The sequence below is a fragment of the Phoxinus phoxinus genome, assembly GCF_949152265.1.
Source record: "Phoxinus phoxinus genome assembly, chromosome: 24".
Lineage (NCBI taxonomy): Eukaryota > Metazoa > Chordata > Actinopteri > Cypriniformes > Leuciscidae > Phoxinus > Phoxinus phoxinus.
The window spans coordinates 6,529,338-6,587,331 of record NC_136899.1 but is presented as its reverse complement, the minus strand read 5'-3'; the positions used below and the strand labels follow the sequence as shown (position 1 = coordinate 6,587,331).

At 37.9% G+C, this 57,994-nt stretch overlaps 1 protein-coding gene across 12 annotated transcripts; it reads left to right on the top strand.

Moving 5' to 3' along the window:
* The first annotated feature begins 843 nt into the window (after nt 1-843).
* plppr5b (phospholipid phosphatase related 5b) lies at nt 844-55,229 on the top strand. Of its 12 annotated transcripts, none has more exons than XR_013796279.1 (12): nt 844-1,149; nt 1,260-1,310; nt 7,097-7,169; nt 19,097-19,285; nt 28,534-28,666; nt 34,971-35,221; nt 42,573-42,749; nt 47,511-47,645; nt 47,810-47,925; nt 51,200-51,744; nt 54,344-54,372; nt 55,018-55,229. XR_013796279.1 is itself a non-coding variant. In XM_079601288.1 (11 exons), exons 3-9 carry the CDS (start codon nt 7,119-7,121, stop codon nt 51,735-51,737), a joined length of 990 nt encoding a protein of 329 aa, XP_079457414.1. In that variant the 5' UTR covers nt 846-1,149; nt 1,260-1,310; nt 7,097-7,118; the 3' UTR covers nt 51,738-51,744; nt 54,344-54,372; nt 55,018-55,228. The 12 variants fall into 12 exon arrangements, 9 of the variants coding, with proteins under 9 accessions (XP_079457406.1, XP_079457414.1, XP_079457413.1 ...); XR_013796280.1 differs by having other exon boundaries at nt 54,807-55,229; XR_013796281.1 differs by having other exon boundaries at nt 54,344-55,229.
* Nucleotides 55,230-57,994: the final 2,765 nt, after the last annotated feature.

The following is a 57,994-nucleotide window of genomic DNA, read 5'->3' as shown; positions in this document are numbered from 1 at the left end:
TCTAAAAAACAAAACACTCAAATGTTTATCCTAGACAGCAATGAGATTAAATGGAGAACAAATGAGGCTTTCAGATGAATATGAACTCAGAGCTGTTTTTTTAGGCTATTTTTTATTATTATATATATTTCGGTAGAACCATCTAGACTTGATAGCTACTTTGACACCTGACTGAGAACTCCATTAAGTTTAATGATGAGCTATGAAAGAACAATATGAGCATCATTTCCTTATCACCAAAGGCTATATAGTCCAAATGAAATGTTACATTTATTTAGTCAAATGATTGTAAAATGGAATTTGTCATATTATTCTGATCTCTTAAGTTGATTTCACCTGTTAAATAAATGCAGAGCATGCAGTGCAATAGAATGCAGTTCACTGGAATGCATTACAATACAACAATAGTGCAGTTCAACTGTCTTTTTTTCTCTGCTACTGTGGTTGACGCATGCGCGCAAGATCAATGAGGTTAATCGGCCACTCGCTTTTTGTCAGTGTAGGGACGAACATTTTTTCAGATGTCCCGAGAATTTCTAATATTTACACGTACAAAAAAGTACAACCATTAAATGTAAATTTGTACGGAAAAATATCTCTCACTGCATGAAACAATATGCGTTCAATTATTCAATCTCATGCTTGAGACAACTTGGGTCGTGCCTTTTTAATGCAGCAAATCGTTCTGCGACTGCGATTCAGATGTGTTTAATAGAAAGGCGTTTCTTTAATCATCTAAAACCAAATACACAGTTACACATCAAAACAGAATTTAACAACAATAATATAAACAGTAGACAAAGAACCAGTAAAATAATAAACAAAATATGTTCGTCGAAAAAATGTCTACTTTAAACTGACGTCACTAATGGAGGTTATGCATGCGTACAGACCAGATTAATGGAACCCACCCGATCACGATGATTGAGGTTTATTTCGCTACAAAAACGAAAACGAGTCTCTTCTATTCTAATTCCAATGACATTACTCTTACAACAGCGTTATGTCACGTAAAGAAACAAAACTCTACAGGTGTGCATGTCCTGCTAACAGAGCTGAGGTGAAGTGGACAAGCAGTGGATCATTGTCCTGAAGCGCGCAAGAAACTGAAGAAGCATGTGCGCAGAACAGTAACAGCAGCAGACTGAGGTAATTCTCATCTATTTAATAGCCTAGATACGAGTTGTACTTTCGAAAGTTTAGTAAAACAAACTAATGTGAGCGGCGAGCAGCAGAGAATACTAAATATTTCCCAACAGCTCATGTAACTGTTAGGGTCCTGATGCCGTTATAAAGTCAAACAGACAAAGGTAGGACACTGCATTTTCACATCGATTTATTATGGATTTTCCTTTGCTATTTTGACTTAAAGTTGTTAAAGAAGTTTATGTTTGTCTGTTGTGCTGTGCAAGCCTACAGTCAGTACGAATTTTAATTGTTTATAGGCTACTATATATATAACACAATTAATTGTGCATACTCACAGCTGGATATACAATATGCAGCCAGAACAACCAGAGGTGGTGCATGGAATAGAGGGGCCCCAAAAAGTACTAAGACACTGAAGCCACACTTAAAAGTGCCCGAATTCAATTGCATTAGATAACAAAATATAAATAAGCTTCAAACAAATTATGCAAAATTTTTTAGTTACTATTAATCAGTTGGTGTGAACTTAAGGTGATTTGGTGTGGTGTTTTATAGTTCTTCTCAAGTTCACACAGGAGCCCTAGCTCTTCTCAAGTTCACACAGGAGCCCTAGCAGAGAAACAACAGGTTTAGTTTTTCACATTAAGCACATTTACTTCTGTTTCACAACCAAGAAGTGTCCAAGAACTTCATGACAATGTGATCCCTGGTGGAAGTGACCTCTTTCAGCAGGATAATGCATTGCACACATTGTTTAGCAATGGTTTGAGGAACATGATGAAGAGTTGAGGGGGGATTTCTGGTAAACTAAACCAATTTTCTGCATTTAATATTTCATGCTTAATCAAGACAAATAAGTAAAAGTATGAATGCTCACTCTAGACCCGATGTAATGCTTTAAGCAGCTGGACATGAACTACAAGATTTATTTTGAAAAGCACATTTTGAATTCAAAGAAGACTATAATATTTTACAAATTAAAAAGACAAATTATTAGATTCAGTATTCAAATGCTTTTGCTATGGTATTTGAAAGCATGTGTGTTATGTTGATAAAAAATGAAGACTAGTTTCAACTTTCAATGTATCAACTCACTCGTTTATTTTCCGGAACCCACACGTCCAAAACGCCCACCTACGGTGGCCTCACAGTGTCAGAATGTGCAACGTAAAACAGGCATCCTGAATAGCAGAACTAGAACTGTCTATATATATATATATATGTATTACATGAACACAACATTTCCCCCCCCCTCCGAATGTTCAAACGTGGAAGGTAGCTTCAAAGTCTTCGAAGTGCCCAGGGCGCGTACGAACCCTGACAGGGCGGGGCTCAGGAACAAGGGGGGCCGGCAGAGGGGCTGAAGCAGGAGCGGTGTCCTGAGCGGCCGGAACAGCTTGGGCGAGAGGTGCCGCAGTGGGATCCGGCACACGAGGGGCCGGCTCAGTTGCTGGGTTGCTCTGCTCCACCCCTGCCAGGTGAGGGTGGTAAATAGGGGAGGGCACTCTGCGCAGGCAGCTAGCGTGCCAACGGGAGCCATCAGTCAGCTGAAATGAAGCTGGGCCGAGCTGCCGACTGACCTGGTACGGAGCCGACCAGAATGATGACAGCTTGTTAGCTCTGTGGGGCCGGCGGGCTCTGACCCAGTCTGACACTCTGATAACAGGCCACTTAGCCTTGTGCTTCTCATCGAACCTCCGCTTCATGGAACTCTGTTGTCTCTTGACGTGAGCCTTTACTGCTGCTGAGCATGGCCATGGTCTCGCGGCCATTGGTGGACGGAGTCTTGACAGAGGAAGCACAAGTTCCCTTTTCAACATGAGTGCGGCAGGGGAGACCCCTGTTGTAGAGTGGGCAGTTGCTCTGTAGTGGAGGAGGGTCTGTGACAGTGCGGCCATCAGGGAGTATCCCTCAGACATGTGAGCACGCAGTCCATTTTTTAGGGATTGGTTGAATCGTTCCACCCCTCCGTTGGCTTGGGGGTGATAGACGGAAGTTCGGATATGGGTAACACCCTTGTTGGCGAGGAAGGTGGTAAACTCCAAGGACAGGAACTGAGGACCATTGTCCGTGGTAATTGCACAAGGCAAGCCCCAGCGGGAAAACAGCTGGTCGAGAAAGTTGACCACAGCAGCAGAGGTAACCGTACCCATGGGAGCCACCTCAGGCCACTTGGAGTGCAGGTCGTAGACCACCACGAGGAACCTCTGATGGTGTGGCACATTGTACAGCTCACCACAGATATCAAGCTGCAAGTGTACCCATGGTGCAGACGGCCAGTCTACTGGCTGCAGTGGAGTTGAAGCGGGTAGCCCAGTCTTCCCACTGGTGAGGCACGCTGCACAGGAGCGGATAAGTCCCTCCAGGTCACGGCCCATGGCGGGCCACCACACGACATCACGGCACCGTTGTTTGGCTTTGACGATGCCGAGGTGTCCCTGATGTGCCATTTGCAAGACACACCCTCTGAGGGCCACTGGGATGACAGCACAGAGGCCACGAGCGATGCAGGCCTCACCCCAGCATGACAGTTCATGCTTCACTCGATAGTATGGCTCCAGTTCTGGAGGGACGCGGGGAGGCCAACCATGTCTGATATAATCACGAATCATGCTGAAGGCTGGCTCGGCTGCTGAGGCGGACTCCAGGTCATGGAGAGAGACCGTGTTCTTCAGTGGTGAGTGGACCAGGTGTACTACCTCCTCCTCATCCTCTGGAGAGAAAGCAGAGCACTGGGTGGCGGCAGGGCGGGATAGAAAATCTGCTACAACATTAGTCTTTCCAGGCGTGAATTGTAACTGAAAGTCATACTGCTGCAGGCGGTCTGACCATCTGTAGAGGCGAAGGGGTCTGTGTCCTCCGCCCGAAGTGGACATCAGGGCTGTCAGAGCCTGGTGGTCCGTCCGTAGGGTAAAAGACCGTCCATACAAGTACAAATGCCACCTCTCACACGCCCAAATGCAGGCGAGGGCCTCCCTCTCACCCACTGAGTATTTCTGCTCGGTGGGGCTGAGCGCCCGGGAGGCGAAGGCTACGGGCCTCTCCGCGCCATCATGGAGCTGTGACAGAACGGCGCCCAGAGCCACAGCAGACGCATCACAGGTCACGAATGTGGGGCAGTCCAGCTGGAAGTGTGCCAGGATCGGAGACGTGGTGAGGAGACGCTTCAGTTCGTCAAACCCTGCCTGGCATTCTGAAGTCCAGGTCCAGGGAGCATCCTGCTTGAGCAGCATCCTCAGCGGGGCCGTGACAGAGGAGTACTGCGGCAGGAAACGCATGTAGTAGGCTGTCATCCCCAAGAACGAAGCCAGCTGCGAGGCTGTCGTGGGGTTTGGGACTGCGGTGATGGCTGCCACATTCGACTGGAGAGGGGAGATACCATCTGCCGACACACGGAAACCGACAAAATCAATGGCCGGTGCGGAGAACGTACACTTCTCAGTGTTCAAGGTGACATGGTGGCGGCTGAGGGAGTCAAAGACCTGTTCCAGGCGGACGTTGTGTGTGTCAACATCTGGCCCGTGTACCACAATGTCGTCCAAATAGGCCACGGTACCGGGGCAGCTGGCGAGAATTGTGGACATGATCTTTTGGAAACAGCTTGGCGCTGAACTGAGCCCAAAAGGCATCCTTGTATAGCGATACAGGCCAGTGTGGGTGATAAAAGCCGTCAGGTTCCGACTCTCCGGGTGCAAAGGGATTTGTAAGTAGCCCTGACGTAAGTCCAACTTAGAAAAGACCCGAGAGCCATAGAAGTGGGTTGTGAGTTCTTCTGTCGTCGGAAGAGGGTACTTGTCAGGCACCACTGCCTTGTTGACCTGGCGAAGGTCGACGCAGACTCTCAGTCCACCTGACTTCTTCCTGGCGATGACAAGGTTGGACACCCACGGAGAGGCATCAATGGGTTCTATGATGCCATCAGCCTGGAGGCGTTGGAGCTCCTGTGTAACGCCGTCCCGCAGAGCCAGGGGAACACGCCGAAGGGGCTGGACCACGGGAGGCACACTGTGGTCCAGGAGTGGTTTGTGTGTGAATGAGGTGAGACACCCAAGGCCATTGAACAGTTCAGGTCGGCTTTGTTGCCAAGGGGAGCCCACATGTAATATTCGTGTTCCGCTGTTGTCCTGTAGGGTAAAACCAAGGCTGAGAAAGAGGTCAAGGCCCATGATGTTCTCACCGTGGCGTGTAATGTGGAATGGGAAGCGGTCCACAGTTGTAGAGGTGTAGCGAACTGGGAGGTAAAGTAGGCCAACAACGTCGATTTTGCTGCGGCCGTAGCCACAGAGAGCAGTGGATGGGGGCTGCAGCTGTCTGTTTGAGAAGAGTAGGTTACAGGTGTCAATATTCAGCAGTGACACCTTGGCCCCAGTGTCAAGGAGAAGAGGGACACAGCGGCCATCCAGGTATACGGGGCACCTGGAGAAGGTCCCTGGGTGGGGGCCTATGGTGCGCACTGGTACCACCGGGTCATTTGACTGTTCAGAGTAGTCAGCCGGAGCAGACCGGCACCATCTAGCAAAATGGTTAGGTTTCTGACAGCGTCTGCATGTTTGGCCCCTAGCAGGGCAATCCTGAGCCCTTGTGGCATGACGGGTGGAGCCACAATTCCCACAGCGTCTCTGCTGGCGTGTTTGCTGGGGGCGCGCGACCTGTATAGCAGCAGGGTCAGCCAGGTTGCCTGAGCTTGATAGCTGTTGCACTGGCTGTTCAATAACAGCAGTATGAGACTTGTTTTCTGCTATTTTAGCAGCACATTGAGTGGCCGCCTCCACTTGTAAGGCGAATGTTAATGCATCCTCAAGTGACAGCGTTGCATCTTTGAGTAACAACTCCTCCTGGACTCTGGGATTAGATGTTTTCTCAATGAGCTGGTCTCGAATAAGTTCATCTCTCATGACGCCGAAATTACAGCGCTGTGCTAAGGCTTTTAAATCTGCTACAAACTGCCTAGCAGACTCACCAGGGCGCTGACATCTTTGTCTGAACTCCAGCCGCTGAAAGAGGATGTTCTGTGACTTCACAAAATGTCCAGTCAAAGCCGTAATCACAGCATCGTAAGTGTCCAGAGTACCATCGAGCGTGTTGAAAATCCTGTTCCCCTCCGCTCCGAGCAAGTGCAGTAGGATAGCGCGCTTCCTCGCGCTAGTGGCATTATCCAATCCAATGGCTAAAAGGTACAGTTCAAAAGACGTTCTCCACTGATTCCAAGGAACGACAGGTTCGCCAGGGAGGGGCAGAAAATAGTCCGGAGGTGGAAGAGAAAAAACCGGGGCATCAGCCATCCTCGTCGCCAATGTTATGTTGATAAAAAATGAAGACTAGTTTCAACTTTCAATGTATCAACTCACTCGTTTATTTTCCGGAACCCACACGTCCAAAACGCCCACCTACGGTGGCCTCACAGTGTCAGAATGTGCAACGTAAAACAGGCATCCTGAATAGCAGAACTAGAACTGTCTATATATATATATATATGTATTACATGAACACAACAGTGATGCCAACTAATTATGTATGCATGTTACTTCATGGTTCTCTTATTTATTTAATTTTATATCGCACTTTCCACAAGCTCAATGATGCTTTTTAAACATCAATCGCTTGAAATGGTGACCTTGGTGGATAATACAAATATAATCTTATAGTTTGTATATATTTTTGTATATTTATATTATTAATAATTTATTTATATATATTATTTTATTGCTTTACAAAAGCAATAAAAAGTGATTTTATAAACTTTCATAAAGCATAAAGTCTTATTTAAGTTTATGAACTCATATGGTTTTTCACAAATTTGTTTAAAGATGTTAGAAAAATGATGTGATACTTTGAGAAAACACTTCTGAACAAAACAGGTGCAACCATCAAAAGAAGATCACTAGTGCCACCCAGTGGTTTCTGCTGCTTATATTTCCCCTATTGAACTCACTTATCTTTCTTTCAGACATCCAAGTTAACAGAAAAAAATGACTGATTTAAGAATTCGCAAGGAATTCTACAAATCGCTCACTGTTGAGGTAAGAAACACATATACATACACACTGCATAATAATGACAAAGTAACTTTGTGATCTTAAAGCCTATACACGGCATAAACAATTGAAGAGCAACAGCTGGCCCATTGTGAACTCCCCTTTTCTTACATGTGAAGACATTTTGGTTAATAAAACATTTGGCTATTGACTCTTTTTGAGGGAAAGCATTATCCCATCCAACAGGGAATGTTCTCACAACTTTGGCTAACATTCTGGCATGCTATGGTCATTAAATGGCTTTCCTGAGGTAAGCGTTGTAACGTTATGTGACATTGTAGTCTACTCCAGCTATTTTATTGATCTCTTTCCGCGGTTGAAAAACACTGATTGGTCGATATTATGTATGAGGCATATACATGTCGGTAAGTTGTAGGCTACTGTATCTTTCAACACACGTTACACACCTTTTGATCATTCGTGTTTATTTACTATTAACTAGGCTAGTAAAGAGAGATGATCGGTTCACGTGCCATTTGAACTGAAGCGCTACAGCGACCTGTCACATTTAAAAGCGCCAAAACGGTATATTGTTTGAATTTCGTAATAAAATTGACAGAATCTGAGAGCTGAGAATTTGTTCCATATCAAAAGTAAATTGCTTCTCTTTGCCGCGTGATTTTTCTCTGCGTGAGAAAATGGATGCGTGGCGTGAGAGCGTGTGGAAAGGGTCGACTGCGTGAGTCTCACGGTCAATGCATGAGCGTTGGCAGCCCTGTGTGAGAGATACGAGACCGGTGCGTCGCGCAGGTGTCGCTCATCAGTAATCACGCCACCGGCCTCGTGCCGTCCTCCCACGGCCCTTGACCTCGTCCTGCTCGCCACACAAACAGTCTTTAATCAACCTGGGGCAACAGTATAAAAGTAACCCAACTCCTCTTTCCCTCCATACATTCAGCAGGAACATGTTGCACTTGGTCAAATCAGGTTCTGCGATGTACACTGTGATAAAATATGCAAATATTGTGCCTTAAGTGTACAAATGCTTGTCATTGGGGCAATTTCCTGAAAGGTACACTTTTTTTTTTTTTTTTTTTCCTTAACCAAAAACTTTAGTTATACAAATATGGTGAACTTGTATGACTTATGGATGGGAGAAACATTGCAACACGCAATATGGCGGAACAAGTCCCGCCTTTTAAATAAAATAAACAATCGCTGATTGGTAAAGTCATGGTGAATCTCCGGTTACTATAGAAACAGTCAGTGTTCTGAGATGCATGCTGAGGACTGCACATGTGCATTGGCTGAAAAACAAGTTATTTTAATGCTATTCACCTTATTTTGCAACGCAGAAGTAAGCTATTTTCTGTGATTGTGTGGGCACTTCTGATTCATTTGCCGCTAAACGTAAATAACAGGAAGAATGACAAAATGCGAAAATAATTTGCCTTAAGAACCAGTGGGTTTATGATTACAATAATACATTTAAATAATAGAAGTACAGTCTGCAATATCAAGCACCATAACGGGGACAGCTTTTGTACAGCGTATGAGACCGGAAGCCTCTCGCCGTGCAAGAATAAGGTGAATTTGAGCATAAGGAACAACATTTATGGGGCGGCTCATGGCAGATTTTGTTGCTGATTTAAAATATGTTATTTAATTTTAATTGTTAGTTTGTCAATCAGTTTTTGAGATTTCAGGATTTCACCCATTTAAATGGATAGGACATGGTCTTGGATGCCCAAAATAACTGCCTGGAGGCGTCGCAAACATGGCCGCTGAGTGAACAGGCTTTCCTTTAAAGAGACGTTGACCTTAACTACCCCTAAACTGGGTGAATTTGAGTACTTTAAGGTTGCATATTAGTAACTTAAAGGGATAGTTCACCCAAAAATAAGAAGATACTTTGAAGATTATGGATAACCAGACAGTTGATGGGCCACATTGACTTCCATATATATTTTTTTTCCATACTATGGAAGTCAATGGGGTCCATCAACTGTTTGGTTACCGACATTCTTCAAAACATCTTCTTTTTTGTTCAGTTGAAGAAAGAAACTCCTACAGGTTTTGGAACAACTTGAGGGTGAGTAAATGATGACCGAATTTTCATTTTTGGGTCAACTATCACTTTAAGTTACTAATGCCTGAGTGACAAGCTAATGGTACGACTTTTGCACATTTTGTCTGACAGTAAATCACAGATGCACATCAGCAAATCTCTGGATTGAGCTGAGGAAGAGAGTTGCCCACACGGTAGCGCTCAGCTGCAGAGGTGGGTGTTATATACTGTAGGAGGTGTTTAACTTTCCACTGCAGTACTGATGTGTGTGTGTGTGTGGGCCAGACTAACATTCACTGAGATCCTAGTGCCTCCACAGAGGTATACATCAATGGATTAACACCCAGAGATACAGCATCTTCCCTCACACCTAAAGGCACAGAAACTCTTCTTAGCACAGTAATTCACTGGTGTATTGCCAAAAATACGATATATTCGGCCATCATGCAGGGAAATCAAGTGGCTCTTTATGCCTAATGTATTTATGTAAGTCACGTATTCCCCTGCATATATCCATAAAGATTGTTATTCAGGGAAACGGATGCATTGTATAGTTACTGAATGCATTTTGGATAATTTATTATGCTTTCAGATCTCACTGCACCTGACAGCTTGTGTAAGAATCTGTCCTGCTGAATTTTCATAATATTAAACATATCATAAATGTTGGGGAAATTCAGAGATGTTTTTTGGCAGCCTGCTAATGCATCTCTGGTGTAGAGTGAGAGTCCATTCATGTAAAAGCGTCCACTGATGTAAAATAAATAAAAAGAAAGAAAGAAACACTCTAGCCTAACTCCCAGCAGTCAATCAAGCCTCACTTTACCCATAATGCAAATAAACCAGCAGATTTCTCATGATAGACTGGTTTCTTCTTTGTGTCGAAATGTATTTCCCGCTCTATATTTATAGCAAACCATCACAAATGGCTTAGTTTAAACTGTGGCCAGAAGATGGAGAGAAATTTGGTGGATAGTGGGAGATGAAGAAAAAAAAAGCAATACGACATTAAAAAACATTATACCGTTTAGAAGTTTGGGGTCGGTTAATATGATTACTACTTGTATTCAGAAAGGATGCATTAAAATGATCACAATTGACAGGAAAGACATTTATAATAATATAAAAGTTTTCTATTTCAAATAAATTCTGTTCTTATAAAAAAAAATTATTCATCAATTAATCCGGAATTTTTTTTATACACAAGTAGCACAACTGTTTTCAACATTGACAAAAAGAAGAAATGTTTCTTGAGCATTAAATCAGCATATTAGAATGATTTCTGAAGGATCATGTGACACTGAAGACTGGAGTAATGATGCTGGAAATTCAGCTTTTTCCATCGCAGGAATAAATTACATTTAAAAATATATATTAAAATAGAATACAGGTATTTCAAATTGTAATAATATTTCACAATATTACATTTTTGTACTGGTATTTAAAACAAAACAAAAAAACAATCTTACCAACCCAAAACTTTTGGAGAGTATAGTCTATATTTGTGATGTTATTTATATTTATTATATTTGTATACTTATTTATACCAAAGTATATAAATAATAATAAAAAAGACTTGGAGACTTAATATGGCCACAGTTTTAATTGTGTAAAAGAGCTTTTGTTAGAAAACATTATAATCTGTCCTTAAAACTTTTAGTTTTAAGCTTGTTTGCAGATGAATTCTTACAGCCAAATCTATATTAATCTCAACAGACCCTGATCAATTTTTAATTACGTTTGGGGTGGCAGAGTTATGCAAAGACACTTTTCGCTCACTAAGCTTGTCACTGACTTCTTGAGAACTTTAATTGTGCTGCAAAACAAAAAAGTGAATTCCCTCCACGAAGCGGCAGTGTTTACTGCTGTCCGAAGGGATCACAGTTATGAGGGACTGTGCTGAATTAGCTTTTGTTGTTAGCCTGTAATGAAATGCCTGGTCATTGCTCCCCGTGGGGCGTCCTCATTAATCTGAAGGGCTGAGACTGGCACAGGGCCTCAGGAATGAAGCGTCTGTTTGCTGTGCTGTCTGCAAATATTTGCAAGTGGTCCGAAATGCCTTGTTGAGATCTGTCCGGTGATGAGGTTCACAGAGGGCTCCGGTTTGAAATATCGATCCTGAGAAGGAAGCGTGCTTGACAGCATTTCTGTTTTGGGTGGCTCTTTCTTCAAGAAGAATGCAGATTTTCTGCATAATTGTGTTTTTGCTATGTAGGAACAGATTCTGAATTAATTGAGAGGTTATTCATTCCAGTGTTGGGGAAACTGAAGCTGAGCTACAAGTTATTCATAAGTTAAAGAAGTTAATAAAAGCTACTCTTATATATACACATATATTATATTATATTATATTACATATTTTTTAATTTCCTGAAGAAAATGTCCAAAACTAGGGTGTTTTGTGTGGTTGCTAAGGTGTTCTATCTAGATGATTAATAGGTGGCTTGAGAAATTTCTTAAAATAAATCATTATATTATAATATATTATATTTCAAAATAGTTTTTGGGAAGTTGGTAGATGGTTGGTAATCATTATATTATATAATTATGAGAATCTGAGTACGTCTAAAACTGTGTTTTTTAGTTGTCATGTGGGTGCTACTAGGTGGCTTGATAAATTATTTTTAAATAAATGTTTTAATGATTATGATAAATTAATAATTGTTATATTACATTATTAATATTTTTATTTAATATATTATATTATTATATATATATAATCATTTTTGTTCATGTGTTAAATAATTGGTACAATGTGTCAAAAAACCCCCACTTTTTTGTACAAATTTTTTTTTATTTTGCTTTTACATGGATTTGTTTTTCATATATCAGTCCTTTTTTTCTTTCGGTCTAAGCAAGGTTTGTAGTTGGTGGCACAGTTGTTGTTCTTTTCCTAGTGGCCACTAGGTGGCACTTCATTTCTGCAGTATTGTGGCACCTTTGAGGAAAGAGCAGGCTTTCATATTTCATTTCTCAAGTAAAGGATAGATTAGTCAACTAAACAGTCCTTTTATTATGCCTAGTGTGGACAGATTATAATTTCTCTTTGATCGAGTGATCCCCAATACACTAATGATACACCACAGGCATTCAAAACATTCCTCTTGTAAGAGATCGTCATACTGGACATTTTATTTGTTGCAACCATACATTATTCTTCTCACTTTCAGGATTAAACCATGCAGCTTAACGTACAGTCAGATTCATTATTTCAAAATAAACCCTTGATTCAAGATCCCTCTTTTTTAATGATCTAGTGTCTGGGTTTAATTTGCAATAATAAGTGTCTGGCTGTACTTGATCCCTTATGTAATTGTCTAACAGTGACGCTTCCGTCAAAATGTGAGATTCTTGAAATAGTTTAATTAAAGCCTGGATAGAAGATAAAGATAGGCTTATGTGCAATATTAGTCTTCCAGGGACGGTTCTGAATCTCTGAACCGTATATAAACGAATGAGGTGGAAGCACTGATCAAATTTTGCCAAACCTCACCACACAGCCTAATTACTTGTTTGCTGAGATTTTGTTCAAAATGAACAAACATGGCATATGAGAAATTATTCGAACATAATGTTTGATGTGGCATTTCTTTAAAAACTAAAAGTGTGATTCCATAAAATGCTGAAAAATAGCAGTTTCTGGGGGTGTACATATTATGTTGTCATATTAGCAGATTCCCGGAGACATTAAAGTCACCATGAAAAAGTCTTTTCTCCCCTATTGTGACATATATCCCAGTGAAACGGCTTCTTGAACAAGAAAAATGTAGGGTAGAACTTGATTTTGTCCATTGGGAATTGATTGGATGGTTGTGGTTTGCTATTGGTCGATATCATGTGAGTGACAGGTTGCCCCGCCCTCACGCCAGTAAACACGTCGTCAGAGAATAGAAGTAATTATTTTTTATTAAAGATGAGGGCCCATGAATTCTGAAATAACTTATAATACATACTCTAATATTCTAGCCTGGCTAACGCCAGACCCAATTCTCGTTGAGACTTGGGTCTGGGAACCACATGTGCATTTTCTCGTATTTGAGGCGTATTTACGAATGCCCGGCACCGTTTATTGGGTGCTAAGAATGTCTATCAAATGCGCCTGTACGTAGCTCATAGCCAATCGTTTCCATTATACCAGATGACGTATGTAGAGCGACAGAAATTAGACAAGGAAGAAGACGATGGGTAAGATATTTTTGTGTAAACAATGACGTTCAACGACTATTGCCGTTTGTGCAAGATAAACATGAGGGTCGAAGGTATATATGGATATAAACAAACTGCTTAGTTGTGTCACATAGATGTCGTCATCGTCTTGCTGTTCCCTCCCCGTTCTGTGATTGGTTCCCTAGATGAGGCGAAAATCTGGTCCTTGGTATCCAGACTGCCTTTCAGCGTGAATAAAATCGCGCTGCGCAAAGGCAGTATGGGGAAACCCAGGCTACTAATATTCCTAAAAGCAAAGAGAATTGTCGATTCAGTTTTCATGGTAACTTTAACACACATAAAATATATGCTAAATAATCTGTAAACATAACAAATGTTCTATTGCCACATTAGATTTCCTGTCTCTAAAATATATCCGTGTTATATTCAAAAGGGTTGTGGCCTCATAAAACCTCCTTATACTTGACAAAAGAGGAGGCAAATTTCTCCCAGGATGTTCTCCCTTAGGTAATGAGACTTGGCTGTGTCATTCTCTGTGACATTCATAAAAGCAAGTTAATGCTTTAAAGTTATTAACTGCTGGCAGATATATATTACTGTACTGTGTGTGTGTGTGTGTGTGTGTGTGTATATATATATATATATAATGTAAGAGAGAAAGAGAAAGAGAGGGAGAGGTGCACATTAGAAAAGCCCTGCCTCTATGTCCTCTCTTCCGTATTTCCTAAATGATCTGCATTAATATTGAGTTTAATGCTTCATTACACCCACGCCTTTATATGGAAAAAGTGGATGATTAAAGTGCTCCGTGAAGCATCTGTCTTAAAGCCACAGAGTCATTTAAAAGAATCATGAGCTGTATGAATAAGTGATAGAACAGCCGCTAACCAAGCAACGGCAAACTATTAGATGGAGAGAAATGGTTTTTATTCTTTATACTCGCCCAAATCATTCTATAGGCTATTATATGGCTTTGATGCTGAGCTTAGTTGTGTCCTTCTGGAGGCTCAAAAAAACAGACCTTCTCATATCTTCACTTATGCTCACTGTTATGAACAGAAGACTCATCCAGCAGGACATGCAAGACAACAGGTCAGATTTTTAACAAGCTAGAAGACTATACTTGTTTTTCAGCCTAAACTTTTATTTATATACTGAAGAAAATCTGAGCATGTCTATAAACAAGGGTGTTGTGGGTGGTTGCCGGGGCATTGCTAGGGTGTTGTGGGTGGTTGCTAAGGTGTTCTAGGTGGTTGCTAGGTAGTCTATCACTTTTGTCTCTTTGGTATTCTGGTCCCTGCATGGCTTTTTTTTTGTCCAGAACTAGGGGGGTGGTTGCCAGGGCGTTGCTATGTGGTTTCTTGGTGATTTCTAAGGTGTTCTTCATTTCTTTGATATTCTGGTTCAGGTGTATTCAGGTATTCTGATAGATATGGCTTTGGTCACTTCTAAAATGCAAATATAGGAGTACGTCCAAAAGTAGGGTGTTGTGAGTGGTTGCCATGGTGTTGCTATGGGCTTTCCAGGGTATTGCTATATGGTTGCTAAGGTGTTTTAGGTGGTTAGGTGGAGTAAGAACCAATTCACATAATTTTTTGGTCCCTAGATTTAACTTTAATACAAATGTGGTTGTTTCTGCCCATTTTATTATTTTGACAATTAAATTAAATACATTTCATATTTAAATCAATGATATATTTATCTTTTATACATACATGCATACCTAAAATATATTATTCATTAAAATCATAGTGACCTTGAGGTGTATTGATGTGTTTGCTCTACTTTACAATGATTCTTTTATTATTCAAAATGAATCAGTCTTCTCCGCTTGATGTTCAGACATCTACATGCAAATAAATGACCTCCTTTCTTTATCTGTGTGGAGTGCCGTTGTGTTTTGTCCCTAACTGGGACCATTTTAGACGTTTGATGTTTCAGGGAGACTATTCTAATTGATGTTAATCAAACATTCAGTCTTGTAGTTGAACCATTTCATTTAGTTGAAGTATGGTGGCCCTCTAACACCAACTAACCGCTCTTGCTGGCTGTTTACAAAAAGCCCTTTATAGAAGAATCCAATAGTATATGAGCTTTAATTCCAGAATACCATCTCATCTAAAGCCACTCTCATATTGAAGATGACACTGCAGCCCACCACCAGCACAGATTTATGATGGTTTTTTTAAAGAGATTTCAGCCAAAAATGAAAATTCCCTCATCATTTTCTCACCCACATGACTTTCTTTCTTTTGTAGACCGCCAGGACTCTGCTCTTTTCCATACAATGAAAATGAAAGGTGGCCTGCGGCAGCGGAGAAGATTATGAGACTTAAATTTAATCATTTTCCTTACTGAAAGACTTCCTAAGACATATATTATAGTGCATAAATCATATAGAATGCAACAGTTCCGGAAGTTTTTTTTTTCCCCCATTCATTTTTCCCATAGGGATTTTAAAAAAAGTCTTTGTTAAAGAGTTGTAAGCCATGAACCAAGCCAATGAGCTACGAGGTGAATCGCAACACTAAAAACTTTGATTTGGAGCTAAAAAGTTTTTTTAAATCGGACACAAAGGTACAAGATTTTATACTTAACGGTTTTAGTGTGGAAAATAAATATCTCATGAAGCATTGCGAACAGCATAATCGAATTTAAAATGATGGAGAAATATAAAAATACTCTTTTACGAACATTGATTATATGTATAAAAAATATATATTCTAAGTTTATTGCTAAATATGCATATATACACAAACATTTTAGTATTTTGAGAACAGGGAGATCATCTCGATTACATCATTTGCAGTGCTTCATGGGAGTGGGCGGAGCTAAGGAGCTATTTTGGAACATGTCGCTTTTTTCGACTCTCTGATTGGTGTCATTTTCTGTACAGCATCATGGGTAATGTAGTTTTTCCACCAGGAATTTCACTATTAAACATGATTATTTCAAAAAATAAGCTGAAATAACGCAGGCTGGCGGCTTCAGCAGAAGCAAATACCATCGATTAGCAACCTTGCAGTAGGGTCTGTCTTTAAAGGTTTTTAAGTTGTCATTCAAAATCAGTTTTTTTATGGAGAAAATTTATGTTTTTGCATCCGGAGCCCAACTGCTGCACGCTATCGAATCATATTGACACTTGGTCACCATTCACTTTCATTGCAATTAGCAGCACGGACATTATGCTAAACAACTACTTGTGTTCCACAAAAGAAAGTACGTTTTTGGACAGCTTGAGGGTGATCAACAGAATAGTAACATAATGTATAGACCCCTTACTTGTATTCTGCAGTGGAAATGAAACATGGTGATACGCCTGCATGTATCACACAGATGTTGTATTGTATTGCTCCTCTCATTGAGTGCTATTTATTTCAATAAATTTCTCAGCCTGACACAAATATTTTGAAAAAAGAAAAGACAATCTCTTCCCATCTTCTTAAGGATGCTGAAGACAGTCCATGAATTTCTCATGAAGCTTAAAAAATAAAGTGCACACGTTGCTTTGAAGTTGCGTTAGTCTTTTAATACTGTAGGAGCTGTTTATAAAAGCAATGATAAAATGTGCAGTGTCTTCTTTTAATGGATTTATGAATATCACTGTAATTTGTTACATTACTTTGTAATATTGTCGTCTTTATATGCCAGTCTGTAGTGACGTCTTTATTAGGACTCTGATTTATTGGTCTGTGGGTTTGAAAACAATCTAGGTCAGTTGGCTCCTTAGGGTGTTTCTGAACAGTAAAAATCAAGAATAAGCTTTTCATGTTCAGTGATACATCATATACAGAACATGTTCATAGTTGATAACAAGATCCCCAAGATCATCAATCATTTCTGATCTCAAGTGCTAAAGAAAATCTTTGGAAACAAACACCACATTATTAATGCAGAGTAGTAAATTACTAATATATGATCAAACATGGTCAAATGAAAGCACGTCATTAGATCACACTCTTAAAAATAAAGGTTCTTTATTAGCATATAGTTCCACGAATTACCTTTATCATCAATGGAACCTTCTATTACACAAAAGGTTCTTTATAGTAGAAAATGTTCTTTGGATTATTAAAATGTTCTTCACTCTAAGAAAAAAAAAAGAGTTCGAGTTCAAAGGTTCTTTAGTGAACCAAAAATGGTTCTTCTATGGAATCAATGACCTTTTTTTTTGTTGAACCTATACCATCTGATGATCTCTCCCATCATGGAAACCACAGCTACATTTATCAGCCCAGCTGCCATGTTTCTTCTCAGTGGAAACGCATCCTAACTGTCACAGTAATGTAAATAACAGCCCAATTATCATGATTAGTTTTCAACAGATGTACAGCTCTACCACATCACACAGTCAAACATATGCTAGCGCTGTAATTGATTCTCTGCAAGGTTAATGTGGAAATCTGAGGGGTTTCCAGCGGGGCAGACGATTCCTCACAATGTCTCACTAGAGTTTTATTAATGTTTTTGGTAAAGGGAAAATAATCCATGTGAGACTTTATCACAGGTGTATTATTAAAAAAAGAAATGTAATAACTGAAAAAAATTGAAATTGTTTCAGATCAACTTAAAGAAAATCCTAAATAGTTCTGCAGCTTGTGTGATCTTTGATTTTATGTTATTCTTTATGCTGTTATTCAACAATAAAACAATCTAACCCACTTTGGAAAGAGATTTGCAACCAAATCGTAGTAGTTAGTAGATTTTCCAGGGTCTACAATGAAATGTAAAGCTGATTTATATATATATATATATATATATATATATATATATATATATATATATATATATATATATATGCCTACATACAGTTTTGTGGGTATTACAAGTAACGCAAGTTATGTAATTAAGATTACTTTTTTCAAGTAAAGTAACGCATTTGTTTTAGATTTACAACAAATCTGAGTTACTTTTTCAAAAACGTAATGCAAGTTACTTCTCTCTTGTTAAGATAAATCTGGAGTAAGGTTGGACTACTTTCAGCCTGAGGCTTATTCTTTTAACTTTTGGTGTGAATGGGCCTTTACATTTGCCAACAATATGTTAAAAATCAAACAAGCAAGCCCAGCCCAGGTGAGAAAAAGTAAAGAAAAGTACTGCATTACTTTCCATAAAAAGTAACCAAGTAATTCAATTACTTTTTCAGGGAGTAACGCAATATTGTAATGCATTACTTTAAGTAACTTTCCCCAACACACACACACACGCACGCGCGCGCCATTGCGCGAATCATCAAGTTTGTTTACAGTTTGTTTTAAACATTAGCGCTTATGTTAGTGTGTGCGTTATTTTATGATTGGTCAAATTTTTGTACTGTCTCTGAATTCGTATATTTTGCAGTTATGTTGCTGTTCGTCAGTGTTAAAGGAGCAGAGGTGACATTTAGTGACTGACAGAATAGCGCCTCTCTTTAAGACCCTTTGAGCGGATGATGATGATGATGATGATGAGGCGCGGGCACGGCGCCTGACGTGTCTCTTCATCATCAGCTGCTTTGAGTGAGGAGCGCGCGGTGGCACTTTATCTCGCTCTCCTCTTTCTCGCTCTCTCATTCCGGCTCGAGCGCAGTGCCATGCGAGCGAGTGCGTCTTCGTGTGCCAACCTCGCGTGCGCTCGGAGCGTCAGACCCCGGCGAGATGCGGGAACTATAACGGGAGCTCAGATGTTTGGAGGTTCTCCACTGGATTGTTGGTAAATGTTCCTGCCCCACTCTCTGACGACCATGCTTTATTTCCAGCTGGTGATCATGGCGGGCACGGTCATGCTGGCATATTACTTCGAGTACACAGACACGTTCAACGTGCACGTGCAGGGATTCTTCTGCTACGAGACCGCGTACACGAAACCCTACCTCGGACCCGAGGACACGAGCGCCATCCCGCCCGCCCTGCTGTACGCGGTGGTCACTGGAGTCCCCACATTACTGGTGAGTCAAGACAGTTCTTATGCCAGTCAATATATTGATTGATAAGTGCTATTGATGAATCATTTGATATTGATTATCATTGATAAGTGCTCTATCAATGAATGAGTTATAGCTTAAAAGCAGGCTTGACAACTGTGGTGAATTGATTAGTGTTATTGATTGATAAGTAATCAGTTGACGTTGATTATTATTTTATTTATAAGTGTTTTTATGTGCTTTCGCATTTATTGATTAATGAATGAATGCATCAAGGCAGATTAGATTGTTTAGTAGTTTCATATGGACTTTCTTGATATTGATTTTTGGTGTCTATGAAGTTATGATTTGTTAGTGATTTTCTTGTTGATGTTTTTTAATTTGAGGTTAAATTAATAATTACATGAAAGCCTATCAGACTAGAAATTCATGTGATCTCTTGATATATCCTTAATATTTATTGATTTAAGTGATTTGATATTGTTTGTCATTTGTGTTTTTTTGTTGTTGCATTTATTGATTATTAAATTAATAATTTCATGAAGGCAGATCAAACTCTTTTTACTCGATTAGTAAATAACTGCTTGGAGCATGATTAGAGATTGATTAGGGGTTTTTGTGGGATGGGATACATAGTTTTATGATAAAATGCTATTTGTTTTAGATTTTGATTGGATAATTGATTTTGCTTGCTTTTTAGAGGTATGCAAGAGAGGTTTATTAATACTGATTTTGCCTGAGGAGCGTTCTAAGTGATTGCATGATAGTAATTCAAGCTACTAGAGATGCATAAGAAAAAGGTTTAATAAAAACACTTTGGTAATATGTGCACCAGTAGCGTGAGTCTGGGGTACAGAAATAATGCACACCATGAGTCTTTAAGATAAGACTTTAATGTAATTTTCATGCATGCAGGACTGTATAATTAACAAGCAGATCAAAATATGTTTACTGCATGTGTTCCATCTTGGTAAAGTCAGCATAATGAGATTTCATTATCTATGCACGCATAAATTAAGCCTGCATATCATAACCCCCTCCCTCTCTCCTCATATCAAAGCCTTTGATGTTAGAGATCACACCAGGCACTGCCCCAGTGCTGAATGCCATCATTAGCTTGTCTATTCACTCACAACTGCGTCAATGCTAAATAACACTTGTTTATTGAAAACTGCAGGTTTTTTCATGAGGAAAAAAGCTAACTGTGAGTATAGACATCTCACATCTCACTGTCTGTAATTTAATGTTCACCAGCCCACATAATTTCATCATTGGCAGTGACTCAAACTGAAGTGCTGCCACGCTGGACCTTTGCTTCTCTGTCAGCTCATAGTGTGGTTCTGTATTCACCTAATGTGTTTAACAGATGAATGGCAGCAGATAAAAGGATGTGTTCTCATTTTTATTTTATTTTAGGATTACATGCTATTGGACCCGATGATTTATTATTTTGTTCTATTTCTCAAAATTTTTCCCTCTGTTTCTGCTAAATATACAAGAGAATGTCATACACAATTTTTTTTAACTCTTTTCTTAGGGTTGATCACATTTAATGGACAAGAATGATGCTTCATTTGTTATCTGCTTGCATAACCTGTCTCCTTAGGGTGTTTTTACATGGGTGTTTAGTTGGCGCTGTCACTTTGTAAAGAAACACTAAGCGCCTATAGATTGAGCACGTAATATGCATATATGCAGGACGTCACCGGTTTCACAAATTCACATTTTTGTAGTTTACATGGAGACGATAACAGTATCATTTTCAAAAACTTGCACTTTGAAACCCATTTTCAAAAGCTTTCATTTTCAGGCCCCCAAAATGCTGTTGTCGTGTAAATGAGCGGGCAAAACGCATACAAAGTTTTCTGTTTTTGCATTGCGTAAAGTCTCAACCTCAGAGGGTGCGCCATAGACTGACCAGAAACTGTTCAAGTACCGTCTATGCATACTGAACACAAACATTGAAAAAACTTTCTCCAAATGGCATGCTCCACGCTGTTTTTAAGATGGTATTTTTTTCATAATTTGGGTGTGCAAATTTACAGACTGCTATTTTTTGTTTTGTTTTGTGAGTTTCAAGACATTGCATCTTTAAAATATATTCAAGAGTTTAAAAAAAAAAAAGAAAGTAAATTATATCCTTGAGGGATGGAAATGTTGTTGTTGATATTGTTATGATTATTATTATTAGTAGATAGAATGGGGGTGGTGAGATCTGGAAATGACCCAATAACATGTTGTTGTGCATTATGTTCTGATATTATTTTACGTATTTATTAATTTTATTATTATTTTTTATTTTTGCCCCTATGACAGTTGGATTATTTAGATAATTGCATTTTACATTTTGAGTCATGTTTTATTTACTCACCAAGGTTGTTGTTGATGATTATTATTTATTTGTTGCAAATTTAGCACTTGGTGAGTATTACATTCTTAGCCTTGCCTTCAGCAGATCTGTATTTTCTGCTTTGCTTAGAGTTACCCAACTCTAAACATCACACAAACATTGTTGATGTGTCACTTTACATTAGTCAGATGGTTCTTCCTGCTTCCTGTCTGAGTGGGTGGTTTTATGCTATATAAGCTGTAATGTTGACTATACTTGATGCTAATAATCAATCATGAGACTAGATTGGTTTTAATAGTTTAAATGCAGAAAAAGGTGAGGGGTTAAAAGAGGGAAGGAAAGAAGAATAACTAAAGACGACTTATTTTTAGCGATTCCTTTCTGGAGACTCTAATAGATGCATTTTTCATTCATAGTGCTGACAGGTTATAAGTGTTGCTACACGGCAGCTAGGTTGTTATATTTTTCCCAAACACCTTTTTGAGCAGAGTGGCGCAGACAGATATTGGCTCATGTTGTTCTAGACAGAAAAAAAATACAATCCAGCCGCTACGTCGCAACACTGTGACCCCAGCCAAAGCTGTCGTAAAGAGAGATGAACTCTATCTCCGAGTCTGCAGTGAAACCGCCACACTGTGATTTGTAGTCTGAAAGGCGTGCGGTAAAGATATGAGTTTCAGACAGAGATATTGCTCAGTTTGAGCTGATATTGGCAGAAATGACATTGATGCCTTAAGGTGTAGGTTATGGGGGAAAAGTCTTACAAAAGCAAAATGATTAAAAAAAATCCCTCAACATAATAAGTTCGCTGCTGGGTTTGGCGATATCACCCGTAGACAGTCAGACGTTTGGATAAGTCAGACTAGTATGCCCGTCACATCTTTATTTAAAACGGATTACAACATAAAATCTTATTTAATACTGATAAATCTTCTGATAAGGAATGAAATTTGAAGATCACTGCCGAATGTGCTAAACCATAACAAAGCCCATTCTTCGTCCGAGATTATAATAGACAAAGTTTGGGTGTAATCGGTTTACCCAAACATTTTCATGATGACTTCTGCAGATTCACTTGATAGCGAAAGGTCAGACCAGTAGTCGTGGCAAGATTAAGATGCAATGTGTCAGTCGTTTTAACTCATGATTTGCAAGTGCACTTGTAAACATGTCTTAACACACGCACACTCGTTCAGACGTCCCCTACCATCATGTGCCCTTGAGCAAATCACTTAACCCAGATTGCTCCAGGGGGCTGTCCCTGTAATAAAGATGTGCTGCAAGTCACTTAGGAGGAGAAGGCAATTACTACATGACTAATAAGTATAACTAACAAGCTAAATAAGCATGCTCATGTTTCACTTGATTATGTATTTATTTGAGTGTAGCATGTGTTGGTTTTTATCTCTTTAACTTTGAAGCTGTTGCATTGGTGTTTGTTTTGTATAATGCATGAAAACTCTGAAGAGCATACTGCTAAATGACAGCTGTCTGCTTCTGATATGCAGTCAGATGTGATAGATCATAATGTTGAGGCTTTCCATTTATGTTCGTCCCCAGAACTACTTCTTTTATGTCTTAGTATACACTTGTATGTCAAAGTAGAGTTCACAATTGAGTTGTGACTGCCATCAGGGACCATTCAACAACCAGTTTCTAGTATTGACAACACAATTTTATGGCAAATCCACCATTATGCTTTCAAAAACATATTTAACTACATCCATTTAGCAGTTGTGGGGTGTTGTATGAATGTGTATGGATTCAGGTGCCATTTATGTAATCGTTAGATTGTCAAAATACAGTAAATTACTTCACAACTCATATAAACATGCTTAACTGCTGTATTTTCTTCTTAACCATTCCCAGTTAGAGCTGTCATACTTAAAAAGTGAAGTACTTAAGATTACAATTAGCAAGTGTGGTTTCAAAATATATTATCCAATGCTCAAATAATAAACACGCGTGTTGAGTCTCTGTCGGTACTGACCAAAAACAAAGGCCCTTTAAGGCAAGTCACTTCACTTATGGCAAGCCATCTTGATGACCAGAAGATTTGTTGTTTTAACTAATGACACTTTGTTGTAGAATTTAATAGATGGGTACAAAAAGTCTTCTTTTACTGGTCTAATATATTTATAATTATTGACTTACAGGTTGCTAAATTTGTTTTGAAATCTTGTTTAGGAGAAACTTGAAGGTAAATGAAAGCCCATTTCCGAATTTATAAGTAATAACAGAGAATGTCTAATAAGGGGAGAAGGTTCACTCTCGCTACACTTCCGGCTTCTGACTGGTTGCAGTTCCACTCTGATTCCATATGAGGGCGCTCACAGGACGAGTGCAGAATGAATGGAGGTCTATGGAGCTATACCCCTCAAAATCCACTTTTCTCAAGATATAATTTTTTGTCTAGTAATTTGGATGTTGTATTCGAAAGGAGATGCAAAGAAATTGCACATTGCTGGGTGTTAGATTTTTTAGAGTCACTTATTTGCTTTAAAAAGTCTTTCAAAATGTCAATGACGTCATACACCTCGTACGACCAGAGATACTGCTTTATGGCAATCCTTCAGTCACTGTGGTGCTTTCGCGCTCTGCACTTTATTTTCTCTCGAGGCATCGCCAGCACAGCTGACACAGGTAAACACACGTGCTAGAAGAGTTTCTGCTAGAATACATTCTGTTCCCGCTTCGGATGCCATGATGCCATCAAGCGGTATCTCTGGTCGTAACCAGTCCTTCACTGACCAATCAGCGTTCATTAGCAGAATGCTAGCGTGTTATGGGCAACAACAACTCAACCTGTAAGAAATCGAAAGGACATAAGTACTCGTTCATTCAATTTTCGACCTATAACCCATGTTGAACTTGCCAAACCTACAATCAAATCTGAGATTTCTCAACGGCAATCGGGTGAAAGAGACAAATTTAGCCGTCTAGCCCCATAGACTCCCATTCATTTTGCACTCGGGGGTGATCGCCCCCAGTGGAACTCTGGTGGAACTACAACCAAAATTCGGTACAATAGGACTTAATAGGGAGTGAACAGGCTCTCCGTAGACGGGCTCTGGTAATAATTATGAGTTGAATTGGGCTTCCACATGAAGATGAGGAAAAGGCTTGTTAGTACTGGTTAGTGTTTGTTAGTGTTGTTGTGATTTGTTCTCTTTCTAGGAAGATTTCACACATTTTTTTATTAATCCCCAGTTTTCAGAGATTATTCCAAACATTCTCCATTGTTGAGGTTTGTTTGGTTGTGTTTAAATATCTCATATTTTTGTCTCTGTGGTCTTTATATATTTATAATCTTTATGACACTTGCCGTTGCCTTGTCAGATCCCAGTAATGTTTCTGATTTCAGTGGTTTAAGGGTTTTTGATATAAAAGGATGATTTAAAAAATGTAATCAGGAAAATCAAGAGGTTGTGACCCTATGGAGTTTTCTTATTTTTCACAGCATTATTCTTATTCAATACACCTCTAGGTTTATCTCCATTCTACAGAACAGATTGAAAAGACGCTCTGACAACAGAAAGTGAGCCATGATGAGTATGTTCATTAACACAGTCCAAACAAATATCTCTCCATTGTCAACAGCGATCATCTGGGCCCTCCAAACCAACCAGCGAGAGACTAACAGATGTTCATGTCTGGCTGAGTGATCAGGACTTCATGCTTGAATTGCTCTGAGTTTTAGCCCAGTAGGTTGGAAATGGTCGAGTTTACATGTCCACTTTTGGGCATTAGCGTTGGGCTACACATCATGATTGTGTTGTGTCGTTTATTGGAGCGCCGTTATGCAGAAACATGTGAATATGTTGTATTAAAACTGTTATTTTACACTTTTAAATCAAGCTTGAGTAAAAATGAGTCTGAATTTAAATAAAAAAATAACATTAGGAAATGAGCTCAGCTGTATCCTTAGTTTCTTCCTCTTCTTGAGATCTTCTTGAGATCTTCTTGCCATCACTTAAGGATGGCAAGCATATTGGTAAGGTAAAAGAGAGGTATTTCCGCGCAGTAACTTCAAAGACTGTAACCTCATGCTTAGAGCTTACCGCTAAAGATTTAAACTCTTTATTCTAATGCAGATTAGTTCTTCATGTTTACACCTGTGTGTGCTCGAGATACTGTAATTATTTTTGAACTGTTTGGTGTGTTTACCTGTTTCAGATTATTAATATGTTAACATATAAACATGCAATCCAGACCTTAAGGGGTTTGTTTACCCCAAAATTCTGTCACTATTTACACACTCTCATGTCGTTCCAAACCCGTAAGACTTGCATTCATCTTCGGAACACAAATTAAGATCTTTTTGATGTCCCTCCATTGACAGCCTACGCTACTGACACTTTGATGCTTCAAAAAGTTCATAAAGACTTTGAATTGAACGGTTTAATCCAGATTTTCTGAAGAGTCTCGATCGCTTTATATGATGAACAGATTGAATTTAGGCTTTTATTCACATATAAACATTCATCAGCCCACACATCAGATGTGATAAACGGAAGCTCAAACATGTTCGCTTGACTTGCCAGAACCAATGAGGTTCATTCTCGTGTTACGCAGCACGTTTGAGGTTCTGCAAGAACCAATGAGGTTTGTTCTCGTGCGTCAAGCATGTACGATTGAGCTTCTGTTTATGTTCGCTGATCAATATTTATATGTGAATAAAAGCCTACATTCAATCTGTTCATCATATAAAACGGTCTCTATTCATTTTTTGAAGCGTCGAAGTGGCAGTTGTGTATACGGTCAATAGAGGGACAGATATCTTTCATATTTCATTAAAATTATCTTAATTTGTGTTTCAAAGATGGACAAAAGTCTTACGTGCTTGGAACGACAAGAGGATGAGTAATTTATGAATTTTTTTTTCATTTTTGAGTGAACTAACCCTATAACAGCGGACTGTATAATCACTGTTTAAACCTTATTTAGTTAACCTACTTTTATACCTCCTGCTGTTATTCAGTCAGTCATACTGTGTTGTAGTTACTAGGAGTAACTGTCGTAGACTTACACAAGCAAGAAACACAAGCATCCTTCCCAGCTTGGCATTGCAACAGGCTCAAGTAATTATTCAAGTAATCAAAATAATTTTTCACTTAGAAATTGCCATGTCAGGGTTTAAGGTTGTTGCATTAAATATATAGAAGTATATGTTGGATGCTCATAACCTAGATTCTGCTGTGTATGTGTGTAAATCCTTGAGCGGTTGTGCTACTGTTTTGAAGTAAGGAGGGCGGCAAAAGGGTCCACCGAGCTCTTACGCTTCTCTAGCCAAATTTTGATGTGGTGGTTTATGCGGTTTGAGAATATGAGATTAAGTCCCTCTGCTTTTGGAAGTAGAAGATCCGACTTGCATGTATAAGCCCCAAAAACAAACCCTCAAGGAGCTGGACAAGCTCTTAAATCACTCTGACAGATCAGGAAGAGCCTCAAGCTCCTCATGTGAGTCCGAATCCTGGTCTCGTTACCTCAGTTTAACTCGGATCCCTGTGCTCATGAACAGAAGAGAAATACATTTCTCATTAGTTAACTTTTATTGCAGATCAAGTTCTCTTTAAACACCTACATCTTTATGGATCCTAAAATCCATTTTTAAAGATGACATGATTTTTTCCCCCACAATTTAATTAGCACAAAATGAAGTTTGTAACGGATTTTAATGATATAATGTAATCATGAAAATAATGTTGGGCAGGCCGCACGACTTGAAGCTATCCATTGGGAATTGATTGGATTGTGCAAGGTGTCTTATGTGACAGGAGGTTGAAGGGGAGGGGCTTAAAATGAAAGGACTTTGTGACATCAGCGGAAAAGGAAAGTCATTTCAGAGGCAGAACAAGTTATTACATTTTGATGAAAAATTGCAAAAATTCTGATGAATCATTCCCAATAAGACCAGGAACATGCATTCTATTAATGAAGTAAAATTCAGTTTGAAATACATGTTGCTTTTAACACATTTTTACTGTTTTCATAGTTTTTCATCAAAATATTAATTTAAAGGGTAATCTCTTCTAATGGTGTAACCAGGTCACATAATCAATGGAGAACATACTATCAATCTACCTGACCATACACTAAAAAAAAAATGCTGCATTAAATTTTTAAGTACAATCAACTTGGATGTTTAAGTAATTTCAACTTAAATTACATTAAACTGACATTAAAAAATACATTTGTATAATGTATAATAAAAGTAAAAAATTGCTTAACTTATTTTAGTGAGTTAAAGCAATGTAAAAACATATGTTGTCATAACTTATTGATCATATATTTTTTTACAATGTATGATTCAATCCTGTAGATGAAGTATACTGCGTGAAAAGGCCTCTATAGTCACAGCAATTCTTGTCTACAACAATATTGCAACACATCATCTACTAATGAATGCAAATAAGGGCAGAAAAAAACTCTAATTTGGATTTATGGGATATAAATAATGCCCGTTCTCATAATGATCATCAGCACAATAAAACGCAACACATTTATTATTATTATGAGTCGTTTGCAGAGGCAGGACCAGCAGGCTTTAACAATGCAACCAGAGAATACATTTCTTGTTTCAGTCTTGTCATTTTTAAACTTTTTTTTTCTCTCAATCGTTTTTTCTTTTTCCTACCATTTCCATTGGCAACTGAAAATTTGTTTTTAGGTTGTAGCTTTCCTACACACTAGTACAGTAGCTTCTTGGGTTCTCTACTCCATTCCAGACCTGATGTAATAAAGTTTTTTTTGATTGTGGGCTAATTTACTTGTCTAGCAATGCCTTAGCAACCACCCAGTGGCTTAATAGTGCAAGTTTTGCACTAACATTTTCTTCAGAACATGTAAAAACAGCTAGGGCCTATATAGCTAAATTTATTAGACCTTTTTTAACGTTTTCTGATGTTCTGCTCTGTTTCAGATCACCGTGACAGAAACTGTGTTGTTCTTGATAGAGTATACATCAAAAGATCTTGACAGTCGAGAGAAGACCATCGTGAATGGGGACTGCTGTTACCTCAACCCATTAGTGAGGAGGACTTTCCGTTTCCTTGGTATGTCACTGCTATTCCACTTTATTTTATGGATCTTTTTATGGAATGTTGTGCTTTCATCCCTGGCATTCAATTTACAGTTAAACCATTGGAATTACTTGGAAGTAGTTTTTCCCTCTTAACAGAGAGAGGTTGTTCCAACCAACGTTAAGTGCACTAGTGCCAAAAACTCTTGTATTTTAGGATAGGACCTGTGAAGGAAGGTGTGTGAAGGACTTTATTACCCTTAAAGCAGTGCTTAATTTAAGATGGATCCTGTTCTGAAAAATGTCAGATGTGGGATTTTTGCGTTCCGGCATTTGTTTTTAAACGATCCAGCATTAACATGTACATTACATGGCGACAGTGTGTGTGTGTGAGGGACAGAGAGGGTTTATGCGGTATGTTTTGCTATTGGCCCTCAGCATATATATTTTTGACCAATTAGCTTTCTTAAGTTCAAAATCACTATCATTGGTTGGTGCTTTACGTTTATTGTTTTGCGAGCAAGTAAAGCGTAAAGTTTGGAGAGAAAGTGTATATAAATTATTCTAATAAAAATAAGTTAATATCGCCAAAATGTCAAAAAGACAGTCAAGCATATTTTAATTTTCCATATTCACGAGTAAAGCTGATGGTGTTTTAAAAGAGATCCCAAAGATACTATTACTACTGTTAAATTAATACTATTAAAGATACTACTAATACTATTAAGGATAGCGGGAGACATGAGCAACGGGTCAGTCAGTATCAGAAATCGATGTACGATGTCAAAAGTGAGAGAGAATATCACTGATCAACTGAGCAATATTTGGTCTCAACGTAGCTAAGCTATAAAGAATATGTTCTTAGGGCCGTGCAGAAACCTAATGATGCTCTTTTTTATTTATTTTTATGAATAATGCTCTTATAGTTGTGCCATCACCATTTTGTGACGTCATTGTATGTTCCGGGAAAACTAAAGTTGCATGGTCCGTGTCAGTCACAGCGCCTTGAAATTGCTGTTTTTGATTACCGTAATCATTTACAAATGAAGCGCTGCCTTTAAGCGATGTTTAATTAGTGCTTCTCCGATTTCGCTTTCTGTGATGAGCATTTATTTTGTGCATTCAGTGTGGATAAGCTACAACAGGTAACATGTCAGCAGTGTGCAAGCAGTTCACCATGACCAAAAAGGATGCTAAAGAAGCAATATGTAAAACTTGTTTGGCTGAAAACAAGGCTGCTTGTTGCTGAAGAACTTTACTACATCTGGTTTAATTTAACGCCTCTTTATATTTACCATGACACCATGAATAACAAAGTTCAGTTACCCAATTACACAAATTTAATTAGACTTTTTCAGATATTAATTTCATGTACTGTGTAATATAGCTATTTGTAAATGTAAAAGGTCTACATGTCGAGAAAACATCTAGAAATCCACTCGTAAACGGTAAAACTGATGCCATCGTTACTGTGTGTATCACTCTAAGTGCTGAGAAACCCTCTGGAGCTGCAATTTAGAAATGGTAATTGCGTTTAGTTTCCGACATGTGCTAGACCAATCACAACAGACTGGGCCACCTGACCAATCAGAGCAGAGAAGGCTCTCAGAAATAAGGGCTTTAAAGAGACCTGATCCTTGATCTAACCATTCCAGACACCGTGAGAAAAGATGGGATCCTGCAATTTATATAACGAGAAGGTGTTTTTTGACCTTGGATGCATGTAGTCCTATTGTGGGAGACCTCCAAAACAAAATTGGGACCTTTAATAGCATAATAGAGGCACATTTTGGTTTCAGTGTTTCTGTAAAAAACAACATTTCGGTGCATTACTACTGAAAACACAGTCTATACATCAACAGGTGTTTTTTTTGTTTTTTTAGCTGTTTATGTAACCTCACGTGCCCTACAGCATCATGATGGTAAAGCCTCTTCAACCACATCACATGTACTTAATGCAGTTTAGCAAATTAAGACCACACATAATCTGTGATCTCTCTCTCTCTCTCTTGCTCACTCTTTCATTCTGTTTCATTTTGTCCCCCTTTTCAATCATTTTGACCCTCTAATGCTTCAGTGTTTTTGTGAGATAAAGAAACCGCAATGTCATGGATTATTAGCCTGATCCCCACTTCAATCTCCTATTAAATTCTGCATTAAATGGTTCCTATTTACTGCAGACGCTCTCACTTTCCGGCAGAATATACAGTACTTTAGTCATAGTTTCACAGTTTCCAGTGCCTAGTCATCCAAGCTGCTTGTTGGACATCTGACGGCATTAGCGGTCTTAAAGACAAATCAGATAAGCAGAATTCTTCCTAAGCCTCCTACAGTGCTGAGAAGGTCACATACTTTACTGACAGCATCTGTCAATGTTCAGCAGAAGTCAATGTGGCCCGGAGGAAATCAGATGTATCATTATTCTTCTTTTACAATGCTTGACTCCTCAAAAGCATCGTCATGATTTAATCTACATGGTGACATTTTTATCTTTAAAGAGATATAATTATTTCAAGCTCAAAATCATCAGATCTTTTATTCTTAAAGATAAAGTTCACCCCCCCCACCCTGAAATTTAAGTCGTTATTCGCTCAAAATCCACTCCATTTCTTAAATCTCATTCATGTTTGACGTCTGTGACCCTGTAAATTCATAAGCAATAAAGTTCGAGACGTTGTGGTCAGAAGTTTTGGATCAGTAATATATATACTGTATATTTTTAAAATAATTTAATGTTTTTATTCCACATGGATGCATTAAATTGATCAAAAGTGACAGCAAAGGCATTCATAATGTTACAAATATTTATTTTTCAAACTTTGTATTCATCAAATAATCATGACATTTTTTATCACAGCAGCAAAACTGTTTTAGGTCATCAACATGGATAACAATAAAGTTTCTTAAGCAGCAAATCAGCATATTTGAATAATTTCTCAAGGATCATGTGACACTAAAGACTGGAGTAATAATGCTGAAAATTCAGCTTTAAATTTCAAAACATTAAAATATAAAACAGTTATTTAAAAAAATTTTTTACTATATTTTTGATCAAATAAATGCAATGCATAAGAAACTTCTTTAAAAATAAAATAAAATTAAGCAATCTTACCGACCCAAAACTTTTGAACCATATTGTATATGTAGGTAAATATATTCACAATATAGCACAGGATAGAGTTCCTTATTGCTTATACAAAATGTTACAATGTAATAAAATTATAAAGGACAAATAATCTATTATTTTACTAGGCAAATTCTTTATGGTTGTTGGGTGAGTATCTGTTTTACAGTTACATTTTTTTGAGTGATCCCTTGTAAACCTGTGCTTTATCTTTTGAGTTTGATACTCAAAAGATAAAGCAGCTAGAAGATGTCATGTGTGTTTCCAGGCAGTGGAGGCTGCCTGAAATGAAAATATTTTCTTCCTTTTTGTTTGAGGTTTCACGGTGCATCTCAACAGCAAAGCATCCAATGAGACCAGTTGCTCCGTGACCTGGAGTCACTGGCTTGTGTTATTTGCATAATGACTCACGCTGCGATGTTCTTTGGGAGAGATTAAATTTAGAAAATGGCTGTGGGTCATGGTGCACTCTGAGTTAGTTCAGACAGGCTTTCTCAGTAATATTTCTCAATCTCTCTGACTGAGAAGAACTCTTGGTTCACTTCGACTCTTGATATAAAACATTATCATGAATGAAATCAGAAAACACTTTAAAGCAGTGTGTGTTTGTGCCAATAAAACGCCTGTTCCTCCTCCTAGTTATATCAATGAAATTCTATAACAATTTAAACCCAAGAATTTTCATTATGAAGGTAACGGAGTAAAACAATGTATTTTATTTTTTTAAACAGCCATAGTTGGGTGAAATCTTTTGTTTTAATTTCAGCTCATTTAATTAGAATTCATGTTTTGTTTATTTTCTATAGGCTAAAAAAAGTGTTCTCTACATACTAAATGATATATGGTATATCTCTATAATAATAGAAAGAGCAACTCTACATTTATTATACTCATTAGTAATTAAATTGTAATTTTGGCACACATGTATTGTTTTATGATGGAATATAAAACATATGGAGCTTCTAAATGTAAACACTTATGTACACTTGACAGTTTAGATTATGAATTGCTAAATTGATTTTCTTGTATTTTGTAGATTGCTAGGTTGATAGTTTTGTGCTTTGTAATTAACAGGTTTTTTTTGTTAGCTTAAGCTTTAAGATTATACATAATTTTATCTTGAATCAACATTTCATGTCCATGTATTTATTTATTTGCCGGATAATGCACAGTCATTTTAGACAAATAAACTTAATGCCATGTACTATGTAGCAGGGTAGACCATGTAAATTTGGAGCAAAAAAGAAACACTCATGGACAGAAGTTTGAATCAGTTCTGAATGAATTCATTGAATCAGAGCGGATATCAACGAATGCTCCAAGATTCACAGACCGCAATATGTTTCTTTGGTGTCCACGCAGTTGTTGAAATGTCCATGTGAAAGGAAGTGTGAATAAGCCATTTTTAGCCCCAGTTCGTTTGCTGACAGAACGCAGTTTAGAGACTGTCAGCATCAAATCTATGTTGGCAACATAACAGAAAACAGGATTGATGTGATGCCAGCCAGTGACCTTATAAGATGACATTTTTATGTGAACCTCAGCTGGCATTATCACCTCTCTTAGTAAAATAAGACCATATTTTCTCTCCAAATCGTCTGCCAAACTTGTTTTGCTATGTGTCACTTTAAACTCCACAAGGCGTTCCTGTGAGCGACTGTATTTATGCATGGAAACATGCTAAATGGTGCTTTGTTAATGTTGTCTGAATACGTCTGGCAACAGTTATGAAAATGACTTATTGTTGATACAAGTCTTTCAATGGCCATAATAATAGCCTTGTCAAACCTGTCATTCTGTCGAGCTGAAAAGATGTTCTAAACAAGAAGAACATGACATTTAGGAGTGAAGGAGAAAAAATGAAGCTCTTTCAGAAACAATGCTTACTTCCTTTTCTTCTGAAAATGTCTACAATTGTAAAAGACCTCAGAAAATAAGGGTATAAAGGGAGCAGGTTCATTTGGGATGTGTCCATCATGAGTTCTGGTTTCTCAAGCTCAGTGGTTCTCATTATGTTTCAGTATCATTAAGGGGTGAACAGCAAAAATGTTGCCTATATTCAATGTAGGCTTTGTTTAGATTTTGGACAGTGAGGGCATGTCAATGTTGGGCTAGGTGAACATAATATTCATGATTAACATTCAACGATCTTCAATCCATATCGATTCGTAAAATCCCAGGACCGACCTGTAAACCCTTTGCCAGTGATTCCTGAAGTCAGGAAGTTTCCAGAACTAATTGAATTTGAGCAGATAAAGGTTCTTGAATCACAGAACGATGGCAAGAAAATGCATCTTTTATTGATTTGTCTTCACAGGCTGCACACAATATCATACAGCGTAACTAGTGTAGTCTGATTCACAAAGCAAAAACTATTTTGTGCTGATTCTTTTTAGTGAATCCAAAACATAAAGCTCAACCAATGTAGCCCAAGAACAGATGTCTCAAGCATCATCAAATCATACGCTAAATGAAAACACACACACACACACACACACACACACACACACACACACACACACACACACACACACACACACACACACACACACACACACACACACACACACACACACACACCACTCAGTGAGTTCAAACTCTTTTTTTTTACTTAACTTTTTGCTATTTTTAGGGAATATACCACAAGTATATATTGAAAAATGTTTAATTCAATGAAGTAAATCACATCAGATAAGCATTTGTGAGTGTTTGAGCTCTCTTCATTGAGGTATTATGGTTTGATTTACAGAGCACCGAAGAGAAAGACTCTGTTCAGTTAAGAAGATGGGTTATTATCTCATCAACTCAGAACATTAGCTTCTCTAATGCCTCCTCACAGCTCAGCCGCGAGATGTGTGCCACTGTGGAGATTATCTAGTCTTAGGCGTATCTGTCCCCTTAATGTGCGTTAGTAGGAAATTTAGATTCTGCTACACCCTGTGCTAACCGAGCCTACATAAGCAGGCCAGGCACAACCGCTGAATAATTGAACCAATTTCCAGGTCATGTTTGTCAAATACATATTTTAAGCTCCACTTTGATGGATTCTCTTTAAGGGATTTTAGACTTTTAATGTCAAATCAAGGCAGTGAATTTTAATATCAAATGTAGGAAGTTGTATTGGTTTTTCAGTGGCTGATGGTCACAATAGTTCCTCAAATCTTGCTAAAAATATGTTTTTGTAGTAACTGGTATCTGTTTTTCGTCTCCATAGGTGTATACTTGTTTGGCCTTTTCACCACAGACATCTTCGTGAATGCCGGTCAGGTGGTAACGGGGAACCTGGCCCCTCATTTTCTGACAGTATGTAAGCCCAACTTCACAGCTCTGGGTTGCCAGCAAGCTCTACGCTATATCAGTCATCAGGAAGCCTGCACCGGCAACGAGGATGACATCCTGCGTGCCCGCAAGACCTTCCCTTCCAAAGAGGCGGCGCTCAGCGTGTACGCCGCGCTCTATATGGCCGTGAGTATCTCTTAACCCTTTCGCATGTACGATCACACATGTGTGACTAGTCTTGCCTGGTCCCTGGAGCGTACGATCACACCGGTGTGATTAGACCGGTCAGTGCATCACGTGATCAACTGCTAAATTCAAATGTGCTTTCGCGCGTTGGCTGGCGCTGAGCCAGAGATGGACGCTGTCATATATCACAACTTTTCAGTGTTTTCAACCACAGGTTTCAGACATATAAATTCACATAAGTACTAAAAAAACAATACATTTAGAGTCTGTAAAATACACACTGATGTCTATGTAAGCGACAATAGTAATCCTTTCCATTATAATTAGACACGTTTTATTCACACATTGTGTAAGTAACTTTAAAGTTTACTCTATTCTTCTCCCAGTTCACCGGCCACTTACTTCCTTACTTACTTTCATTTATTTCGGGAGAAGTGGATGAATTGACGTGTTGTAAATCCAACAGATCCGATTCTCTTAAACTAACATGGCGGCACCCATCGCGCATACAGCTCAACTAACGCGATCGTTATAAAGGTGTTTAAACCACAAAAAACATCCACTTGCATATATTTGACAATCGGAATATCAGATATTTAATGCTGTAGCTATAAAATTTGTGAATATTTTGAATAAAAAACGAAAAATGACATAAAAGCAGATCATCATTCATTCAGCACTGTTATGGCTGCGGTGTGTCATGTGACAAGCAATGACGCGTCACCATGGAAACCATAAAGTGACACGTTCTACATAACTCACGCTGGGGGGGTCAGCCAGAATATTTTAAACTTGCGTGTGAAAGGGTTAAATCCAACCTAGGCTCACTGGAAAAACTTGCCTGTTGTGGGTTAAAATGTTAAAACTTGCAAGTGAAATGTCCAGTAAGAGGTGCTAAAAGTGCTTTCAGTTTTATCTGAAACGCATGAACGTGGCAGTTCAGAAATTAAATGTCCAATGAATGGCACTAAAAGGTTAATGCTCTATCGCGTTTGAAAATAACGTAGCACCTACACTAAACCCGACCTAAATGGTTTGTTCACCCAAAAATGTAAATTCTGTCATTAATTACTCACCATCATGCAGTTCCAAACCTGTAAGACTTTTTCACTTTCTGAACACAATCTTTTCAGTTGGAAAATCTGAGATTCCAATTCAATTTTCAATTGAAATCTGAGAGCTTTCTGTCCCTTCATTGACAGCCTACGCAACTGCCACTTTCAAGCTCCAGAAAGGTAGTAAATACATCATTAGTAAGTAATCCATGTGACTCCAGTGGTTTAACTTTTTAAATACCCAAACACAATTTACCACTTAATTTACAAAATATTAATCTCGAGAGCACCACAACGTTATATGCGTGTTGTGTTGATACGAGAGCACACATTGTTGCGCGATTTGGATCAAGATTTTGTAAATAAAGTGGTGAATTATGTTTTTGGTTCAAACAAAGCACTCGCGTCACTTCATAAAATTGAGGTTAAACCACTGGATTAACATGGATTACTTTAATGATGTCTTAACTACTTTCTGGGGCTTGAAAGTTGGGGGACAGAAAGCTCTCAGATTTCACCAAAAAGATCTTCAATTGTGTACCGAAGATGAACGGGTTTGGAACCACATGAGGGTGAGTAATTAATGACAGAATTTTTGGGTGAATATTTTTTTTAAAGAAATTTGGCAGATGGTTTGTTGAATGCTCTTATTGGCATGGCAATTATTTTAGCATTGATGGTTTTAACATGCTGTGCTTTAGCTGTTACACTGTTTCCATGGTAAACCTGTCTTGGAAAAGTTGTCTTAGAACTACTATACACACGCTGATTAACTTGTATTGCGTTGTTTTTTGAGTGTCCCACTCCAAACTTTGCATTTTAAGATGGCACGTCAAGTTAAAATAGTCCAACATCATATTAGTTTATAACGTGTAACACAGACCCTGTAATGTCATCTGCGAGTTCTTAGAAAGTCTGGGTATCTGCATGTCGGAGTAATGGGCTTGAAAGATATTTTCAATTGGTTTTGAAAGCTGCCTGTTGGGATGTGGGGTCAGTTTGTTGTAGCGTTATGTATTTTGGCATACCCCTACCTTTCAGCATGCCCATTACTCCGACCTCCAGCTATCCCTGTCTTAGAAAGTCGTTAGCTTTGAAGTTCTTCAAGAAGGATGTTCAAAATCAAAGCACATCCTCTGCAGCTCTACACACTCACCTTCATTAATGAATGTGATGTAAAGTGACAACCGTCAATCTGCTTTTGCCTTTGAGCTCTTTTTTTAAAAACAGCGGTTATATGAAGGTGATTTGGCCTCTTCTTACTGCAAGCACTTGTTCATTGCATTGCATTCGGCGGGTTTGAATTTTTAATGGCCAGTGCGAATCATTTATATGTATATCTCGGCATATAGTGAACGTCATGAAGCAGGTTTATCCAGGAGAGATGGCTCCACGCAGGACTGCGTTTGAAATGCAGATGCAAATTCACAGGAGCTTCATTTGGATTCTGTCCATAGCCTGATCGAGCACAGATATGGCAGAAAGCACTATAGCGTGAACACTGTCATTTGTGGCAAGGACTTTTTTTCTATGTAACAGGCTACAGAAGAAAGTGGTAACTCTTTTTTCCATGAACCCTGTGATCGCCCTGTCTGTCAGCAATCTGTCGGCAGGAAGATTTGCCATTGAGAAAGGAAATGAGAGTTGGATTGGTGTGAAAAGATTTAATGTCAATTTAAAGGTTTTGTCTGGACATTTCTTGTATGGGATCAATTGGTTTTGAATGAGGCTTTGTTTATACTGAACATAATATGATTTAGTTTAATGGTTCTGCACTTTGTGTATCATAAAAAAACTAATTGAAATATGATCTTAATTTTTTTTTTTACATTTTTGTGGTTGGGATTTGTAAAAATCATTGTATACCAACTGAGAAAACAGACTACTTGGTCTATACTAGTCTGATCTGACCATTCAGACTGAAACGCATTCAGATCAGATTTTAGATCAGTTCAGGGTTGAAATCAGGTTTCAATCAGATTTTAAACCACATTTTGTTTAGTTTTTTTTTGCTATTTTTGCTATTCAGACTATGAGCAACTAAATGGATAGATTTTAATCCAATTTCAGTTTTGGACCCGAATTGGATTTTTTTTTAAATACTTAAAAACTTTGAAAAAAATAGTTACTTTATTTTAATGAGTTAACATAATTATATTTATAAGATAATTAAAAACATACATATCCAAATCAGTGCAAATGCCCACCAAAACGGAATCTTGCGAATCGTTTTAGAAATGGGCTGCAAATCTAGCTCTGACCATCCCCTTAAATTAGATAACATACGAGCTTTACTTATTCATTCCCATTTTAATCACCACTTTTATGGCCTCCCTTAATTTTTCAATTCATGGTCTAATTAGCCACAATGACCCGGTTAGGATACCAGACGTCCTGTACAGACGAGCAGACTATGAAGGACAGAATCCAAAAATCAAGTAATGAGCATCTGGCACGGTTTAGCCCTCCTTTTCATCAGTGATGCTGCTGCAGATGTGCGCCAGGCCCTCAAGGAAATCTCAGTCCGTAGGGAGTGGGAATGTCTTATACCAGCTGTTAGTCGAGTCGGGCCCTGATGACTAGAACTCCGAGAGAATCACGGTGTCCCCGGAGGTTCCATTATTAATGTAGACACGAGGAGTCTGATTAGTGTCAGTAGGATATGCTCTACTGTGTCAGAGAACTTTGAATTTTTGACATCCTGCAGGGTGTCTTTGAGCGAACGTGCTTCTCCAATCAAATGAGCAGATCAATCATGTTTTGTATGTAGGGCAGTAAGTGTACAGCTGTTGTTTTAGCTTGTACTGTATGTTCTGCAGAACCAAGAGTTGGATAAATTCTTCCTCTTTAACATTGTGATTAATTAGAGACTAACAAGTTGATAATCTAGATTAAATACTCCACAGTGAATATGCGACTGCTACTGCTTTTAAAGCTGATCTGATGTGTAAAATAGTCACAATTGTAGATTTCCATACTTTGGTCATGTGTGTAGGTATTTAACCGCTTTAAGCAGTTTTAAAGGAGAAGTTCATGTAGAATGCAGTTTTGTAAAATGTGAAAAAAAAATGCTATTTATGAATATATTTATTTTAGCACTGAAAAGTAGTGATTAAAAATATATACCTTATCTTTCAACATTTTGGGGTCGATACGATTTTAAAAATGTTTTGGAAGAAGTCTCATCTCACCAATCCTGCATTTATTTCATGAAAAATATAGTAAAACCGTAATATTGTGAAGTATTATTTAAGTCAGAAGTCCGAGAAGTTAGTTTGACTTTGTCAAAGTCCCGTGGGATGAGATTGACTTCACTCCAAGAACTATTAAGGCAAACTGAGAGAGTTTGATAAAGTCATTGAACAAATACTCTTTTAATGTGACGTTCTCAGTCCTGAACAAGATAGCTGTCACAGATACAATAAAAATGTCTTTTTTATGTCTTCAGATGATGTGAATGAAAGTTTATCACAGCTGATGGCCAGTCGACCCGACAGAAAGGACACATAGTATCTCTCGGGGAAGAAGTTCACGGCTGTGCAACAGTGTGTAAAATTGATATTTTGACAACTTACTTTAAAACAGCTTTCAGGCAGTCCAGAGGCTCTGCCCTTGACCTGAGAGATGACGTTTTGTTGCATTCACAAAGGCTACATGGTTTTTGACAGTAGCCCTGAAGGCAGATGACTGAGGACTCAATGGCTTCTGAATCGCACGTGCAAAATGTAGGACACGTGGAAAGTCAACATGCAACAGTCCTCGCAACACATTTTACTAGTTAAAAAAAAATAAGTTAAAAAGTTTTTGAAAAAATAGTAGTGATACACAATGTTTTTCTTAGAAATTAATACTTTTATTCAGCAAGGACATATTAAATCCATCAAAAGTGAAAAAATGTTGTACCAATTGAAAAGTCTTTACTGTTTCAAAAATAAATGCTGCTTTCTGTTTATTAAATATACCTGAAATTTTTATTATTTTTTCACATAAATATTAAGCAGTTCTGCTTAACGTTTCTTGAGCAGCAAATCAGCACATAGAAAGATTTCTGAAGGATCATGTGACTGCAGACTAGAGTAATGACGCTTTAAAAAATTGCTGTCATTAAAATGAAAATATATAAATAAAATCAAACATTTTGAATGCTAAAAGTGAATTTAGACATCACAACATTATAATGTACACTATGAAAAAATTATATTTATTTAGAGATTTCCTAAAGATTACATTTTATATTGTAAATAAATAATATAAATTAAAGTAATATTAATATTAGTTAGTGTTTTTAAAGATTGAATTTAGGTGAGTGTTAGATGATGCCAAAATACTTTGGTGCTTAAATAACACTATATAACTGAGCTTCATATTTCTGTTTTTAAAACCTCCAGAATGCCCTGCCACACAGCGTCCATTGGAAGTGCATTACAGTATTTTATATATGATTTAAGTTTTCATTAGTCTGTCGGATCTGTCTGGTTTATATTCTCTAAAAGCAGAGTCATACATATTGAGATTTGAGGACACCGAAAATGCCTGCTCACCTCAACTCCTCAGATGGAATAAAATGAGACCATGACCTTTGAATACTAGAAAGAGACACTGAAAGAGTGAGACTTTGAGAGAGACGGCGCTGTATGTCTCAGACTCGCACAAGGTAACAATTACTGTCTTTGTGTGGTGTTTCCTCAGGAGTGATGTCTGATTATCTATGACCTTCAGCGCCAAAACACATGCATACTCCAGAATGAGTCGGCAGGACTGCCCCTCATTTATTCACATTTTCTCTTTCACTTTGCTATGACATGACTTTCAAAGTCACCCAAAAAATCTCCCTTTGGATAGATATACTTGTTTTGGTCACTCTCTCTTTGCCTGACTGATCTAAATGTGCATTGGATAGCTGTTCACCGCCTCTTGAGCCTTTAGAAAACATACCCACCCACACACACACCGTGACATGCCATACAGACGAGGACTCAACCATTAATACACACCCTTATATTGAGGAAAACTTGAGGTGTGTGTGTGTGTGTGTGTGTGCTGTACATGGTGAACATTTCGGTGTTCATGCTTTACAAGAACCAATTCAAACCTTGTTCAGTAACCGTAAAGTGAACAGTTTTTTAATACTATTTCCACTTGACTATATTCATAGGCCACATTTTCACAGTTTTTGACAAATTTAGTTTGAATTAATATACATTTTGTGATTGTAATAATATTATTACAGTGTAAAAATAGAGTATTTTAGAAAAATAATAAAAATACTTTTTAGAATTACATCACAGGCTTTGCGATTTGATAATTGCACTAAGCGACATTGATTTTATTTTAACATATTGTGCAGCTCTACCCTCAAATCTTTTTCTCACCCTGCAAAATGTACAAATTCCTTAGTTCATAGTAATTTTAGGACATTTCCTTGTTTTTCTCTGGGTTTTCCATCTGATATGTCTATAAAACAGGGTGTGCATTACGGAGGATCTTGGGGGGACACCCAAATGTCTTGTATATCAAATGTTTCAACATCATTTTCAAAACCGTTTCGGTAACCACAGAAGTCAGATAAGTTAGTCAGAGCACATATTTCCACCTAGTCACAAATAGATAGTCGCAAACAGAAGTCACATTCGCCTGAGGAAGTAACCATAACAACAGTTTCTGTCACTGTGTAAGGCTCTCTTTGCCCTATATGGCAATTTATATTTGTGTTTGTGGTTGCTCCATACAGTGCCTAGAATAAATGAACACACCCATGCTAAAGTTGACTAAAAAGAGGAATAAAATCATCTTTTGGAAATTGATCTTAATGCCTTAATTAAAAAAAAAATTGGAAAACTCCAACCTTTAAGGACACCAATTTTTTTTTATGAATAATGCATCGTAAATAAATAAATGTTCTTCCTTAAAATACTGGGTGCATAATTCAGGATATGTTAAATTCCCTTAGAGGCAGGTGGACTTTTATTTTTAAAGGCCAGTTATTTCATGGATCCAGGATACTATGCATCATGATAAAGTTCCCTTGGCCTTTTGAATTAAAATAGCCCCACATCATCACACACCCTTCACCATACCTAGATATTGGCATGGTTATTTCAGTTAGCCTAGCTGTTTTGATTTGCATTGAGAGATGGTCTTATGGAAAGTACCCCATGCCAATCTCTAGGTATGGTGAAGGGTATGTGATGATGTTGGGCTATTTTAATTCTAAAGGCACAAAGCACAAATGATTGCAAATCCAAATCATATATTATTTTAATAGTATGTGTTACTTTGTTTTTCTCTGATTTCAGATGTACATTACATTTACAGTGAAAGCCAAAGGAACTCGTCTGGCTAAACCAGTCATGTCTTTGGGCCTGATGTGCCTGGCCTTTCTAACGGGTATTAACAGGGTGGCGGAGTATCGAAACCACTGGTCTGACGTCATCGCCGGGTTTATCATCGGTGTGGCCATCGCCACCTTTCTAGTAAGTTTTTCATCAGGTGCTTCATTTTCCTAGTGTGTATTTCTGTCTGGCTCTTTACAAACATTTACTGTAATAGTTGACACAAAATAAAAGTTAATTTATGATTTACTCACCATCATGTCATTTCAGACCTATATGATTTTCTTTCTTCTGTGGAACATTCAAATGAGATGTTTTGCAGAATGTCCCGGCTGAACTTTTCTTTACAATGAGAGTTAATGGGGACGGGGACTGAAAAGCTATATGGTCCATTAGGCTTGTGCACTATATTTAGGGTTCCATGGAAAACCTGGAATAATTTCAATGTGATTTTCAGGCCTGGAAGTCAAGAAAATAAGTAACATTTTACATTTGGAAATTTTTGCACATTTCTATTTGTAGATATCTCTAGTGCTTATGTAAAATAGTTAAAATGGACATTTCAATAATAACTTAAACCTCCCTTATTTATCTATATCGGATTTGACACACTGGACAACGATCTTGAATAGTAATGATCAGGCCTCTATATTATTATTTATATAGTATTATAGTATTTATTATGGAAGCTTGTTGCCGCCACGGAATAAAACAATTTACAACTTTTTATCTCGCAATTCTGACTTTTTTTCTCAGAATCGCGAGATATAAAGTCGCAATTGGTAATTCTGTAAACTCACAATTGCGAGAAAAAAGTAAGAATTCTGTGGTGGAAACAAGCTTCCATAATTTATTCAGAATTTTAATTCTGTTTTACATCATTTTTCATTTTAGTTTAAATGTTATAAATTTTGTTTTGTGCTTTTGTCCCTTTTCAATATTTCTATTAAGTATTTTTTTTATTTTTATTTTTTATTAATTGTAGTACTTCTGCCTAAACTTATTAATTTTTTTTTCAAAAAAAAAAGTGTGTGTGTGTGTGGCTAACATATTGTGAACAAAAAAAGTTATCAGCTAGAAATTGCATTTTATGAATACAGTATGTTATATATATTTTTAATTTAGTATTCATAGAAAAGCCGTTAGTTTTAGAAAAAGCATAATTTTATAACTAGTAAACTATGAGGGTGAGTAATTGATGACTGAACTAACACGAGTGACAAGCATGGAGTTGAGTGGCAGAAGTCCAGATCAAATTACATATAGCTCATTTAGCAAGGATAACAGGATAGAGAAAGGATAATGTTGGCTGGTGGGAAGCTAAGTAGAAGAACCGCTCACACACTGGCATTATAGAGGGCCAGCTAAGCTTATGCCAACATGCAGCCCTGTTGCAGACCCTCTGCTCTAGGCCTCTTTTTGTTTTATAGCCAACTGTGTTGTGTAGAGCTGCCAAATGTAGGAAGATGGATTTCACCCTCGTTCCACCACCCACATCTGGGCACATCATGATACAGGTTTCCTCTCAGGGAACGGGAGCTTAGAGCAAATGCTAACGTGTTTGTGTCCTCTTGAGTCCAACCCCTTGAAGATTCCATGGGTTTTAGAGCACTACATTCTAGCACAATGACTCTCTTTTTTTTGCTGTTGCTAAACTGGTGTGTGGTGGGCGTTCTGACGCAATATTGCTGCCGCCGCATCATCCAGGTGGACACTGCACATTGGTGGTGGTTGAGGAGATTCCCCCTTCTATGTAAAGCGCTTTGAGTGCAGAGAAAAGCACTATATAAATGTAACGAATTAAACTGCAGGTGCAAGTTATTTGGTCTAGAAAAAAATGCCATATTTTGGGATAAAAAGGTATAGCCTGAAAGGAAATTTAACTTCACATGTGGAAAATTCAGCATGTAATGTACCAAATCCCAAGCTCTCTCAACCATCCTGAGCATGCTGAAACATCTGGAAGGACCAAGTCTTGGCACATGCAAGTAGAATAACTATAAAATAATTTAGTTTTCATGCTAGCTGCTGATTAGGTTGGCTTGCCACAGTGAATTGATTGAAGTTCCAGACAAAAGTACGAAAAAACTGATGTCTTGAGACAGCAAATGTGTTTACACTGCCGTTCAAAAGTGTGGGGTCAGTCATTTTAATACTTTTATTAAGCAAGGATGCATAACATTGATCAAAAGGGACAGTAAAGGCATTTATAATGTTACAAAATAGTTATATTTTATAAATAAATAATATTATTTTGAACGTTCTATTCATTAAAGAATCCTGACAAAATATTACCACTGTTTGTGTTTACACAAGAATATTAAGCATTTTTAACATTACTGATAATAATAATAAATGTTTCTTGAGCTCCAAATCAGCACATTAGAATGATTTCTGAATGCTCATGTGACACTGAAGACTAGAGTAATGTAATAATAAATTGTTATAATATTTCACAATTTTGCTGTTTATATGGGATTTTTTATTTATTGGTAAGCATGAGAGACTAAAAAACATTACAACATTTTGAACCCTAAACTTTTGAAAGGTAGTGCACACCATTTTCATGCTCAGAACAAGTTGCTTTTCAGATGTTGCAAGATGTCCACTAGTCTTGTAATACTTGGGTCTAGAGATTTAAATAAACTCGTAACTCTGAGTGTGAGCAATAGTAGTATTGAAGTTTATCTTAGCAAGCTCTGCTAATGAGAGAGTCCACTGCTCGTGATTAATATTTAAGCATTCAAATGTGTTTTCTTTATGACAGCCTCCAGCCCAATGTGCAGATAAGGCCTGATTTAAGGTAATGTCCTGAAAGAATAGATGAAAGCCTCTCTCTGATCCCAAGCCCAGAAGCTATGAGCCACAAAGACTGTTTAGTGTCTGACAAACCACACAGCCACAAAGGAACTTTTTAGAGAGCTATGATATACCATTAGCAAAGCTTTGGTGTCATTTCATGTGAAGATTTTGTCACAAAAACTCTCTGTCGATAGATTTCCCTCTTTAACGATCAGAGAGTGAATTAAATAGTTGAAAAACATTTCATAAGCCCTGTCTAACTTCATTTCAGTCTGTGTCAAGATAAAGAGAAGCATTCCTGAGTGGTCTCACAGAGATTTCTCTTGTAATGAACTGTCAAACTGAGCTCTTTAATGATTATTTGATTGACTTCAGCTATTAACATGTCTGGGAATAGGCAGTGTTGGCGCTGAACAAACATTGTGGAAGTGCAGTTTTTGTATTGGAGGATTTTGATTCAGTGGCACGTCAGAAAGGAGAGAGTTGAGCAACTTTGACTGAATCATTTAATTTATCACATCATTTTTAGTAGTGCTTGCTAATGCCTGGTACATTGTATGATTTTGGGCTGTCCCAGATGAAAGATGTCCAATCGTGGTGATTTCTGAGGTCGTCTGTAGCAAGCATTAGGCGACTATGGATATTGCTTTGTGAATACAAAGAAACAAGAAAAAATCTTTCATCATTTACTCACCTGTCGTTATAAACCTGTATGATTTCTTTTCTTCTTCAGAACAAATAAAGCAAATGTAAAATCTTGCTGGCATAACAGCCTCTGGTTTTGAGGGTCAAACTGAAGTGTTTATCACCGCTGCAAGGCCACTATGGATCCTCTCCGGCGACTAAGATCGTGATTTATGAACACATTTAGCTGCCGTTTTGTTGGGAGGAAATGCACAAAGAATCATGTGATTAGCTGACACGCTCCAATTATTGAAATTGCTTGTGCTAAGCTTTCTCGTCGCGTTAGGAGCCCACTCTACAAGATATCAGCCTCATTTATACCATGATGGGTTAGTGATTTAAACACGCTCTGTTTAGCTGGAGACCCTGAAGCTGCATATGTGACAGCAGAATATAAACTACCGACAGAATATGTGACCTACTTTGGCCCTTGGCTGCTGTGTTGGAGCTTTTTATTAATATCATCAACAGCTTTTGCACAGAAGTCGGAAAATTGCAGATGCTCAGCAACATGTACACATTTAGATTGGAGAATTATATACAGCAAGCTGTGCAAGCAAAACATACAGTGAGGGTTTATGTAAAGCTTTATTATAAAGCTCTTCTGTGTCTGTTTGTCCTTATATCTATCTATCTATCTATCTATCGTTCTATCTAGCTATCGTTCTATCGTATCTATTATCTTTATGGGTCGAGGACTTTCGCATGACTGCCAACAAAATTACTATTATTTCTCTCTTCTCACTGTGACACTAGATTGTCCCTGACTGTGCGCTATACCGTGGCTTTGTATTAAGTGTGTTTGCTTTTATACTATCTGCTCCATTGTAAGTGCAGCTGTATTGTGTTGACGCTGTATTCCAGAGCTTCATCACAATCAACAACGGCACAAATCCTTACATAGTACATATGAAAGCCCTATATAAATGCCTCATTCTATTCTAGTCTATTCTTACATTCACCCTTACAATAATATTTTAGAATTCCATCTTTCTTTCATTGTACACTGGCACTCATGCAGCTTCTCTCTTCTATGCATGTTTTACATTACTTCCTGCCAGAGGTGTTCCTTTTTAAAGTTATATATTTTACACTGTCATATTTATATAAGTCCACTTAAAATCTCAGTTGATTTAGTTGTACTATCATTTTTTTCCACATTTAGATCTGTAGAAATAATCAGGCTGATTTTTGTTACATTAAAGACTTCTATATGTACAGTAAATTACCTCTGTTATTATTGAATAACCTCTGCATACCGGTGTAGTTCACACTGTTTTTAAGTTGAACTGGGAACGGAAGGTAACTTTGCATTGTGGGCATTAGAATATCATCAAACTCTTTTATTTCAAAAGAATATTTAAAGAAAATCTTGTTTTCCCCTTAAATAATGTAATATATTTGTTATGTTTTCAGGTGGTGTGTGTGGTCCATAACTTCAAAGGCAAACATCTGCTGAATGATGATCCCCCACAGGACAACCTAAGTGACAATCAAATGGTCAGCTCGCCCAGGGTTGAGATTCCGTTGGAGAAGTACATCGCCTCACAGGTACTAACAAAAGCACAGCTGAAATCTGTGGATGCTGTCAAATGAACTGACACATGGTACATGGCCTGTGTGCAGAGTGTTGAATCAGCTCTCAAGGGTCCCAATTGTGTCAGTTTGAGCACTCGTATCAACAAGATGTGTATCCATGCGCTCCTGTCCCTCAGGTGACAGAACTAAGAATGGATGATGAGGAGTCCCACACTCTGAAAGACCGTCTCCTGAGTTTCTTTAGCTGGATCACAGGCCAAAGCAGCCGCTTCAGACACCTGCAGAACACAAGGCAATAAACGTATGCGCACCTGTGTGAGGAGCTCAGGCTGCCAAACCTCTGGAGTACAACGACACGTCATTAAATCCCAGTTAAAACCCAATCATGTCCATTTCAAATGAACAACACAATTACCTGTATCTAATTACAGTGTACCCAGAGCGTTGGCATCTCCGGCTGCATGTTTTCAAGTCCTTTGCAGTTCAGTCTTTGTGGTTGCATCTAAACTTGTTCTGAACTTAAATGTATATGTAGGATTAATGTCCTTAAAAAGTACTAATAAACAGCCAATATGTTAGTAATTTGCAAGCTATTAAGTAAGTGAGAATTGGTCCCCAAACTACCGGTAAACTGTTACCCTTATTTTTAATATTAATAAAATAGTAAAGGTATGATGCAATAATTATATTTTTTAATTATTGTAATATTTTTTAAATATTCATTAATTATATTACTTTAATATTAATAATCATACTTTTTTTACAATTAAGCCCCCCCCAACTGCCCATTATTTTCTCTTTGCACATCCTTTTTCGGTTTCCCAGTTAAATTATGCTTCTTTTTTTCAGCCCTCGAAGTTATTCTGAATGTGTGTTCAATGTGTTTGGTTCAGAAATGTATGAAAAACACATTGATTAGCCGAAATATACAATTTTATTTACATTTTTTTAAAGGATAAGGGCCGTTATTGAGGTTTTTTGTTTGTACACTGGGAAAATTCAATTGATACTCACCGCGAGACTTAAATTTTTTGCAATATACCTGAGAGTCATGTCATTTGAAGCTTTTTCTAATCTAATAAGATTCCTTGCACGCACATTTGCTTCCAGTTCGTTTTTTTTTTTTTTTCATATCCGGTGCTCCAAAATCCCTTTTAAAAACCTGATCTGAAACCTGGTGTTGGTGTTTGAGTTGAGTGACCTAAAAACTCTTAACAATTCCGCACCTCGAATAGAAATCGAAACGCACTACTAAGCCCTCAGAGACTTGAAAAACCTCCATTCCTGAGTCTGCATTTAGCACCCTAGCAGCCGCTATCCCCCATGGCAGAGAGTCAGCCTTCGTGTTCAGCTTTTAATTAAGCCACAGGCCACCGCTGAGATCCCAAACTCTGTAATTAAACTGCAACTACTGCCCTTTAAACGTTTCTTTATGCATCTTGCACGTAAGCAAATGAGAGAATAATTTAATCCCAGATTGCTGTTTTGATTTCTCTCTGCAGAATATGCGGGATTAAATGTTGTTCTTGTTTGCTTATTCAGCTGCAACGAACCATTTGGGAACAATGTCGGTTCACAGATGCTTTATTGAAATGCAGAGAATGAATGTGTAGGATATTGAGGGCACTTTCCGCCAATAAAAATGCTAATCTTCTGTTTCTTCTTTAGTCAAGGGTGCCAATTGAAAATAATTATTAATGATATCAGTCGATCCATGTAGATAAGGTTTGGATGCAATAATCCCCCGTGAGGTTTCTGGGATGGATGGAAAACAGACAATTCCACTTTGCTTTCTGCTGCAATATCCCCCACAGACAGACCGCTGTCAGAAACCATAATGCTGTTGAAAGTGGGAGGACAAGGCGAGGAAAATCCACATCTCTGTTTTGTCTCTTCAAATCACAGAGACTTCGGGATCACGGCAAATATGACTGGAAGCTAGAAATAATTTGCTTGGGAAAATCCGCCCCGCATTCTCTGCCGAGGTCACAGTGTATATATCAGCGATATGACCTGCGGATCGTTCTTCATGTTTCCTGAATCTCTGATGAACTCTCTCCATTTCCAGCTGTATTATTTATACATTTTCTAACTCGGTGTGTAGGTTTTCAGCACTGTGTACTGTTCGCTATCACTGTAAATTCAGCTTCAGCAGAATCCCTTTCAACACCTATTTATATGTATACCTGCGTGACTCATGTAAGAAACAGAACATTGTGTTTCAGAATAGAGTTTAAACTGGAGTCATACGCCCCATCAGTTCTGACTGAAACAATCTGTCTTCTGGTTCTCAGGACTCATTTTCTTTCAGATTGGGCCCACAAACTGGTAGCATAAGGTTAAACAGAACCATTAGTGTTTGCTGTTTCCTTGTCCCTGTGGTCAGCCTCATGCAGGAACTTCAGCGCTGTGTAAAAACCAATAAAAGAATACAGAGATATTTTGGCCCAAGCAAAGCTGCCTATATATATATTTATCATTACAACCTGGAACACACGGGTGCTCATATCAGACATTTTTTACTTGGTTGACTACATTTGGTTTAGACCTAAGTTTGGTTTGTGTTATTTGTGTGAAACCTGATTACTAAATGTTGATGCACAACAAGGAACCGTACACGGGTCTGCTTGAAAACCAGGTTTCTCTTTTTTTAATGCGATTGCTGTATCAACATAATTTGTCGTGTGTGTTAAAACCAAAGAAAAATACACTACCATTAAAACGGTTGGGGTCAGTAACATTTTTGGTAACACTTTATTTTGATGGTCCACTTGATGGAATTTCTACTAACTATAAGTAACTTTACAACTAAATGTCAACTTATTCCAACCTGAACACCCTAACCTAACTGTCTGCTAATACTCTAATGAGAGTTAGTGCATTTATATATTGTTACAAAAGATTTCTATTTCAAATAGTTGCTGTTGCAAAATATTGACCATTTCAACATTGATAATAATAAGAAATATTTCTTGAGCAGCAAATCAGCATATTGTAAAGAGTTTTGAAGGATGATGTGACACTGAAGGCTGGAGTAATGATGCTGGAAATAGTTTTTTATTTTTTATCAGATAAATGCAGCCTTAGTGAGCATAAGAAATGTCTTTCAAAAACATTTAAATCTTTTACCGATCCCAAACATTTGAACAGTAGTGCATTTTATTTTTTTAAAGTAACGCAAACACTTTCTATTTTTCTTCTCTATCAATATTTTTGTCTTGTTTTCCAGTAAAAATGTCTAAACATCCTTACGCAGTGAAAATTGCTTCTTATACAATTAGTTTATTAATAATATTTATTAATATTTTATTTTTCTTACCCCATTGACAAATATTGATTTCTTTTTGTAAGCATAAATGTAACAATTCTTATTGGAAAACAAGACAGATGTTTTTGCAGTGTGTTTAGGTACAGCGCTGCTGCTAGTCACACTTGTGTGAAAAGTGTAAATGTCTGTCTCCTCAATCCTTGTGTGGGAACGCTTTGCATCTAAAGAGTCTGTCCTCTTGCAAAGCAGATTTGAAGTTTTTGCTGACGTCCTTCCTTCTGTCTAACTCTGTCAACAGAATCACATCGCCTTCGCTGAGATCACGTGACCTTGAGTCGGCGGTGTGGCAGACACACTGGACATCCACGCTGTTTACCGTCCAGTCCCGATAGTCACGGCTCAACGCTAACACAGTGGTCATATTCTCTATGGTGTCGTTTTGGATCGCTCTGCCCTTGCTTTGTGTGTGTGGAAATCTTGGTCCTGTCTACTAATAACTGTTACCATCACGCAACTAATGACTGAAGCTTCACACTTCACATTTCCCAGACTGGCTCCGTTGGCTTTATTGCAGACCAAGCTCTAGAGCTCAGAATAGCTCAGTTGCTCACGTATATGGAGAGCGTGTGTGTCTGTGTTTATGGGATTTATGGCAGGTTGATGCGAATACCTACCTGTGGAATTCAAAATGGACTTTACTTGTATTTGTGGAAATGTGTGTTTTCTTCGTCTGCTTATATTCCAGAAAGTGTTTATTCCTATATGAATTTGTTTCTTTTTAGAGCTTGCATTGGATGAGTGAAAACATATGGAAGCCTGTATCTGCCTCAGAGTAAAAAAAAGGTAATTGTGACTTTATTTCTTGGAATTGTGACACTATATTTCACAGTGTGACTTTTGGTAACACTAATTTGACTGACTCTTAGTAACTTTGAACTATATGTCAACTAACTGTCATTAGAGTATTAGTAGACTGTTTGCTTAATATCTGCTAACACTTTAATTTGATGGTCCCTCAACATACATTCTACTGACTATATAAGTAACCCTAAAGCCTGGTTTATACTGGCCATATACTGGCACGAGTGTGAAGGTGCGCGCGGCAAATAATTAATTATCTCATAATTGTGATTTTAATATCTCACAGTTGACTATTTCTCCTAATTGCAACATAATATCTCACAATTGTAATTATTTCTCCAAATTGCAACTTCATATATTTTTTTCAAATTGTGACAATTGCAACTTTTACTAATAATTTTGATTCTATGTCTCACAATGATTTTATTTCTCTTAATTGCAGCTTAATATCTCACAATTGCGACTTTATTTCTTAGAATTTATACTTTTTTCATAAAAAATGACTGAATCTCACAGTTGCAACTTTATTTGTTATAATTATAATTTTTTATCTCACAATTGTGACTTTATTTCACGTAATTGCGACTTTTCTTAAATTGTGACTATCTCACTACAGCTTTATATCTCATAATTAGGATTTTAATATCTGACTATTTCTTTTAATTGCAACATTATATTTCACAATTGTGACTATTCCTCGTAATTGCGACTTTATATCTCACAACTGTTTTTCCTCAAATTGTGACTACTGTACATCACAATTGCAACTTTTACTCATAATTGTGATTTTATATCTCACAATATGAGTTTATTTCTCCTAACTGCAACTTAATTAATTGCGTCTTTATTTCTCTTAATTGTGATTTTATATCTCACAATGTGATTTTTATTCTTGATAATTACCTATTTTATTTTTTACTCTGAGGCAGAATTTTGCTTCCATACATGCGTAAATACACTGTGTCCACAAAAATAAGGCAGAAAATAAGCTACAAATACCCGTTGAAAGCTCACATTAAAAGAATACCAAAGCTCAAGTACTCACCTTCTGCACTAGCAGCAAAAAAAGCAGTTCCAGATCCATTGGTTAGAGCCAAGACTCAACTTTACCCAGTGGCCAATGGACATTCACAGTGAAGCTGTGTGCAAACCGTAATCGCCCAGCTGTGAACGACAGATCATCTGCTAAGACAATCATCAGCCATCTCACTAGAATAATGAGCTTGACATAATGATACTCGCATAGGCATTTGTTTCACACTGTTTTAATGGCCAGCAAACCTTTCATAGATGAACGGTATTGTAAATGTTAAGGAAATAATGATTCAGAAAGCCACCTTTTCTCCTGTGATCTTTAAAAACAAACCATGATACCTCATGTGTAAAGTTGTGGATATACTTTAGTCACTTGCGTTATTTTATTTTGAAAAGATGCAGTTCTTCGCTCATTTATATTTCAGATCTCTGGCCCTGTCAGTCATGTCGTGGTGCCGTTTAAAGGAATATTCTGGGTTATCTTTAGATTAATGTCTACATCTAGCATCGGTTTAATGCTGTTAATGATCACTAATTCAAGCTGTCCTTCAGTTTGTAAAATGTGTTTAGAGTAATACACTTAACATGGGGGCAGTAGGTATGTGGGATGAAGCAGAAATGTTTAGCTCATTATTGGTTACGCCTACACATTTTTCAGTTAAATATGTGCTGTAAAGTTGTCTAAGAAGCTTCTTTGAGGTGGGATGAACTGTTTTTAGGTTGAGGAACTGGTTGTTTCTGAAGTAATTACTGTGGGTGTAGTTAGCAGGCTCCTCAATTTACACTAAGTATATTACTGTAAATTATGACTTATTGAAATTATTCTGTGTGGTAATCAACACTACCGTTCATAAGTTTGGGGTCAGATTTTTATTTTATTATAAAAAATAAAAATAAACTTTTATTCAGCAAGGATCAATTCAATTGTTTATAAGTGACAGTATAAACATTTATAATTATGTTACAAATAATTATATATTTTTTTAAACCTTCAATTCATCAAAAATTCCTGATTTTTTTTAAACACGATTTCCACAAAACCATTATGCGGCACAACTGTTTTCAACATTAGTAGTAATAATTTCATGAGGAGCAAATCAGCGTATTAGAATGATTTCTGAAGGATCATGTGACACTAAAGACTGGAGTAATGATGCTGAAAATTCATCTTTGCATCACAGGAATAAATTATATCTAATAAAATATTAAATAATAACAGTTCATATAAATGTATAAAAAATATAATACAAAAATTATAATTTAAATTGTAATAATATTTCACAATTTCGCGGTTTTACTGTATTTTTTAACAAATAAATGCAGCCTTGGTGTGCATGAAATACTTTTTTCAAAAACATAAAAAAAACATACAGACCCCGAACTTTTCAACGGCGGTATGTTATCCACAGGTCCGGATTATGGTCTCACAAGCCCATAATGTAACCCAGAAGATTCCTTTGGTTTTTGATGAAATATATGGTTCCCCTTGTCCTGCTGATGTGACCGATCCTTAAGAGCAATAATGTGTTTCTCCTTATCTCATTAGAAAATTCCTATTTGGCTTCCCCTCAAATGGTATGTATTTTTATTTTTATTATTATATAACATATATAATATATTGGTGTGATAAATGGTATATTATTCCTAAAGCACTAAACACAGAAGTCTGGGATAGCTGCACTTTAAAATGCAGAAGAAGAAAAAAAGCATAAATTCTGAATGAAAGTGATCAGTATTAAAACGAAACATGGTGTGTACAGTGTAAATGCACATGACTGTAATTTTTGTCAGAGATTATCGATGTTTATTTTCTTATGTTTGTGCTGTACGTGTGGCTGGGGGTTTGTGGGTGTACGATGGCATACTGTAAGTACATATTGTACTGTATTTATCATTGACATTCTTTGATCTTAGCTGTAGTATCACACTGGTTTACTGTATACAAATGGATGTTTTTTTTTAAGTGTTTGTATTTATTTTATGTTCTGTATGTTTTATAGCTTGCGCAGACGTTTTGGGTGTTAAAAGATGTTCTTTCAACCTCAAAAGCTTTTTTTTTACTTCTGATTCCAATATTTTCTTCTCCCATCCCAAATGGATTTACCACAAAATCAACGTGAATCCATGACTTCATGACCTTTTACACTGTAGAGACGATGAAAAATTAAAGTTTGACAAAAAAAAAAAATTCTAAAGTCTTTGGTGTTTTTCTTTGGCCAGCACTTCACTGATGTGTACGGACTATACAGCAAAGGACGTCTTATATTAAACGCTCTCAGAAGCGTTCAAAGAGCCCTGTGGGATCTCTGGCCCCTGACCTCTGAAAAATTGCCTGGTTTGCTCTGGAGAACCTGTAAAATATGAGAGAAAGTGACGTGGCGTGGAGGTGGAGGGGATTCGGTGTTCTTCGGCCATCCTGACTGATACCGGATGTCCTGAGGAGCAACAAACACACAAACAAGCAATCAGAAAAGATGGAGCGTTTTCACCAGCCCACATTTATTACTGTCACTCAACAACAGGGTTAAAGGGAATATCTCTTTCTCTCTCCTCCCTCACCAGATCACAAGGATTGATTCTTTTCCGAAGGGAAACACATTCTCCTGCACTGAGATTCCCTCCTTTTTTACATCTCCAATCTGATGCTCTTCTGAAACCATTGGCGAACTGCCGTGAAACACGCCACATGGGCTTAGGAAAGTCTTTTTATCTTTTGAGAGCTTATTTTAAGGGTAAATCTGCATTACAATAAAGCAGGGCATGAAAATCACACTAATAAAGGTTCATTTGGCACTAGATTTGGAATCTAGTTCTAATTTGAAGGTCATCAGGTTGTTTAAATTCAACATGAAATCAAAATTGATCCTATTTGCTTTCATGATATGTGTTCCTGGTCTCTTTGTACTTGTTTTGTTAGTACAAGTTATTCTAAAGAAAGAAAAATATGCTAAAAAGCTGCTTAAATTTCATTTCAGGCATGGAAAATAATAAACAATTTCCAAATAGATATATTTAGGCTATACTGTTTTAGGTAATGTTAGTATTCAATTCCCTATGGGTATAGTTAAGTTTTTATTTTAGTAATTGTATTTCATAATTAAATTCTATAATGGAGGCATTGAGTTTTCATTGTCAGGCCGACGCATTGCAATGCACTGATGCTTTTTTAACCATATTACTACAGTTCAGCATGCCCTCCAAAAACCAATACCACAACACAAGCGCTTCATTTTTAGAGTCTAAATTGCTCCTGTAATACTTTACAGCTAACAATAGCTACAAGTCCATATCCCAACATGTATCTGGAATCAAATAAAGGCTGATTGTGTGACAAAATCATTCATTTCTGTTTACCACGAAACGGGTCGATATCTTTCAAACAATCCGCACCGCAGGTTTCCCAGTGTGAACAAGCAAGTCTTATTGTGTCAGGTTTTCATTCAGTTCGCACAATTGGAAAATTTGGCCTTGTGCTTTTAAGACGAGGGGTTCGAGTCAGGACATTGATCAACTGACGTGTCTGAGAAAGAAGTGGACAGAAAACTAATTCGGGAATCTCAAAAGCAGCAAAATTGTCTTTTAGACCCAAACAATCTTTTGTTTTAGAACATCAACCTATGGAAGCTTGTTTCTGTCACGGAATAAAAAATAACATATCTCACAACTTTTATTCTTAACAATTTTTTTATTTTATGCAATTGCAAGTTATAAACTCGTATAAACTTACTTTTTTCCCTCAGAGTTATGAAATGCTGCGTTCATGGCATGTCATAGCTACTTAATACTAATTACGAAATGACAACGTGACGTTCTCTAAGCTGTTCTTGGACTTGGAATTGTGCTTTTTTATGGCAAATCTATCAATGACAAAAGGCTTGTTCGACTTGAACCGGCGCTGCACAGACCGATCGGTGAATGACATCAAAATACCGCAAGAGCGATGAATGCTTTTCAATCGCTCTCGCGGTACTTTGATGTCATAAACCGATCGGTCTGTGCAGCGCCGGTTCAAGTCGAACAAGCATATCATGAATTTACAGTGGTCAGGTGGTACAGAGGTCACGTGATACAAGTGGGAGCTCTCAGAAAATCCCCAGTTTACAAGATGTAATGAGTTCTTACGTAAACATCGCAATCTTATATTTACAACATGGCATGAACGTACCTATACATCTCGCAATTCTGACTTTTTTTTTCTCCGAATTTTGTCAACATCTTGTAATTCAGTATTCTGCCATGGAATAAAGACATACAACGTTTTTTTTTTCTCGCAATTGTGAGTTTATATCTCACAATCCTTACGTTTCTTCTCAGAGTTACCAGTTAACATCTAGCAATTCTGACTTTTTCCCTCAGAATTGGTGAGGAAAATGTTTTTATTCCATGGTGGAAACAAGCTTCCATATCAATCTTACCCCAATTGCATCAGAAACCTCTCTCCGCTGTCCTTCCTGTTTCCTGTCAGTGTTCTGTGCGGCGTCTCCCACTGGACTGTGTCTCAACCGTGGTTGGAAAGGACTACAGAGACATTCATACTGATTTTGTAGTGCTGACAGACTGTAGATATTGTACAGGTCTTTGTGACTGGGTAACGGTTCGAGCTTCCGTTCCTCATGGCTGCCCTGTATCTGAGTCCCTCTGTAACCTCTTACTCGTCCCACTCTCCGGATCACCACCCTGTGTCTGGCTGCCGTTGGCAGGCCGTTGGCGGGCAATGATGACCCGGGGTGTGCCACCTTAGCCAGGCGCCGATGGCTCCATTCAAGTTTTTGTCCAGGTGCCTCTTTCCGAAAAGCTTCAGGACTCCTTGTTCCACGGTTTGCCGTGACAAATCCGTCGCACCGCCAGGTTTTGGTTTCCACCGTCGTTTGCTCATGAGACTTTTCCGGAATCCACTCTATCATTGGCAGAATCCTGCTTACCTCTACGATATGTACTTGCATTGAGTTCTCACTGGCAATATTTTGTCTCTGGGTCTTTGAATCACTAGATACACTGGGATTTATGGGTACACAGCTCGGTTCTGGTGCACTTGATCTCTCACTGGTACTGTTCACATTCAGGCTGGCAGATTTAGCAGTGACACGAGTGATTTGTGATGCTTTCCGTCTTGAGTTTGCTCCATCTGATGCATCATTTGCTCCAGATACACACGGCCTGGTCTGAGCAAATAAATGAGGGGACAAAATAAAGTTCT

Coding starts and splice junctions, on each gene's coding strand:
- plppr5b (XM_079601280.1), top strand. CDS start 7,119: ATGACTGATTTAAGAATTCGCAAGGAATTCTACAAATCGCTCACTGTT. Junction 19,286..28,533: donor CTGGAGTCCCCACATTACTG/GTGAGTCAAGAC, acceptor GCTCTGTTTCAG/ATCACCGTGACAGAAACTGT. Junction 47,926..51,199: donor AGACACCTGCAGAACACAAG/GCAATAAACGTA, acceptor CTCTGTCAACAG/AATCACATCGCCTTCGCTGA.